The sequence below is a fragment of the Manis javanica genome, chromosome 12 (genome assembly GCF_040802235.1).
Source record: "Manis javanica isolate MJ-LG chromosome 12, MJ_LKY, whole genome shotgun sequence".
Classification (NCBI taxonomy): Eukaryota; Metazoa; Chordata; class Mammalia; order Pholidota; family Manidae; genus Manis; species Manis javanica.
Window position 1 is genome coordinate 81,159,813 of NC_133167.1, and position 63,487 is coordinate 81,223,299.

General features: G+C 40.1%; 1 protein-coding gene and 1 long non-coding RNA gene across 2 annotated transcripts; both read left to right on the forward strand.

Annotated features, from left to right (window-relative positions):
• Positions 1-11,464: 11,464 nt before the first annotated feature.
• Positions 11,465-12,415, forward strand: LOC140844795 (uncharacterized). The gene is made up of 3 exons (XR_012123292.1): positions 11,465-11,578; positions 11,687-11,790; positions 12,155-12,415. It is a non-coding gene; the product is annotated as an uncharacterized lncRNA (long non-coding RNA).
• Positions 12,416-26,121: 13,706 nt separating this feature from the next.
• Positions 26,122-57,726, forward strand: LOC140845308 (disintegrin and metalloproteinase domain-containing protein 18-like). Its single transcript, XM_073219287.1, is given in 10 exon segments — positions 26,122-26,211; positions 26,821-26,957; positions 33,125-33,308; positions 36,376-36,474; positions 39,548-39,746; positions 46,192-46,297; positions 47,240-47,422; positions 49,886-49,973; positions 54,765-54,888; positions 57,136-57,726. Coding segments are annotated over 10 exon segments (1,374 nt in total). The 3' UTR covers positions 57,300-57,726.
• Positions 57,727-63,487: the final 5,761 nt, after the last annotated feature.

Consider the following 63,487-nt stretch of genomic DNA (forward strand, 5'->3'; position numbering starts at 1 on the left):
TGTGAGGTTTAGTCACTCTGTAGGAGTCCAGAGGAGAAAGAAAAGGAATATGCAAAATAAAATTCATAAAAATCAAAGGAGCCTCCTTAGAGCAATGGCACTGTCATGAAAACATTTCATTTTCTCTTAACTCATTAGACTATTGTTGGAGGAAGATCCTTGGTTTCCCTGAAACCCGTAAAGAAAAACTATGCAGGAGACCAGTGTTGCTCTGGAAGAAGAGGGTTTCCTGCCCAGGGCAAGTTCCCTATGAATTTGCTAAGACCAACGGAAGGCAGGGGCAAGGAGTTGGGGCCTTAAAAGGGGGCTTATTCTTGCAGCAGTAGGTCTCAGTCTCCCCTCACTCCCCACTCTCCCTGGCCATGCTCCACTCCCCCACCCCAAAGCTGGGAGGAACTCTGTGGGCGAGTCCTCATGTGGACACCCAACCAATTACATACCAGGAATGGAGGAGAGGACAGAATAGTGTTTCCTCTGCACCCCTCCCTTGGGCCAGGACTCCTGTGGCTGACCAGTCTGCTCTGTCCCCAGCAAACATCCTATGCATGTGCAAACAGGCTCTTATTATATACACAATGGGCACTATTAAAGACAGGTGGGAATCCTAGTCAGAAACTACATTTTGTGCACAGCCAGGAACACAGATGCAGGTGATCCAACCTAGATCAGGAGAGAGCAGCAGCTGGCCATCACATAATCATTGGAGTTATCTGAAGACCTTCTCACTGTACCAGGGTCTAACTCAGACCCATGAAGTCAGAACCTCTGGCTGGGTCCCAGCATCCTGTATTTTTTAAAGATCACTGGCTCTCAAACCCCAGTGTATATCAGAATCATCTGCAGGGCTTGTCAAACACAGACTGATGACACACCAGGGTTTCTGATTGATAGGTCTGTGGTGGAGCCTGAGAATTGGCCTTTCAAACAAGTTCCCTGTGGTGCTGATCTAGAAGATTATAACACTCACAAAGTCAGCAACTGGCTCAGGGTGGTGGTTCTCTACTCGGACTTGCTCACTGGAATCTCCTAGGTACCTGTTAGAATGCTAGACCCTGACTTATAATCAAAATTGAAAATGGGATATAAAGTTATTCATTTATCCCATGAGCAACCTTTACAAAATTGAAATGGGCTAGTCAAAAAACAAGAAAGAAAAGCTTATCCCACTGTTGCTCATGATCGAGCACTGCCCACAGGATGTTTACTGAGAGACAAGGGGCCAGTAGAGGAGATGAAGTGTTTGGTTTGAGGACAGAATTAGCAAGGGCATGGTGGGGGGCAAGTATGTTTGTGGGCCAGTCTCAATGGCCAGCCCAAAAGGAAAGCTGAGTATCTGCAAGTTCACGGAGGGAGATGGGATCCTTGCTGATATTCCCCATCGTTTGGAGAACAACAGTCCTGGAAGAACAAGCATGAACAGGACAAGGGGAGGAAAGTGAGGCATTATCATGGGCTCAACACTCAATACAGTACTTGATTTTCAAAAATTTGAACTTTTAAATAAATCATGGACACACGGGAAGTTGTCCCATGGTATTCCACTGTGTTGACATCTTACAACTATACTACTAACATCTAAACCAAGGCGCTGACATCAGAACATTATTGCTAACTAGAGCACAGGTGGGCATTATTTTTAAACACATGTTTGTGTGTGAGTTTATGGGTATTGCTGAATGCAGTTGAGGATGAATAATATTTTAATGCAATAATTCTAGAGTTCGGAATTAATGAAAAGCCATCTGTGATAAGCAAAATATGGGTATATAGGGCAAATACCTCAACATAATAAAGGCCATATATGACAAACCCACAGACAGCATTATACTTAACAGCGAGAAGCTAAAAGCTTTTCCTTTAAGATTGGGAACAAGACAAGGATGCCCACTCTCCCCACTTTTATTCAACATAGTTCTGGAGGTCTTAGCCATGGCACTCAGGTGACACAAAGAAATAAAAGGTATCCAGATTGGTAAGGAAGAAGTCAAACTGTCCCTGGTTGCAGATGACATGATATTGTACATAAAAAACCCTAAAGACTCCACTCCAAAACTACTAGAATTAATATCTGAATTCAGCAAAGTTGCAGGATACAAAATTAATACACAGAAATCTGTTGCATTCCTATACACTAGCGATGAACTAGAAGAGAGAGAAATCAGGAAAACAATTCCATTCACAATTGCATCAGAAAGAGTAAAATACCTAGGAATTAACCTAACCAAGGAAGTGAAAGACCTATACTCTGAAAACTACAAGACACTCATGAGAGAAATTAAAGAAGATACCAATAAATGGATACACATCCCATGCTCATGGATAGGAAGAATTAATATTGTCAAAATGGCCATCCTGCCTAAAGCAATCTACAGATTCAATGCAATCCTTATCAAAATACAAAACAGCATTCTTCAATGAACTAGAGCAAATAGTTCTAAAATTCATATGGAACCACAAAAGACCCCAAATAGCCAAAGCAATCCTGAGAAGGAAGAATAAAGCAGGGGGAATTATGCTCCCTGACTTCAAGCTCTAATACAAAGCCACAGCAATCAAGACAATTTGGTACTGGCACAAGAACAGACCCATAGATCAATGGAACATACTAGGGAGCCCAGGTATAAATCCAAGCATATATGGTCAATTAATATACAATAAAGAAGCCATGGATATACAACGGGGAAATGACAGCCTCTTCAACAGCTGGTGATGGCAAAACTTGCCTGCTATATGTAAGAGAATGAAATTGTATTATTGTCTAGCCCCATACACAAAAGTAAACTCAAAATGGATCAAAGACCTGAATGTAAGTCATGAAACCATAAAACTCTTAGAAGAAAACATATGCAAAAGTCTCTTGAATATAAACATGAGCAACATTTTCCTGAACACATCTCCTCAGGCAAGGGAAACAATAAAAAATGAACAAATGGGACTACATTATGCTAAAAAGCTTCTGTACAGCAAAGGGCACTATCAACAGAACAGAAAGGCATCCTTTGGTATGGGGAAATATTTTTGTAAATGACATATATCTGACAAGGGGTTAACATCCAGAATAAATAAAGAACTCATACGCCTCAATGCCTAAAGAGCAAATAACCCTATTAAAAAATGGGCAGAGCATATGAACAGACAATTCTCCAAAGAAATTCAGATGGCCAACAAGCACATGAAAAGATGTTCCACATCACTAATTACCAGGGAAACGCACATTAAAACCACAATGAGATATCACCTCATGCCAGTTAGGATGGCCAACATAGAAAAGAATAGGAACAACAAATGCTGGCAAGAATGCAGAGAAAGGGGAAGCTTCCTACACTGCTGGTGGGAATGTAAACTAGTTCAACCATTGTGGAAAGAAGTATGGAGGTTACTCAAAAAATAGAAATACCATCTGACCCAGGAATTCCACTCCTAGGAATTTACCCTAAAAAGGCAGTTTTCCAGTCTCAAAAAGACACATGCACCCCTATATTTACTGCAGTGCTATTTACAATAGCCAAGAAATGGAAGCAACCTAAGTGTCCATCAGTAGATGAATGGATAAAGAAGATGTGGTACATATACACAATAGAATATTATTCAGCCATAAAAAGAAAACAGATCCTACCATTTGCAACAACATGGATGGAGCTGAACGGTATTATGCTCAGTGAAATTAGCCAGGTGAAGAAAGACAAGCACAAAATGATTTCACTCATGTGTGGAGTTTAAGAACAAAGGAAAAACTGAAGGAACAAAGCAGCAGCAGACTCACAGAACCCAAGAATGGACTAACAGTTGCCAAAGGTAATGGGACTGGGGAGTATGGGTGGGAAGGGAGGGATAAGGGGAAAAAATGGGCATTATGATTAACACACATAATGTATGGGGGTGGGCATGGGGAAGGTAGTACAGCACAGAGAAGACAAGTAGCGATTCTATAGCATCTTACTACACTGATGGACAGTGACTGCCATGGGGTATGTGGGGGGACTTGATAATGGGGGGAATGTAGTACCCACAGTGTTGCTCATGTAATTGCATATTAATGACACTAAAAGAAAAAATAAAAGTAAATAAATAAATGAATGAAAAAAACTAAAAAAACAGGGCCAGTAAAAGCTTGGTGAACCACACTGGAGCCTCAGGCAAAGGGAAAAATCAGTGACATTTTGTTCATCTTGGATTTTTTCTCCATTCATTTTGAGTTTTTAAAATACTGTATTAAAAGATGATTCATCTTGATCACGGGAAGATGGCAGCAAGAGTAGTTCAGTGGAAATCTCCGCCCAAAAACATATTTATGAAAATATAATAAATACAATTATTCCTAAAAGAGACACCAGTGGATACAGTACAACAGCCAGGATACATCCACATCTGCGAGAACTCAACATACATGAAGGGGGTAAGATACAAGCCGCAGCCAGGCAGGACCCGAACGCTCCCCCACCCCAGAACCCGGCGGGAAGAAAGGAGTCGGAAAGGGGAAGGAGTGAAAGCCCAGGACTGCTAAACAACCAGCTCTAGAAATCTGCACCTGGAGCGCAGACACAAGGTGCACGGGTTGCTGGATATTAGAGAAATGGAAAAGCAAAACCTGCGGACAGGTCCCCACAACCAGCGCTCCTGAGACAAAAGAAAAGCGAGTGCTTTTTACAAGTCTTAAGGACACAGGGACCCCACAGTTGGACGAAGTCGTCCTGGCGCACTAAGCCAGCATCTGGGAATCCCGGGGAACATTAGGCGCCCTAAACCCCTGGGCGGCAGCACAGCTCTGAAGCCCCTCACTAAGCAGCCTGCCAGTCATTCCTCCAACTGGTGTTGACCCCAACACACCGGCCCAGTAGTGGGAGAGTGGAAACGAGCTTCAGGTGCAGCGGCACCAGAGGGGATCGGGAGCAGCCCATGTGCGCCAGCGGCGCCAGGGGGGACCAGGAGTGGCTCATGCTATCCTGCTGCGGCGGTGACCGAGCAGCCCGGGACCGGCCCTCATGCACCGGTGGCAGTGGTGCCAGAGGAGCCTGGGAGAGGACTGTGTGAGCCCGCAGCAGTCCCCTGGTGGGGCAGTCAGTATCACACCTCTGCTCTCATCATTCAGGACATGGAGGTGAGTGTTGGGACCAGGTACTTCCACCCACATGTTAGTCCTGAGCCTAGAGGGTGTCCTCTCCTTCCCTCAGGGACGAGTCCTATGCAGATGGCCCTGTGTGCCTGATGTAAGGAGCAGGGTTTGAGGCCCACATTTCCCCGAGGGGAGGTCCAGGCAGCCCCAGGTGGCACCTCCCAAGCTACTAGGCACTAGCTTTTCGGAGCTCCACCCTGGGGAGCATGGAGCTGGTGGATGGATTCACCTACTCCATCTCCCTACACCTGGGGCAGGCTGTCTACACCAAGGACACCGTTCCAAATCTGGCGCCCTGCCAGGGCCCAGGGCTTCCCCACGAGAGTGGTTGACAGTCCCTCTCCAGAGGACCTGGAATCTCATTCCCTGGGGGCACCCCTTCCCTCTCCTTCATTGCACCCCAGAGGGCTGGGGACTCTTGGGTGAGTTGCAAACCTCCCTCGTCCTGGTGGTTCCCGGGTTTCCCGCTGACGATATGCCCCCTGCCCCCTTCAGCATGAAGAGGAGTCAACTCTCCATGGGAATAAGGTCCACAGGCGGAGGGCTCCCTGGACAGGTGTGAGGAAGAAATGGAGAATGAGGACGGCACGAGTGGAGCCAGCCAGAAACATCAGCTGGCGCACTCCTGAGTCCTCACTCCCTCCTGAAGACACTGACCAGTCCAGCACAGGCCAGCAGGCCACCAGGTGATCCTCCATCCCCTCCTCGGCCAAGTCGGGCCTCTGCCCACAGCCCTCTGTGTGTCTTGAGTGTCCCCACATGTGTCTGAGCTGCAGCGTGCTCCTCTGACAGGCAGGGTGGCTGGTGATCAACCTGTTAGGGTACCCATGGGGAACACGGGAGGAGCCCTAAAGGGGATCCCCTGGCGCCTGGCGGTGTAGAAAGGACTACCTGCCAAGCAGGGCCACTTTGGGGCTATTACTTCTCTATACCCGATGAAAAGCCTTTGGCTTCACCCGTCAGGGGACTCAATTTGGAAAAGCACATGGAAAACAGCCTTTGGAATAGAGACTTGCAATTCCCTGTGGCTGGGACCAGTCCCTTTCCTCACCGTGGCCACATGAGGGACCTCTGGGGGCAGCAGAGGGGTACCTGGGAAGGTTCTGGTAGGACTTCCTTCAGCAACAATAGGTAGGAAGCACTCACTTTGTGCAGGCCCTTTGGGGACTATTAGCATAACTGAGTGAAGGAAGCAGACACAATACTGGGACCCTGTCCCGGGTGGAGTTGGACAGTCACTTCAGGCATCAACCACAGGTCACAGCCGGGGAGCATCACGGGAGATGCTCTCACGGCCTCCTCGTGTAACACAGGGGATGACAAGGGGCCAGATGAGGAACTGGAAATGTGAGCACTCACTGGGCCCAGAGGGGGCACTGCCCATCTGCACAGAATGGGGGGCAGGAGTTAGGGGCTTGGGGCAGGGGGAGCACAGCAGAAACCAGCAGGTCACTGATCTTTGGATTCCCAAAGGCAGGCTGATGACTGGGGACTTCCTATTTGGGAGGATGGGAAAGGATGGGGTCCCAGGATAGACACACAGGGTCAGGAAGGGGGAGGGGCAGATGCCTGGACAGGCAGGGAACTACAGAGCGGCCAGGCCCACACAAGGGTGGGCCAGGAGGGCAGTGTGGCTGGGAAGACCAGGCTTCTCACTCTTCCACCCCAGGCCTTCCCCCAGCCATGGGATGGGCCGGGCTAGGCGCCAAGCCTGGGAGCCCGATGATGTGACCAGCGTTGTACAAGGCACCCAGCTTTCATCCATCCCAGAGGGCCAAGCCCTCCACTGCTTGGTCCAGGAGGAGCACCTGGGGCCCACTGTGGCAGAGCTGGAAGGTGAGGGGCTGCAGCCAGGGGACCGTCTAGGGTGGGCTTCCTGGACTGGGGTTGCCTTCAAGGTAGTGAGGGCTTTTCTGTCATTGTTAAGGTGTGGGGAATCAGCCCTGGGGTGACCCTTTCTCTGTGTCCTGCCTGATCCAGAACCACGGCAGATGCAGCTGGCTCCAGAGACACGGGGAGGGCCGGCTTCGTGGCTAGAGCCAGTTCAGGACCTCCCTGAGACCCCTGTTCTGGAGCTACGGCTGGTGTCACCTGCTCCAGACCCTGCAGAGCCGGAGGATGTCCCAGCAGTGACCTCAGCTCCGGTGACAGGCCCTGAGCTGGAGCCTGCCAGAATGGCATCGGGCCTGGCAGTGCCAGAGCCAGCTCCAGAGCCCACCAGGCCCTGTGCTGTGAGCACCCACGTCATGTCGGGGGAAAAGGAGCCCACCATCCTGGCATTCCCCCACCGCCTGGTGGCCGAGCAGCTGACCCTGATGTATGCGGTGAGCACAGCGGGCTCGAAGTGGGGGTGGGCCTTTCCTGTGCCATGGGCTGCCCCAGACCTGCTGTCCCCTGATGTGCACTCCTGTGATCTGGGCCCACATCCCAGCTTCCTACCATGTGCCCTTAGAAACTCTCCTGACCCCCAAGGCTTCACTGACCACAGGGACAGTAGGGCTGGCATATAGGGATCCTTGCAGACCAATGAGGAATAGCGGAGGGAAGGTGGGCAGGGCCTGGCAGGGGTAGGAAGGGCAGGGTAGTGGAGAGGTGCTCAGGGAAGTGCTGCCAGGGCCTTAGGTCCTCGGGCCACTGGCCTGGCAGGCTCCACAGCCTCCACACTTCAGAGGCCCCTGCCATGTACCTGACTACATGGGCCTGGTTGGAGTTGTTTGGGAGGAAACTGCACCTGAGTGGGTAGTGGGATACACGGGGTGACAGAATGGGAGGCAGATGCCCCAGGATGGGCAGGCGTGAGCTGCCTTGTGCTGCCTTGTGCTGCAGGGAGGAGGTGAGTGAGGATGCCTGTGCGCAAAGCCCCTCTGTTTCCCACCACTGTGCTGTCCAGTGCACCCGCTCCTGGGTGCCTCAGTGGATGGGGTCCAAAGCCTGGACTGCCACAAGGCTCACACCACATCCTCATTGGCCTGGGCTCCAGATCTGACCAGTAACTGCCTGGGGCCAGGGGCAACGTGGACACAGCTGGATGACCCTCCTTGCCATCCCCAGGAGCTGCTCACCAAGAGGGCAGTGAACAACTGCATGACCTACTTTGGGTGCCAGTCATACAACGGAAACATCTGCACCTGGCTCCCACCCGTCTATAAGATCTTCAGAAAATTTGATGACGTGGCTAACTTCGTCATCCTCCTCCTGCCTCGGGGCCCTGAGCATGATTGCCCAGGACCAGGCCCAAGTGGTGGAGTTTTGGATCCGGGTGGCCAAGGTGTGCCATGGGACAGCCCCCAGGGTCCATTCTGCCTCTTGGGACCTGCTCCCCTCCTTGGCCAACTCTCAGAATGGATTCCTGAGTTCTGACCCTGCACGGACCCTGGGCCCCTCCTGCCAGGGGCGTGCTGACCTGGACTTGCAGGCCCCGGGAGTGGGACAGCCATTCCTGGCCCCTTCCTTGGGTTGAGATACAGTCCTCCACCCAGGAGGGCTGCTCAACAGGTCCTGGGTGTTTGTCTCCTTAAGGATAGGGGTTCATAGGGGGACACAAGCACAGAAGGAGGCTGTGTTCTCAGCTCAGTCTTCCCACCCAGGAGTGTCTGGACCTCAAGACTTTTGCATCCCTCCATGCCATTCTCTTGGCCTTGCAGAGCCCTGCTGTGGGTCGTCTCAAATGCACCTGGGGTCATGTTTCCTAGTAGGTACTCCTGTCCCTGGGACCAGGCCACCTGAGTGGACCAGAGACACCACCCCTAGGTCTGGCAGTGTCCCCTCAGTCGGCTGGGGCTCCTGGGAGGCTGCAGACCCTGGGGACAGGGGCTTACAGGATGGCGGGCTCTCAGAGCCCCTGTGGGTTAGGCCAGCGGTTCCCCCTCAGGAATCGGGTTTCTTTGTCAGGTGTGGGTTGAAGCCAATGGGAGATGTTCAGCATGTGTTCTGTAGCAGGAGTTCTCTGCCCCAAGGACAGCCACCTGTCCCCAAAGCAGATCCGCCCCCAGGAGAACTGCAGGCCTCAGATTCCCCAGGTCTAACAGCCATGGAGGAAAGGCTCATGCAGGCTAGTGGAAAAGGGGTCCAACCTGTTGGCCCACCTGTTGGCCACATGTCTGCCTCCTCTCTCCTCCCCTTAGGAAGATCTCCAGGATGCATAAGAGCTTATGCAGGAGAAGTGGCTTAACCGGAAGTGGCTCTTTATGGTAAATGGAGGCTAGAGGTCTGAACAGAGGGGATCCTTGGGGCAAGTCCTCTCCTGTGCTGTGGCCAAGCCTTGGGGATGACTTGAGGTGTGCATGGTGGGAGGGGGCAGCTGATGGGAGAAGTAGGCTCCACCTGGCCCCCAAGGTGTCCTGTGTGTCTCCCTCCATGCCTCCACTTGACTGGGAGCCTGACATTCAGTAAGGACCCAAAGGACAGGCTCCTGGTCAGGGCTGGGGCTGGCGCTGGGTTGGCAACAGGGGTGGGGCCTATGGCTGAGCAAGGTCGACCCCTCCCCAGGGCCCCCTGAGCCCATCACTGCCCCTCTGAGGACTCAGGCTCATCTGGTCATGGAGGGTTGTCACCCTGGGGTGTGGGCCTCCCAGGTGAGCAAGGTCCAGGGAGCACAAGATGGCCTTCAGCTTTATGCCCATCCCACCTGGTCGTGTGAGGGGAGCCGTGGTGATAGCCAGGTGACAGTGAGTGCTCAGGGCATGCTGGGAGGCAGACGGAACTCCCCTGACACTCTGCGGGTGAGGAAGCCTCTCAGGCCAGCCGGCCGCAGCCCAAGGACACCCATGAGTGTGAGTGTGTGCTGGAGCTGCGATCGCCCTGGGCTGAGAGCCTGCTGGAGGTGGGGACAGCATAGTACCAGGAGACTTGGGCGAGGCATCCACCAACCAAGCTCTGGTTTGTGGGAGGCCATGTAGGAGGGGAGCATGAGCACCTGAGTGTCCTGGACCTTGCAGGAGGTGACCTCCATGTTGAGGCAATGGCTGAGGGACCCCTGGGAACTCTGGCATAGGGAGGAGCAGGTGAAAATGACCTGCCCAGGGTTGCGGGTGGTGGGGCGACCCTGCACTTGCTCCTGCTGCCACCAGCCGTGAACTGCCAGCACTGGGGTGACCAGGAGGGCGAGAACAGTTGGCTACAGGGAGGAGTTGGAGCACAGGTGCAGGGACCACAGGTCTCGGGATTGGCCAAAAGCCAGGCCTTGGCGGGACAGGAGGGGAGAGCAAGGTGAAGGGAGGGGTGGGAGGCAGCACAGGGTGGTCCAAGTGGAGCTAGGGGCTGCGAGTGAGGGGTTCAGGGAAGACTCTATGGGAGCCTGCCCCTGAAACAGGTGGGGACTCATCACCTCCCCACGCCAGTGGCACAGGGCATGGTCCCCTTCTTCAGATTTCTCACGGCCGTCCTGCTGGTTTTAGACAAACCCCTGGAACATAATGATGTGAGTGAGCCCAGAGGGGCACAGGGGTCAGGATGGTGAGCTTTGAAGAGGAGAGAGACCCTAGTGAGCCGGACCTCTCAGCACCAGGCATTCCCGCCTCCTGGGGGTTCTCCCTTACAGCCCAGGAGCTGGGCTGTTTGGAGAGGACTGCCAGAGGGACCCCCTAAGTCCTGGTCCTGGCCCCAGGGCAGATGGGGCTGAGGGCTACAGGGGGCAGCCTCTGAGCAGGACTGGCCTCTCCCCCAGGCCCTGCCCAGGGGGAGGGATGTTGCTCCTTCAAGACAGGAAGCACATGGGGGGTGCTGGCCATGCCTTCCTGCCTGAGGCCTAAGTCTCCCTGTGTCATCAGAGAGAGTTGAGTGGGATGCGTGGCCTCAGCTCCCCAGTCCAGTCCCCCCTCCTCGGTACCCCAGATCCTGGCCTAGGTCTGGGTGCTGTTTCTGGCAGGCCTGCCGCTTGGAGGGCCCCAGTGCTCCTCCAACTTGAGAAAGGGTGGGGAGGTTTGGGCCTTGTTCTGGGTGCAGGGGGCTGTTTCTGATGCACTTTGGCTGCCTTGCTGCCTTCCAGGCTGATGGGATGAGAGAGGCAGAGTTGCGCTACTGTACCACCCCGCCACAGAAAGGGAGGTGTGGTGCAGGGCCCTTGGGCAGGACCCTGTCCGGCCCAACTCCTGGGTATAACATGTCTTGAGAAAGTTAACACACCCAGGGCTGAGGACACTTAAGGCTTTGTCAGGTGGGGGGTGACGGTGGCATCAAGACAGCCTTCCTGGAGGAGCAGCTAGAGACCCAACAGTGGGAACAGGCAGGGCTGGATGGCATTGGAGGGAAGGTGGGTTTCCACATGAGCAAAGTTCCAGGACCATCCCACTGCCCCACTCCTCACGCCCTTCCTTGTCCACATCCTGTCCTTCCTCTGCCCCAGGAATGTTCCATCGTACGTGAGATCATGACATACAAGCACATGGCCAAGATGCATCACCTGGAACCCGAGGAGCACTTCAGGTCCTTCTTCCAGGCCGTGGAGACCCTGGATGAGCAGGAGAGGTGAGGCTGGGCAGGAATCACGTGTGGGTTCCACCTGCTGGCAGGCTCTGGGAGAAGGGCCCCTGACATGTGGCTCCAGGGACTCACAGGTGCCCCTCTGTCCTGCAGCTACACCCTGTCCTGTCAGCTGGAGGCCCCAGGACAGAGGGCCGGCACAAAGGGACTCTTGTTCTTCAGGTCCCATAACATTTAAACTTGGCAGCCAGAGCCAGGTAAGTTTCTGGCCTGGGGCCATTCGCAAGGGGTGGGCTGCTCCCCAGCCTCAGGGAAGCTTCGGGCCATGCTGGGTGTGGGGAAGTAATAAAGACAGGTTGGGCTGGGACTCTGCTCCACTGCGGAACAGTCCTGTCAGGCTCAAGGGTGATTCCCCTCCCTCTCTGGGACCCAGTTTCCTCCTCTGTGAGTGGGTGAGGCTCATGAGCCTCCCCGTGACAGGGACCCCATGGGTGACGGTGATTGACAGGACCCTCTGCACAGGGCCAGGAGCAAAGAGGGTAGTGAGGACAGGGTGGAAGCAGGATAACGGGGGGAACCTGGGATAACCTGCCTCTTCTGTTCACCTGCGTGGCCCTGTAGCTGCTGTCATCGGGCCCACGACCCAGCTGGTACCCTGGCTGTGTGCGGAGGAGAGCTTCCCCTTTGGACAGGAGGCACCCGGCGCCCCAGGACCCTAGTCTGCTTCCTGCTCCTCTTCCTCCCGCTGCTCATCCTGAGCCTCTGCTGGGGCAGGTGCTCTTGCACCTCTTCCATCACCAGACTTGGGCAGCTTCCCAGGCTGCTGCTGCAGGCTCAGGGACCCGTACGTAGCTGCAGCCAATGGAACAGACTGGAGAGCCCAGATATACATCCAAGCATATATATGGTCAATTCATACATGATAAAGGAGCCATGGACATACAATGGGGAAATGACAGCCTCTTCAACAGACGGTGTCCGCAAATTGGACAGCTACGTGCAGGAAAATGAAACTGAATTATTGTCTATCCCCATAAACAAAAGTAAACTCAAAATAGATTAAAGACTTGAATATAAGCCATGAAACTATAGAACTCTTAGAAGACAACATAGGCAAAAATCCCCTAAATATCAGCATGAGCAACTTTTTTCTGAATGCATCTCCTCGAGCAAGGGAAACAAAAGCACAAATGAACCGATGGGACTACATCAAACTTAAAAGCTGCTGTACAGCAAAGGACACCATCAACAGAACAAAAAGGCATCCTACAGTATTGGAGTATATATTTGTAAATGACACATTCGACAACAGGTAAACATCCAAAATATATAAAGAACTCACACGTCTCAACACCCAAAAAGCAAATAACCCGATTAAAAAAATGGGCGGAGGATATGAACAGATAATTCTGCAAAGAAGAAATTCAGATGGCCAACAGGCACATGAAAACATACTCCACATCACTAATTATCAGGGAAATGCAAATAAAAACCACAATGAGATATCACCTCACACCAGCTAGGATGGCCAGTATCGAAAAGACTATGAACAACAAATGTTCGCAAGGATGTGGAGAAAGGGAAACCCTCCTACAGTGCCGACCGGCATGTAAGTTAATTCATGATGCTGAATTACATGTGGCATGACCTTGCTTGATTAATATTTTCCCTTAGTGCCTTTAAGGTATTAATTAAAGTTGCTTTAAATCTTTTTCCTGATAGTTTCAGCACCTTGTCATTTATCAGTCTGACTCTTATGAGCTATAGCTTTCATATCACATTTCTTCCTGTCTGTATTCCTTCTCACTTTTTTTTTTCATGAAAGCTAAACATGTTACAAAAGGCAGTAGCCGCTGAATTGAATTAATTATTACTATTTTTTTGGCTTGGAGATGAGCACACCTTTCTTTCTGCTGTGTCTTTAGTTTGAAAGTGTGTGTTAATGTAGTCAGATGTAGGTCTGTTTCTGTGCATTGTGGCCATGGCTACCCTTAGTGTACCAGCCAGAGGGGGATCGTCAGTTCCCTTTAGTGATATCTTATGTTTATTGGGAATGATAATTTGCAAGAGGGATGCCTGTTCTCTGCTTGGCTTTGGATTTCTCCACTTGGCTTTGTTTTGTGTCTTTATTGATAAAGTCTGTCTCTTCCCGATTCCCCTGCTCTCTTTACTGTAATTTTTTCTTGACACATTGTAGCACAGGATGAGGGCTTGGCATGGAGCAGAGAACCGAGGAATTCTGGGAAGTTTAGGATGAGACTCAGTGTTAGGAAGGCACTCGCCTGGAGTTGGGGATATAGTCTCCACAAATGTCCCTACGTCCATCCTCCAGAAGTCACACCGGGCCCAGCAAGTATCTCTTCCTCTCCCTCCAGAACTAGAGCTTCCTTCCCTCCTCCTCTCTCAGCTGTGGGTGTTTTCACCAGTGCCCCAGGCTGCAGCCCTCAGTAAATCAAGGCTTTTCTATCATAAAGGAGGCAGAGATGAGTTTGGGGAGAGTTTCTGCAGGGGCCGCTGTTCTTCCCTGCCAGCCAGCACCATGAGGGACTCTTGCCCAGTGTATTCCACGGTCTTCATTGTGTGTAGCTTGTGGGGTTCCTGGAGGAAGCTATGAAACTGTAAGCATGAACATTCGGTTCTCTGCCACCCCATCCAGCCAATACCCAGAGAGTGTTGGGTAGAGAAAGAGTTTTTTCAACAAGCTGGCCAGTTGGAAGATGGGAGGATTAGTGTGTCCTGAAGGCCCATCTTCATTCAGGGTTGGTTTCAAGCTCCCTTTATGCTGGGGAAGGGGCAGCAGGAGGGGAGCAGGAGATGATGGACAACTGCGGACATTGGAGCGCCAGTGAGGGCCGAGGGAGGTCGTGAAATTCCCCGCGTCGGCTGACTCCCGCCAGCACAGGTGGTCATGGTGTTTCTACAAATCCTTGATGAAACAATCATTATTTTGTACATATTTTCTTATCTTTTGGGGAGACACAAGCCTCGGGCAAGGGGTGTTTGCTGATCTCTAGCTGTAGGCAGAGCTCTTAACAAGCCTACCTGCAGGCCTGCAGGTTTTTTGCAAATCTAAAAGGGAGTGTCAGTTAAGGGTTTTGTGGCAATTTTCAGTTCCACTGCTTGGTTTGCCTTTGTGCTGTTTCTATCTGTAAACTCCAGGAACAAAACAGACCCACAGGGACAGTTTCCACGTCTATGCAGTCATTCTTACCTTGTTCCTGGCAGCCTGCAAGGAGCCAGACCCCAGCTCATAACTCCCTCAGGAGTGGTTACAAAATCAACTATTTTTATGGCTCCCAGAGATTTCGCCCTTTGATGCCAGCCAGCCTGGGCTTGGCCTTCAGAAATTCAGCAAAACAGTTTTAAATGTATTACCCATATAATCAACCTTGAACAAAGTCAGACATTGTAGTGAAAATGTTAAGATGGTAATGAAAGATGTTATTGTTCCAAAATATCAGAAATATTATAGGGAGATACAGGCAAGAAACTGAAGTACGTAAGTATTTATCAAGAACTAGGGTTTTGCTTACACTATTTTTTATCACTAAAAAACTTCGAAAAATTTTTGGCTTTGTATATACTCAGATACATGTATGTATACAGTTAGAAGAAACCTACTCTTGAAAATGACTTCTGAGTAGAAATACTTCTAGGTCTACCAAAGTAATAAAATTGAACTAAATCTCAATTCCAATAATTATATAATTTAAATTTCTTGTGAACACCCTTCCCACTCCACATTATTTCAGTCTGAGCAATACATTATTTGGTCACCATTGTTATAAAGAACTAGTAAGTGTTGAAAAATTGCACAGAAGGTGATAAAAAAGTGCTTGAAACCAAACTCAAAATCTTATGAGGGACAGTGAGAGTTAAGAGCACTTCCTTTCCTACAAAATTCCCTGTGTGCATGTAGTCAGACAGACAGATAATAACAATATTAGATGCGTGGGGTGGAGGCATACTGCACTTCCCTATGGAAATATAAATGAACTTATTTAAACCAAGGCTTTACCAATTGAGTCCAGTTTATTTGCTTGTTTATTTTAACTCAACCTATTTTATGATACACCCAACCTTTGCACCCCTCTTACTCTTACATTTAGGGATCAATGTATTAGGATCAAGGAAGAAATTTTTTTTTCTTTACAATTTTTCTATGTGAAATAACATTTCAGTGTGTTAGAAAATTAGTTCACATAAAAATTGCCATTATAAGTGCTACACAATGATGTAGTAAATTGATTTATAGCTCACTGACTTGGCACAATCCAGGATTATTCATCCCATCAAATGGCACACATGGCTGATGCCCCAGAGATAAGGAATTATTTCTGATATTTTGCTCTCTGTTCTTTCCTGTATGCACATAAAGTTAATACAAGTTACACTGTTTGTCTGAATTTCTGGGTAGACAATGAGTTCTCAAACATTTCCTGTTATTTTCTGCTGAATGAAAGGAAGACAACAGTCCAGTTCTCTAGTGTGAACTGGTATACATTGGTCATGAGATGAAGACAAAAGAATGTGTATGTTTATATTCACTTTCTTATTCAGTATTAATAGGGAGTACTGATTCCTACATTACTCTAGCAGGCTCACTGCGTCCATTTAAAATTGGAATATGTTTCCAAGTGCAATTCTCTGATTGGAAATTACTTAAGTCCTCATGATGGTATTATATGCGACCTTTTTTACCTTCTTTACGTGTCACTCTTTGCACTTAAGAAATTCAACACCTGGTTAACATTTGAAAAATCCCATATCCTTTTTTTTTTTCAGGAAAAAATTCTCTCAAAACTATTACCTCAACATCTAATAATGTTTATCATAGTGGAAAAAGCTTTGGTGGTGAAATTTCCTGCTCCTATCTGCCTTTCCAAGGCTCCTTTCCTCTTCCTTTCTGTCTCTTTCTTTAAACTTAATGAAAACTTTTCCTTAATTTCAAAAATTTCATTGACTTTTTAATTTCCAAATAAAGATATATTATTTTAGGTGTTACTCAGCCACAACTAGCCTAGATTGCCCTACACTGTCTCCCTCGCTCCCCGTCCTCAGCCTTGACCGCACTGCCTAGCAGCCTTGCGCTGCCCTTAACCTGCTCTAGCCTCTCAGGCCACATTGCTTTCTTTGAGCATACCTGACAGTGATCAGCTTACTAATTCATTTAATATATTTTTCCAACTTCCTGGCATAATTAAAGGACAAATATAATGGTATATATTTAAAGCACACAATGTGATGATTTATCTATGTATACATTGTGCATTGATAGCCAGGATCAAGATAATTAATACATCCATCACTTCACATAGTTCATTCTCTCTTCCCTGTGTGTGTGTGTGTGTGTGTGCACATGTGTGCGCATGTTGAGAACACTTAAGATCTACTCACAGCAACCTTTAAGTATACAACACTATTACTAACTGTAGTCACCATGCAGTCCATGGGAGCTTCAGAACTTGTAGTTCAGAACTTCTTATAACAGAACTTCTTATAACTTTGACCTACCCTTCTCATTTCTCCTCCCTCCAGTCACTGCCATTCTATTTCTATGATACCAGCTTTTTTGTTTTTTAGATTCTGTGTGCAAGTGATACCATGCACTTTCGCCTTTCTCTGTCTGGCCTACTGCACGGAGCCTTACACCCTCTGGGTGCATCATGTCATTGCAAATGGGAGGATTTTCTCCTTTTTTATGACTGTATGTATACCTTTCCTTGTCTGTTCATCCACTGTTGGACACTTAGATTATTTCCATCCATAGGCAAGTGTGAAAAAGGCTGCAGTGAACTGGGAAGTGCAGATCGCCCTCCTGACAGTGGTAAAAATTCACATGGTATTTTCTTTGTAGTACTTACCAAGGGTTTATCAACTGTACTCATCTTTTCACAGAAACTGTGTTTGGATTTCTTGATTTTTTAATGTTCATTTCTCAGTTTATTGCTTTCCTCTTTTCTTTGTTATTCCCTCCCTGCCGCTCTGATTTAGATTGGATCACTGATTTCATCCATTACTTATTTTCTAATGTATTCCTGGTTAAAATTTTATCTTTACTCAAAGAGCAGATATACAATACAGGGTTTTTTTGTTGTTTCTAGTAAAACAAATTTTGATATGCCTGATTTCCGTCAAGATTTAGTTTTTTTTTAAGTCATTTTCTTATTCATTTGTACGTGTGGATGTAAGTGTTTGACCCTTGAGTAATTTAGAGTTGTATTGGTTAGATTCAAGTTATTTGGGGGTTTCCAAGTTATATTTTTGTTGTTCATATTTAGTTTTATTCCATATAAGTGAAAGAGCATGATCTGAATGATGTAAAATCTTTGATATGTATTGTGACTCCCTTTTTAGCCCAGTATATGATCAATTTTGTACATGGTCTGTTTGCATTTGGAAAGGGTTTATATATCCTGCATTGTTGGTTGTACTGCTGTACATACTAATGAAGCAAATATTTTAACTGTGCTATTCACACCCTCTGTGTTCACTGAGTCCTTTTGTCCTATCAGTTCTTGAAAGAGTTAATATCTTGAACTGTTATTGTGGGTTTCTTAAATTATTTTAATTGTGTCAATTTTGTTTTCCACATTTGATCATCTGTATTACTTCTACTAATTAAGCATTGCTGTGTGTTCTTTATATATCAAGAATTTTGGCCTTGTGAAATAAAACCTTCAAAGCTAATGATATCTTCCAAAGTGTCATGACACTTCGTATAGGAAATTATATATTCCACTCTTTGATGATCTTCAGTTTTCATAAATAGGATTTTTCTTATTTGTGTGTTGTATAGGAATATTATATATTATTTAGGAAAATTATATATAAGCTGCCTAATTCAGTGCCTTTTGTATTACCAGGAAGACATCATTTTGTCTGGAATATATCTAATTTTTAATTCATCCAATAGAAGTACATAGTTTTACATTACTTCTTTTATCAACACTCATAAGCAGTCCATCCATTTCAATTCTATTGCAACTGTGAGTGAACAAGCTATACAGATTTCTAAGATTTGGTAGGAGTCCTTATTTTCAGTTTGTAGAATTGGCAACTTCTGCAGAGGTTTTAAGCATTTTCAAAATATGACTCCAAAGAACAGATGTTCTCATTAAGCTCCCAAATAACATGAGTCCGTATCTTCTCCAGAATTTACCAGTTTCAGAGACCAACGTTTCCTTTCTCCTTCCATTTACATTATTTCATCTTATTTTTTATCAAACCTTTTAAAATCACTTATTCCACGTAATTTTTACTTTACATCACTGGGATTTCTTCCTTTTTGCCTATAGGTATATATTTTTTAATGTTTTCTTCATTTGCTCTCCTTAATTTCCTAAGAATGCCCAGATACTGTGTCAGCTAGAAAATTTCTAGCTGAAGGAAGCCTTTACCATAGAGCAGAATGTGGAAAATCATTTTCATACCACTTGATTTAGATTGTTTTTGCACAAGAGTGTTTAAAATATTAAAAAGTGAGAATCTGTTTTGAATGCTCACTTATGATTTTTTCTTTTTGTTGTTTTCTTTTATTGTAAGTGTAATCGTCTTCATAGTAACATACTTCAAATTGTTTGACAGATCCTATGGTTTGGTTTTCCTGCCTGTTATCATCAAGATATATTCACTATACACAACAATTTCTGTCATTCACATTTTAAAAGAATCATAAAAAATTTGTTTTTCAGTATGATTATATGGGATCAGAAATGAAGGCTGTAACAGAAAATTATCCAGATTATTGGCCTTGTCAACACTGTAAGTTTTAAGACTTTTACATTGATAATTTATGAAAATTCATTAAAAATAATTCCCATTATATCGTGACTAATTAACGACTTAAAGGCCCTTAATTAGTTTCATATCCAAAATAGTCAACTGAACTTTTTCTTCATTCATTATGCACTGTTTTGATGTAATAATTTATGTTACTTGAATAAATATACCATAAATCTTATCTTTAGATGTTTTCTCAGTTCAAACTGACTGTGATATTGTCTTCTTTGGAACTGTGGAGAGATAAAAACCAAATTCCTACCAGTGGGGATGCTGATGATTTATTACAAAGATTTGTGATATGGAAACAAGGCTCTCTTACCCTACGGCCCCACGACACAGCATTCTTGCTTATGTAAGAACTATACATAAATAATTCTATTAATTTGATAATTTAATGCATCTATCATGGATGTCAGCTTTCTGTAGGCCCTTTGGAAATGTTAAATTAAACTTAGCCTTTGTCATAGTTGTGATAGTGTAGTTGGAAATATGATAAAAATAAAAACAACATGAATCATTTCTCTAACAGTGTATTTCGGAGCATAATTTATGTGAAAACATCTATGTTTCATGGACTTTCATTATATGAATTATACTACAGAAAAAATATAATGCATATCTTATTAATGATGTAAAAATTGACACTCTTCTGTTAGTATTGCCTATATATATTAATACATTTCATGTCTACTGTTTGACATGAAGAGGGGCTTGGATTTTTTCATTATATTTAATTTTAACAAGTGCTTATCTTTAGGACAGGCAGGATGTCTTTTTCCAATAATTCAAAATCCCTTTTGTTTTAACTTTTAGTTTAACAGTGAATGCAGAGTAAGGGAAACTGAGGAGAATTAGAGATAATAAAATTATATCAAGTCCAGGAGATAGACATTATCTACTGTCTTCCTATTATCAAAGTGAGAATTTAACATCCTAACAGCTCATCATATCTACATTCTGCCTCTTCCATTCTTCCTCTATAGTTATATAGCTTATTAGAATTGCTTTTTATTTTCTGAGAAGCCAAAAAATGAATTGAGATTAAATTGCTTTTATTACATAACTTTTGGTTGTTCCCAAATAAGTAATTGCATCATAAGGTTTTTGCCCAAAATCTTGAATAAAATTAAAAATTGCCTCTAATTTTCTACATTTCAGACATTCCTCTCTTTAACCCAAGACATTTCTTTTTTTTTTCACCAATCTTTGTTAGACTTTTGGCATAGCTGGTGTTCAAGAATCTCTCTCTTGTCTCCTTTGTAATATGTACATTCTTCTTTCATGACCTGCTCTATTGGTAGAATACATACTCCTATAATTTACTGAAAAAGTAAATAGGTATTAAATTGTTGGGGAGTTGCATTATTGAAAATGTATTTAATTATTTTAAAAGATTGTTCAGTTAATTTTAGTTTTAAAACAATTGTACCTCAGAATTTTAAAGGTCTTCTCCTTTGTCTCTTAGCTTCTATTTAGAAATCCAGTGTCATTCTTAGTCTCATTCATTGTGTATGTGGCCTGCTTGTTTTCTCTGTGGAAACATTGACTTGGTGTCTTTTATGATCCAATATGCTGGTAATGTTGAAGCCCTTTCAATCTGGATGCTAATTTACTTTTGACTTGAGAAACTTTACTATATTATATATTTGATAATTTTTCCTTTTCTCTTTCATTTTGGACCTTTGTGAGTTATGTATTAGAGCATTTGACTTGTCATGTCATTTGTTTTCTCAAATTTTTTTCTTTATATATCCTGTAATATTTCTTAATCTTCATATTTTGGATCAGTCACTCACCACATCCTCTCAGACCTATTTCCTGCTTATCCCTGCCCTGCTCTGTCTCACAGGGAACTATACATTCCCCAGCTGCATTGCTATTTGGCTATTAAGTATGTTCAGCAATGTGGATGATTAGAGGGCAGAAATGTCATGGTATCTCTACGTACTGGCCCTATACACATGGTGGTGTGGGAGTGTATTTATTATGCTCATTACACTCGCCCTTGACTGTGCTTCTTGTGATCACTGTCCTCTAGGCTGGGAGAGACAGTTACATGAGTTGTGTGATACACTATAGGATTCTCCGTATGGATTCTGTCCCTGCTTGGAAGTGTCTCAGAGCTACTGCTTCCTGGTCCTGTGAAGCAGCTCTGTGGGCTCACCTCCTGCTGAACAGCACTTATTTGTGGATTCTGTCCATAGCTCCTCATTCATACATCCTGTCCTGGTGTTGGTGGCAACATTCTGCTTTCCAGATCTCAGAGTTGCCTCCTCATCTTCTGTTGCTTCATCTATATTTTGTTACCTGTCAACCAGGTGCTTTCATTAAACTATTTCTTCTTGGATTCTGTGCTGATTTTAAAGTAGTCTGTCTCACTTTATCTCTCTCTTTCTTCCTCTTTTTGTTAACGTCTAGGCCAATACAGCTGAGAATCATGTCCCAAATGAATTAGCCATGTCACAGAATCACAAATCAACTTGGCTCCACACCTGTTATTCTATAATTAGGGCATTAACTGGAAGGGAGTGAGACCTTAGATTTGGGATGGTAACATTGGACGAACTAAGATGCATCTCGTAAGTCTTAAACCCCCAAGCCCTGCTAAAAATTTTGTCCACTGAAGCAGCTGATCCTCCTCTGTGTGGTGAGACGGGCCTTCTTGCTTCTCTTATTTAGAAATCCTGCAATGACCTCATTTGAGTTGGATGCCTTATCATGACATCTATTCACTGTAATCTCTCAGTTGGCAAAGTTTTTATCTAAAGGGCCAGATGGTGAATGCTTTAGGCTTCCTGGGCCATATAAACTGTGTCACAGCTACTCAGCTCTGCCATTGTGGTACAAAAGCCAATATAGGAAGGGTATAAATTTATGAGCATGACCATGTTCCAGCAAATATTATTGATGAAAACTGAAATCTGAATCTCATATAATTTTCACCTGTTACAAAATATCATTTTTCTTTTGATTTTTTTCAGCTGTTCAAAAATATAAAAATTTTAAATACATTCTTATTGGCAGACTGTACTGGTCACAGGCTTGGTTTGGTCTATGAACCATAATTTCCCCACCTCTACCCTATGCCCATCAACCCTTAAGCTCACAGATTAATAATAAAAGTTGTAAGAGCTTCCCTGGAAGGTGGTAGTTTATAAGCCAAAACAATTTATGAGATTTTGCTAATTTATATTGATACATTCCGGGGAACATGGAAGGAAATAGATACTAAAGGTTCTAGACAAAGAAGTATGGGATGATCTTTGGTTCAAATTAATTAGCAGAGGTGAAAATACTTGAGATTTTGGATTTAGTGTGTTCTCTCTAACATTTGGGAGTGGCTGTAACAGTTACACTGATTGACTGAAACATGTGATCAGTGGTGGTGTATTTGCAATGAAGTTGGCATAATAAAAAGAAAGGAATTCACAGGCCTATACACAAGGTGCTATGGGAGTGTATTTATGATGCTCATTACACTCGCCCTTGACTGTGCTGCTTGTGGTCACAGTCCTCTGTAGGCGGGGAGAGACAGTTATATGAGTTGTTTGGTACACTATGGGGTTCTCTGTATAGATAATTAGGTCATCAGATGGAGATAATGTTATTTATTCCATTCCAATCTGCCTGCCTCTTATTTCCTTTGACATATTCCACTGGCCAGAATCCTCTTATTGAATAGAAGAGGTGAGTCCTAATCCTTGCTGTGTTCCCAATCTTGAAGGGAATGTATTTTCATTCTTTCACAGTTTCGTATGATGCTGGCTGTAGGTTTTTGGTAGAGGCCCTTTACTAGAGTAAGGAAGCTCCCTTCGATACTCACTTTAATGATAGGTTTTTTTATTTGGTTATTTGGTTTACCAGAAATGGATGTTGAATTTGTCAAATGCCTTTTTTTGCATTTATACACTCAATGGTTTTTATTCTTTAGTCTGTTGATATGGTGAGTATATTAGTGATGGATTTTTCATTTGTTGAACCAGCTTTGCATTACTAGAATAGACCTCACTTGGTCGTAATACATTCTTTTTTTTATGTTGGATTAGATTTGGTAAAATTTGTTAAGAAATTTTGCATTTATGTTGATGAGGTGTATTAAACTGAAGTTGTCTTTTTCATAAGGAGTATTTTTTTATTTGATATCAGGGTAATCATGCTTATATAAAATTAGTGCATTTTCTCTATTTTTGTCTTTTTTTCTTGAGTTTATGTACAGCATAGAGAACAGAAAAACTATAGAAAAATTGACAAAACTAGTTTTTAAAAAAGATAAAATTATCTAAACATACTAAGCATCAAAAAGAGAAGATTTAAATAAATAAAATCAGAATTGAAAGAGGAGACATTACATTGATTTTGCACCATTGTCAAAAATCACTTGAGTATATTTGTCTGGGTCTATTTCTGGAATCTCTTATCTGTTTCATTGAACTATTTGTCTATCTTTCTGATGTTACATTGTTTTGATTATTCTAAATATATGGTAAGACTTAAAATTGGGCAAATTGATTCTATTTCAAAATTGTTTTCACTATTCTAATTACTGAGCCTTTCTATTTAAATTTTAGAATCATTTTTTAAAAAAACATGGCAATGATTTGATAGGCGTTCATTAAACCTATAGATCAATTTGGGGAGAATTGACCTCTTTACTCTGTGGTAATTTTTAAGTCATGAACATGCTTTGGACTTACTTGTTCAGCATTTTCTGATTTTAAGCATATAGTTCCTATGCATGTTTTGTTTTCTTTATATTATTATGGGGCTGAATTATATCTTCCCAAAATAATATATTAAAATTCCACCCCTAGTACCTAAGAATGTGACTGAATTGGAGACAGGGCCTTTAAAGAGGTAATGAATGTAAAATGAAGTTATATGGAGGTTACTAATCCAATGTGACTGCTGTTCTTACAAAAGAGATTAGGACACAGACACACTCTGAGAATGGACCACGTGACCACAGACACCGGTCATCTGTAAGCCAGAGAGAAAGGCCTTAGATGTAACCAGCCCTGTCAACTTGATCTGGGACTTCTAGCCTTCAGAATTATGAGAAAATAAATTACTATTGTTTAAACCACCTACCCTGTGGTACTTTGTTATGAAAGCCCTAGTAAACTGATATGCCTAAATATTTTCACTTTTTTAGAGAAATTATAAATGGTATTGTTTTCAATTTTTGTTTTATTTGTTCTGTGCTAATATAAATATGATGGATTTGTGTTTGTTGAACTTGTATCCAAGTTCAACTTGTGTCAAGTTCCATTTGACTGTGTATCAGCATTTTATCATTTTACTGCTCACTTTCTAAGCTCTCATTTTTAGTTTTCTGAGCTTTTATTTTTAATATCACTTGAGATTTTCATATATTACATAGATAATTATGTCTTCCACAACTAGGGACAGTTTGGTTTTTTTTTTCTTTCTAATCTGTGTGCTTTTAGTGACTTACTGTATTGGCTAGTACTTCTAACACTATGGTCAATAGGAGTGGTAAGAGTGGATGTGATAGATACATACATATATATAAAGAGATAAATAGAAAGATACTTTTTTGACGTAAATTGTTTAAAAATGTGTTGTGCAGTATCTGTGTGTCATGAGTTTGGAGATTTTCCTGTCAAACTTATTTGTTCTAAAAATTATTTTATACTCAGAGAATGCATATTGTATTCTTTAAGTTCTTTTACAGTTGTTTTGTTTTATTAAATGGGATGTGGTCTCAGTGAATACTCAATGTGTGTATGAAAAAATGTGTATCATGCTGTGGTTAAGTGTTCTATAAATGCCAGTTTATAGATATTGTTTGATGGTGGTGTTCATGTCTTCTAAACAATTTTTTATCTATTTTTTATCACTTATTGTGAGAGTGTTGTTGAAGTCTCCAACTGACTGTATATTTGTATATGTGTTCTTTTCACTGTGTCAGTTTTTGCTTCATAAGTTTTGCAGTTCTGTTGTTTGGTGCCTGATTTAAGATTATTATGTTTTATTGGTGAAGTGAACCTTTTTATTATGTTATAATGCCCTTTGTCCTTGATAATTTTTTCTTTGACATTAACTTGCAACTGTTATTAGTAAAGCCTCTCTGGCTTTCTTGTGATAAATATTGACATATATTTTTTCTTAACTTACTTTTATCTTATGTGAGTTTATATAAACAGCATATAGTTGGGTCATTTTTTCCCCTGAATTTTGCTAATCTGTGGCTTTTAATGGGTATGTTTAGACAGTTTGCATTAAATCTAATTGTTGACATGTTTCTATCCCAGTCTGTCATTTTAGTATTTGTTTTATGTTTTACACTTTCAGTCCTCTGAGTTGGCATTAAAAGTTCAGCTTCTGTTTCCTACATCTCGCCCTAAAAAATGACAGCCAGCCAAATATCATCTCTCATGTTCGTACTCTGTCTTAAACCTCCATTCAAATTCTGATAGTAGGATTTTCCCTTTCTTTTAACCTTAGCTCTTGTAGAACAATAGGAGAGGGTGCCTATTAACTGATATTTCCATGTTACTCCATAATATTCCGTATTTTCATTCACACACATACACAATCTTTTTTCTCTTTAGGTATGAATTACTTAAATTTTACTCACTATAAGTTTCAATTGATGTAGACAAATTAGAGAAGTTCTAGGAATTTTGCTTATAACAGATTAAAGAGATGAGAAAAATTTCTCAATTTATCAACGTTAATGTGAAATGCCACTTTACACTGCTGCTAAACTTTTTTTCATACCTCCTCATTCCAAATTTCCTCATCATTGCTTTGTCTCTGTCTCTGACTCCTACCGGGTTATGTCTTCACCCATGTGCTCCCAGCGCTGGCCGGGGTCCCACACAGCCGCCTCACGTGTCACCATGCTGCTGGATCATTCCCCAGACTCTGTAGCTCAGCTGAAATATCAATTCCACAAATAGGTTGTTCTAACCACCTTATCTATATCCACCTCAAAATTCTTTACTGGAGCACTTCATTTTCTTCAGAGCACTTTACATGACCTCTCTCTGTTTGGGAAGTTGGTTGTCAATTTCCTGTGCATTTTCTTTATTCCTTTCTTTAATATAAGTTCCAGGTGTAGACAACATCCATTTCTTGCATGCGCGCCACTATATTCCTATTTATTGTAGGGCCTGACACATGTGCATATTGAATTAAAATGTGTTAATGGGAGGGGCTGATTTAATGGAAAGTTAAATAAATGTGTTTCATATTGATTCCATTGGAAATACTAAATGTGTTTAGGGCTATAGAAGCCAGGCATGCCAAATTTTAAACAAGAGACTGTTGGTAGTTTCATTACTTTTTACATTTTGTGCTTCTTAATCTATTAACTAGTATGGGTATGCATATCAATGACATATCAAAATAAGATGTAAAATAGCTTAACATAGACAATATTAAAATACAAAAATTTTACAGGAATAAAAATGGTTTAATTTATTTCTTGATGTGTTTTCTTCTTATATGATTGTTTTCCCTTTGATTCTCTTTAGTATCCAGATGCAATAACTTTAGAGGGATTTTCAGTTATTATAGCTCAACTACTTGGCCTTAAAATTGGATTAACATATGATGACATCAATAAGTGTTCTTGTCCAAGAGCTACGTGCATAATGAATCATGAAGCATTGTAAGGCTTCTTTTTACTCATAATTAACTTTACATTTATTTATGAGGTTGTTTACAACACGTAATGAATTTATTCCTTATACTCCTTATAGTCAACTCCACATCAAAAATTGGAAAGGTATGTTTTGCACAATGAGATTCACATTAACAAATCTGTTTAAGTGACATAAAACTACAGAAAGCAGTAAATCCCACTATTGAGAAATATTCACTCAAAAGAATTAGAGGGAAAACTTTAAGATTTATGAAGACTATGAAATATTGTGTAAACATATGTTGCCACTGTTTGACTCTTGTAGTACGTTGTTGCTCAAGGCAAAGATGTCTAACATCAACCTGAATGATATAACATAGTACTGGCAGTTTTAGCTAGTATTTTAAAGGAAAGAAAAAGGAGGAAAGATTTGAAGAGGACAAACATTGTCTTTATTTGCTGGCATTATAATTGACTACCTACTTAAATCAACAGAATCAGTATACAGTTAGAACAATAACAATATCAAAAACTCATTAGGATGATCATTCTAGAAAAACAGCATATGTATACCAGCACTAAGCATATAGGTAAACCTACTATAAAATGGCTGATATTTCCAGAAGAGGCTTATAAATTCAGCACAATCCCAAAAATATTTAAACTGTTTTTTAGGAGCTTGATAAACTATATGGGCTGCAAAATAATGGAGATGATAAATACAAACTTTTGGGGAGTATGAAGTGGAATTTATGATCAAAAGAGAGCTCGTATGGATGGGAAACACTATATATCATCTTTATAGTAAACTCCACATCAGACTGATAGAAATGAAGAGAAAAGTAGGAAAAGATGATGCTGGATATAAAGAAGACTTAAAAAGCAAAATCATTGAGTAAAGCAGGATAGAACCTAGTGCATAAGTGTTGAGGGTCTGGCTTTAATTAAAGCGGGGTATATTCAATTATTGTGATAAGGTCTGGGGAGAGTAAATAGATAAAGATGTATGTAATTTAGTTGATGGAGGTGCAAAGATGAGGACAGTCTCTTCTGATAGGGAGCTGAAGGCAAGGAATATAAGAGCTTTGTTAGAAGACATAGAACACTTGCTCTTGGAGACTAGAAAATAGAAATGATTTAGGAAGTGCGATAGGATTGCTGGGCCTTTTGAAGACACCCTTAGAATTTGTAAGTACAAATTGAGTATGAAATCAAATGCTGCATTTTTTTTATATTGGTCCATTTAATTTCAGCTACTGAAGTGCATATGTAAAGAATGAATAGTTGATCTTTTGCTAAGTTAACTTCCATGGATTCAGAAAGAGTTAGGGCTGCAGGAGAAGCTGTGTTCCCCTGATATAATTACTTCAGCTTTTTCCTACCCCACAGTGGGAGCTTTGGAAAGAAATTAAAGTATTTTGAGACAACTGCCTTAGCTCACCTTATTTTATAATTGTCTTTAGGCCTGGATGGTAATCTTCCCCACAGATAGCCAATCAATTAATATTTACTTTGAAATGTCTTATGTCTATTAAAATTCTATATACTTAGTCATTTATATATATAATATATATGTGTTATATCTATATATTCTTTTTCTTATTAAGGTATCATTGATATACACTCTTACGAAGGTTTCACAAGAAAAACAATATGGTTATTACATTCACCCTTACTGGGTCCCCCCCGTACCCCACCGCAGTCACTGTCCATCAGTGTAGTAAGATGCCACAGAGTCACTACATGTCTTCTCTGAGGTACACTGTCTTCCCTGTGACCCCACACACACCATGTGCACCAATCATGATACCGCACAGTCCCCTTCTCCCTCCCTCCAAACCTGCCCTCCCTCACCCCTCCCTTTTGGTAATCACTAGTCCCTTCTTGGAGTCTGTGAGTCTGCTGCTATTTTGTTCCTTCAGTTTTGCTTCATTGTTATACTCCACAAATGAGGGAAATCATTTGGTATTTGTCTTTCTCTGCCTGACTTATTTCACTGAGCATAATACCCTCTAGCCCCATCCATGCTTTTGCAAATGGTAGGATTTGTTTCTTTCTTATGGCTGAATAGTATTCCACTATGTATATGTACCTTGTCTTCTTTATCCATTCATCTACTGATGGACACTTAGGTTGCTTTCATATCTTGGCTATTGTAAATAGTGCTGCAATAAACATAGGGATGCATATGTCTTTTTGAATCTCAGAACTTGTTTTCTTTGGGTAAATTGCTAGGAGTGGAATTCCTGGGTCAAATGGTATTTCTATTTATAATTTTTTGAGGAACTTCCATACTTCTTTTTACAATAGTTGAACTAGCTTACATTCCCACCAGCAGTGTAGGAGGGTTCCTCTTTCTCAACATCCTCACCAGCATTTGTTGTTCCTAGTCTTTTCTATGTTGGCTGTCCTAACTGATGTGAGGTGATATCTCATTGTGGTTTTAATTTGCATTTCCCTGATAATTAGTGATGTGGAGCATCTTTTCTTGTGCCTGTTGGCCATCTGAATTTCTTCTTTGGAGGATTGTCTGTTCATATCCTCTGCCCATTTTTAAATAGGGTTATTTGCTTTTTGAGTGTTGAGGCATGTGAGTTATTTATATATTTTGGATGTTTACCCCTTGTCAGATATGTCATTTATAAATATATTCTCCCATACTGTAGGTTGCCTTTTTTAACCCCTTGTTAGATATGTCATTTACAAAGATATTCTCCCATACTATAGGATACCTTTTTGATGCAATTGTTAATGGAATTGTTTTCCTGTTCTGCTGGTTGTGTCCTTTACTGTACAGAAGCTTTTTAGCTTGATGTGGTCCCATGTGTGTTCATTTTTGCTTTTGTTTCCCTTGCCCAAGGAGATGCATTCAGGAAAAAGATCTTCATGTTTATATTCAAGAGATTTTTACCTATGTTTTCTTCTAAGAGCTTTATGGTTTCATGATTTATATTCAGGTCTTCGATCCATTTTCAGTTTACTTTTATGTATGGGGTTAGACAATAATCCAGTTACATTCCCTTGCATATAGCTGTTCAGTTTTGCCAACACCAGCTGTTGAGGAGACTGTAATTTCCCTATTGAATGTCCATGGCTTCCTAACGTATATAAATTGACCATATATGTTTGGGTTTATTTCTGGGCTCTCTAGTCTGTTCCATTCATCTATTGGCCTATTCTTGTGCCAGTACCAAATTATCTTGATTACTCTGGCTTTGTAGTAGAGCTTGAAGTTTAAGGAGCATAATTCATCCACTTTATTCTTCCTTCTCAGGATTGCTTTGGCTATTCGGGGTCTTTTGTGGCTCCATATGAATTTTAGAACTATTTGTTCAAGTTTGTTGAAGAATGCTGTTGGTATTTTGATAGGGATTGCATTGAATCTGTAGGTTGCCTTAGGCAGGATGGCCATTTTGACAATATTAATTCCTCCTACCCATGAACACGAGATGTGTTTCCATTCATTGGAATCTAATTTCTTTCATGAGTGTTTTGTAATTTTCAGAGTATAGGTCTTTCATTTGCTTGTTTAGGTGTATTACTAGGTATTTTATTCTTTTTGATGCAATTGTGAATGGAATTGTTTCCTGATTTCTCTTTCTGCAAGTTCATTGTGAGTGTATAGGAATGCAACAGATTTCTGTGTATTATTTTGTATCCTGCAACTTGGCTGAATTTTGATATTAGATCTAGTAGTTTTGGAGTGGATTCTTTAGGGTTTTTATGTACAATATCATGTCATCTGCAAACAGGGACTGTTTAACTTCTTCTTTGCCTGTCTGAATGTCTTTTATTTCTTTGTGTTGTCTGATTGCTGTGGCTAGGACCTCCAGAACTATGTTGAATAAAAGTGGGGAGAGTGGGCATCCTTGTCTTGTTTCTGATCTTAAAGGAAAAATTTTCAGCTTTTCACTGTTAAGTATGATGATGGCTATGGATTTGTCATATATGGCCTTTCTTATTTTGAGTTACTTGCCCTGTATACCCATTTTGTTGAGAGTTTTTATCATGAATGGATGTCGAATTTTGTTGAGTGCTTTTTCAGCATCTATGGAGATGACATGTGGTTTTTGTCCTTCTTTTAATTGATGTGGTGAATGATGTTGATGATTTTAGAATGTTGTACCATCCTTGCATCCCTGGAATTAATCCTACTTGATCATGATGGGTGATCTTTTTGATGTATTTTTTTAATTTGGTTTGCCAATATTTTGTTGAGTATATTTGCATCTATGCTCCTCAGGGATATTCACTTTTAGTCTGTGGTTTTCTTTTTTTGTGGTGTCTTTGCCTGGTTTTGGTATTAGAGTGATGCTGGCCTCATAGAATGAGTTTGGGAATATTCCTTCCTCTTGTACTTTTTAGAAAACTTTAAGGATAATGGGTATTAGGTCTTCACTAAATATTTGATAAAATTCATCAGTGAAACCATCTGTTCCAGGGTAGATTTTTGAATATCAATTCAATTTCATTGCTGGTAATTGGTCTATTCAGATTTTCTGTTTCTTCCTGGGTCAGCCTTGGAAGATTGTATTTTTCTAGAAAGTTGTCCATTTCTTCTAGGTTATCCAGTTTGTTAGCATGTAGTTTTTCAAAGTATTCTCTCATAATTCTTTGTATTTCTGTGATGTCTGTAGTGATTTTTCCTTTCTCATTTCTAATTCTGTTTATGTGTGTAGGCTCTCTATTTTTCTTGGTAAGTCTGGCTAGGGGGTTATCTATTTTGTTTATTTTCTTGAAGAACCAGCTCCTGCTTTCATTGATTCTTTCTATTGTTTTATTCTTCTCAATTTTATTTATTTATTTATGCTCTAATCTTTATTATGTCCCTCCTTTTACTGACATTAGGCCTTGCTTGTTCTTCTTTTTCTAGTTTTGTTAATTGTGAGTTTAAACTAAACTGTTCATATGGGATTGTCCTTCTTTCCTGAAGTAGGTCTGTATTGCAATATACTTCCCTCTTAGCACAGCCTGCGCTGCGTCCCACAGATTTTGTGGTGTTGAATCATTGTTGTCATTTGTCTCCATATATTTCTTGATCTCTGTTTTTATTTGGTCATTGATCCATTGGTTATTAGGAGCATGTTGTGAAGCCTCCACATGTTAGTGAGATTTTTCATTTTCTTTACGTAATTTATTTCTGGTTTCATTCCTTTGTGGTCTGAGAAGCTGGTTGGTACAATTTCAATCTTTTTGAATTTACTGAGGCTCTTTATGTGGCCTGCTATATGATCTATTCTTGAAAATGTTCCATGTGCACCTGAGAAGAATGTGTATCCTGCTGCTTTTGGGTGGAGTGTTCTGTAGATGTATGTTATGTCCACCTGTTCTAATATGTTGTTCAGTGCCTCTGTCTCCTTACTTAATTTCTGTCTGGTTGATCTGTCCTTTGGAGTGAGTGGTGTGTTAAAGTCTCCTAGAATGAATGCATTGCATTCTATTTCCCCTTTTAATTCTGTTAGTATTTATTTCACATATGTAGGTGCTCTTGTGTTGCGTGCATAGATATTTATAATGGTTATATCCTCTTGTTGGATGGACCCCTTTATCATTATGTAATGTTCTTTTTTGCTTCTTGTGACTTTCTTTGATTTGAAGTCTATTTTGTCTGATACAAGTACTGCAACCCCTGAATTTTTCTCCCTATTAGTTGCATGATATATCTTTTTCCATCCCTTCACTTTTAGTCTGTGTATGTGTTTGTGTTTGAAGTGAGTCTCTTATAGGCAGCATGTAGATGGGTCTTGTTTTTAATCCATTCAGTGATCTTATGTTTTTTGATTGGTGCATTCAGACCATTTACATTTAGGGTGGTTATTGATAGATATGTACTTATTGCTATTGCAGGCTTTAGATTTGTGGGTACCAAAGGTTCAAGGGTAATTCCCTTACTATTTAACAGTCTAATTTAACTCACTTAGTATGCTATTACAAACATAAAGGTTTTTTTTTACCCTCCATTTTCTTCCTCCTCCACATCTATATATTTATTTAAAAAGAATATTAAATGTTAACATAATGTTAAAGATTAGCAATGATAAATGAAAATTTAACCATGGCTGACTTCACCTCTGCTAAAGTACAAGGGTTTCATTTGAGCCATCTTAAAATTCGTACTGTCACATGTGGAACATTATTTAGATGTGGTTTTATTTGCCTGATTGATTTACCTGAGGAATGTTATTTTATTTTAGGGGATCCAGTGGTATAAAGATTTTTAGCAACTGTAGCATGCAAGACTATAGATATTTTATTTCAAAACTTGAGGCTAAATGTCTTCAGAACTTACCAAAGTTGCAACCATCATATCAAAATCAATCAGTGTGTTTTAATGGGATTCTGGAACCTGACGAAGAATGTGACTGTGGCAGTGAAGCGGTGAGTAATATACAGACTGAAATATGAGCACAATTTTTTGTGTTTTCAGTAAGTTGTTGTCATGGTATATGCAGAATGATATGCAGCTATGTCCCCCACATAGAACTTAGATATGAAAATGAGGATGAGATATGTCAGTCACTTTCCCACCCCTCTTCAGTAGAGAAGACAAATGAATCATGAAAATTTGGTTTGCACACACTCTTCCCGATTATGCCAGCAGAGAGATTTTTGACTATATAGGCTTAATGAATGCCTTTTTTTCCACTTCTTTCCTAACTCAGATGCCCTCAGTGTCTGTTTTCTCTGTAGACTTCTCTGGAATTTCATTGTCTTGTGGTTGCAAGAATGTCAAAACATTATAATGCTTGTTTCTTAATCATTTCCAAACATTTTTGCATTTCTGTTTCAAGATGTGTGAAATTTGTTCTATTTGCTCACTTCTAAATATAGATATGCAGTCTACCACAGGTCCATCAACTAAAAGTTCAATGCATACTATTCTCAGCAGACAGGACCAACATTTAGTGTATTAAACATCATTATTGTATAATATTTAACAATTGCCCTCTATTTAAATAAAAGTTTCTTCATAATTACTCCTCCAGCAGTTACATGAATTTCTTATCCATCTACAGAAACAGCTGGCCACCACTAGTTTACATAAAATTAAACCCCTACAAGTTATCTTAATCATCCACCATTCCCCAAAGTAAAGAATGTGTGTGTGCATGCCTCTGTATATATGTATATAGGTTTTCCAATTATCTCAGACCTTCCACTGTCATCTTGCAATTCATCTATCCTTAAATATGGTGCCAATTACCTGCCAAAAAATCCAGTTATTTTTCAAGAAGAATAGAATAAAACAATGTAATCTGGGATAAGGTCTGCGCATTGTGAGATTCCACAGCTCCAGGCAGACCAGCTCACAGCAAATACTGTCAGTGCCCCACCAGTTCCTCCTAGGCACTGACTGTCTCTGCAGAATGTTTTTGCTCTAAGTATCCGGTCTCCCTGTTGGCTTCTCCTGCCCTCAGTAACATGCTCAGCCACAGGTAGGATGGGCTTAACATGCTCAGGACTTAGGCACCTGTGATCATGATGGGTGAAGAAAAAAAGCAAAGTCACTCTAATTATGTCTAACAGGGAAACCTTGAAAATTGTCCAAGTCACAAAAATGGTCAAACACGCTCCTGTCCTGGCTAACAGGAGTAATTCCTGCTTCTTTACTGGTTTCAATGTCAGCATTGGAATAGTCTTTCTTCTTCAAGAGAAGAATCCAGTAATAGATGTACCCCTGTTTTCTAATAGCCTCTAGGCTAGCAAAGTCCAGATTCCTTAAACCTTTCCCCAAATCACCTAACATGAGCCCATATCCTATAATTATACCTTCTTATGAGGTGTCCACAGTTATCATGGTGTGTATTTTTTGCTAAAACTAGCAATAAATCCAATTTGTTCAGCTTATAGATGTATTCTAGATGGTCCTTAGGAAAATGACGTTGACACCTATATCTTCATAAATATCCCCCATTTGACACAAATACAGCTCTTTTTATGCACCCTCCCACACACATGCAGGTGTATTTATTTGTTCCTGTATTCACAAATGTAATAACTAGTAATAAATATTTGAACAATTATTCCACAAAATATAGAGATACATTTCAGAAAAAAATTAATCTAAAGTTTTTAAAAAACAAAATATCAGAAGAAAGCATTGATAATATTTTATCATCTTGGCATAATGGAAGTCTTGGTAAGGAGACAAAAAACCCAATGTGCATAAAGAGAACATTGTAAATTATCCCAAATGGCAGACACCATTAAAAAGTCAAACAATAGACTGCAAAGAAATGTTATAAACATATAAAAAGGAGAAAGGATAACTGGATAATATATAAAAGCTGTTCCTACTATTTAGTGGGGAAAAGACAGGGAAAAAGAATGTATTTAATTCACAAATAAAATTGTACAAAATTCAAATTCATGCTCAAACTCACTAATAAGCAGAGTGATAATGACAATGAACAGTGAGGCACCGTCTCCTCATTAGCTTGTTATAAGTTAAGCTGATAGGTTGTAATCAGTATGGATGACCACGGTTGGCAGAGCATCCTCGTTCACTGCTCATATACATACGTACACTCATGTAATGGTACTGAACTTTGGAACATGAACACTGAAATATATCAAGTGATTACCCCTGGAAAATCTGGGCAATATGTGTTTATTCATCACTAAGGCCATCCTACTTATGGCTGAGTAATATCCAACACATTTCTTCTTATGAAATAACTATAGCTTTTACTCTAAACTTTCTATATTCTAGGATGGGAATATTTATAAATACATATTGATTCACATAAACACATGAAAAAGCAGAAACAAACAAATGGAAAATTAAAGAATCCTGCCTTCATTCTAACTGGCAAGATCTTTGAAACTAGATTTTTGAGACAAATGGAAAATGTTTGATTAAAAAAAGAATATAAAAATATTAAAGAATTATATCACTACAATGTATTTACATGGAAACAATATTTGGTTTGTTGACATTATTTATCACCTAATTTGAATAATAGTTGACTGTCATTTACCTTGTAAAAGTTATATGTACTGACATATCTTTTTCTGTTCTAAATGTATTTTTATTATATTGCCTAACTCTAACCCTAGTCACAACGGAAAACTTTAGTAAACAAATTGCTAAAAAGAAATTGGGGAGAGTTTTCTCTTGGGAATTCATACTTTTCCTCCCAAGATTTTGTTCTTGCTATTCATTACCAAATATTTCAGGTAATAAATTATTACCTGACATATATAACAAAAATATTAATTACCAAATATTTCAGGTAATTTAATGATGAAATGATATTTTAGATGTTTTTAGTTCTTGCACATGCTTTTGGATAGTATTGAAATAGTGAATAGTAAAGCTTCATTGAATATAACTAGAATGTATAATTGAAAAGTTGAATACAAGTGAGGATTTAAAAAGTTGATTCAGAAACAGCTGTTAAGTGGTTGAACTAGAATGGTATTTCTTCTTATGAAATTTTAGGAATGTCTGTTTAAGGAGTGCTGTGATTACAAAACATGTAAACTGAAAAACTCAGCAAAATGTGGTTCTGGACCATGCTGTACCTCAAGCTGTAGGTAGGTTTCTGAAATTTAGAAAAGGGGTTTGAACTATCATAATAAAAGGCTATATTAATTGAATTAATGTGAAATCAGTAAAAAGAATATAGAAATAATGGAAAGGACCAAAGAAGTGAGCACAAACATGACCACAGGTGGATAGGAAAGCAACTATAAATAAGAAGGCATCTTATATTGGTACTAATCATTCTGCTGTGTTGAAACCATAGCTTACCGTCTTCTAAATTATCAGATAAAGTGCTGGATAAACATACACATTATTATATCAAGATATATTAACTCTGGAGGAAATTGTGAAGTCAAATAAATGGTGTATGACCAATTGTGGGATAAAAATTCTAACACGAATAGCAGACAAAATGTGTAGCAGACTAAACATGTCAGATATAGAATATGCAAAGAATTCTCACACACTGATAAGTAAAAGACAAATCACACACACACACACACACACACACACACACACACACACACACACACACACACACAAACATAGGCGAAGGGAGCCCCCAGGATATTTTCAACAATGAAAATAGAATTATTCAATGAATACACTGATCGTCTGCAGTATTAAAATAAACACAAATAAAAATAATAATTCAATATCCTAAAGCAGTCATCCAAATGGCAATTTTAAACACAATATCAGATATTGGCCAAGGAGTGGGAATGGAGATCATGCTTGGACAGTGTTGTGGAATTTTGAATTAACTATAATCCCTCTGGTGAAAAATATTTGTGTATCTCTGAGCTGAGTATAAATTATCAAGTTAATTGATTATGACCAGTTCTTTCATGTATATACCTTAGAAACATGCACATGTATGGAAAATTCAGTAAAGAATATTAATTATAGAATTGTTTGTAAAAGCAAATCATAAAGGCAAACAATATTTATTGGTATTGGATGGCACATAAATGTACATTGTATAAGAGGTATTTAACAAATGCAGGCTAAACATACATATGCTAATACAATATTATCTTCAAATAAGTAGGGATAAGAAAGCAAGTGGCATGATACAAAGATTTCATAATTCCAGTACTGATATAGTATATATGCATAAATACTCCCTATATTCTTTTTGCCCAATTCTTCAATAACTTATAATTTATTATAGTAAAATTATTTCAATGAACACTTTTGAATATTATGGCAAGCATATTCAGTCTTATAACTTTACACCACAACCAAGGGATAGGCGGTCTCACTACCACTCCCCCAGAAATGCCCCTGTTCCCCACTGCAGGCAGTCCACACTTCCACCCACGGGCCCTGGCAACCACAGGTCTGTCTCCTGCATCTGTAATTTTACTTTTGCGAAATGTAATATAAACTGAATAATTATATGGGTAAACATTATGATTAGGCATCTTAGCATAATGCATTTGAGATTCACTCATGTGGTGGTGTTTCTTACTTTTTTCTTTTTGTGTTGCTGAATAGTATTGTAAGCATGCACCACAGTGTGTTAATCCTTCCCCCAGCTGAGGAACACCCGGGTTTTCAGTTTTTGGGGATGCAGATACAGCCGCTATAAAGTCTTCATAAGCAAATTTTGTATGAACATAGTTCCATTTTACTTAAATATCTATAAGGGAGATTGCTGGGTCATGCTGTAAATGTATATTGAATTTCATAGGACACTGAAAATCTATTTTTCAAAGTGGCCAACCTATTTTGAGTACCCGTAGCATTGATGAGACATGCAGTTGCTCTGCAAACTAAATGTAAACTCTAAAACCATAAGACATAGGGTTTCATTTTATGTTTGCTACTGGTGTATTGTTTATACTTTAAAACTCATTTTACTGGTTGTCTTGAGTTTACAATTCTTTGATTAATTAGTCTGATTTCATATAATACACCACTTCATGTGTAGTGAATTAATCTCAGAGCACTCCCATATACTAGAAACACAAAATATACTGTTACTATTTTTGCTTTATATAGTCTTTTATCTTTTAGAGCCAGTAAAATAAGGAAAGTAAAAAAAACTTTATTATTAACATCATTAATTCCATTTCCAGCTCTCTTTTTCCTTTTGTAGATTTCTGTTTACTGTCATATTGCTTGTGCCTAAAGACCTCCCTTTACTCTTTCCTGTAATTTAGGTCTGCTGAAAATGAATTCTCTCAATTATTATTGGCCTATGAAAGTCTTTATCTCTCATACATTTTTGAAATATGGATTTCTCAGGTATGGCATTCTAGCTTGGAAGTTCCTTTTTATCTTGTCATTTTGAAGATGCCACTTCATTCCTTACCCATCTTTGTCTCAATCTGTGAAGTGCTAATTCAGTCAGACTGGATTGTAGAATGTCTCTGAGTGTATGAGAGCATATATAGTGGGTCAGCATTTGGACTTGTGAATTTCATTGTGGAAGGCAATGGATGACTGATTGAATCAACAGGCCATAATATTTGACAGCTGCTCTACTCTTTACCTGAGCTATGCAAGAAGGCCCTTCTGCTCTCAGATAATTAAATATGATGATGATGGTCATAACCTATTTCATACATTGATTCCATGTGTTATTCTAAGCACTTTTTAAATATTAATTCTATTTAATACTAACAATCCTCTGACAGAATGATTATTATCTCGTTTACAAATGAAGAAACTGCAAAACAGATTATGTACCTCAGCCACAAATAAGCTAGTAAAAATCCAAGCAAGGGATTTTAGGGCTGTTTGGCTCCTGGGTCTCTCCAAGAACAAAAAGACAGAGGCAATGTTCCTCCAGTTTTGAGGGACAGGTGTGTTTAAACTAATCTGTCCCCCTCCAAAAGCCGGTAGAGTTGGATGGCCTCCTCCTGAGAGGAGAACACAAAGCAGTTGCAAATCCTCTGTTGGAAAGGATCCTTTCGTATCTCTGAGAGAGTTACTTTTCTTCAGGCTGCATAATGAACACTGTACCTGATTTTTCCTTCAAAAAACTCAGAGCCGTGGGAACTCTGGGATTCCCTCAAGTATCCACGATCAGGTGTATTTTATTTGAAAATTCTCTTGGGTAGGTAACTGAGGGTGGTCATTCGCAGGACATGATTTTCTTTCTCTTTTTCCCTCGTAGATATCAGTGGCGGGCACTCCATGCAGAAAGAGTGTTTATCGAGAGTGTGATTTCACAGAGTATTGCAATGGGACCTCCAGTACTTGCATCCCGGACACCTACGCGCTCAATGGCCGGCTGTGCAGGTCGGAGACCGCGTTCTGCTATGACGGACGGTGCCAAACTGCTGATAAACAGTGTGCCCAGGTATTTGGAAAAGGTACTGCTCTAGCTCATGTGTTTCTTTTACCTCAAACTGGGACCCTCCAGAGGATATACTACTTATCACACCTCTAGAGTGGAGGAACCTGAAGCACAAGGTCAAGAAAGATCAAATTTCAATTAAAGAAGGTTTGTTTTTGTAGGAGTGTTTGAAATTTTCCAGAATAGTCTTGCACATTCCTTTCCTCATGGTTTGGTCTGGTTTTCAGTCATTAGCTACCTAGGCAGAAATCCACAGGATGGCTCATGATTTACAGAGAGATTGAAATGGCAAGTCAGTAGCTTCTGAAATTTCCTTAGATTCCTTTTATGTTCATGGTCTTTTAATTTGAAAGGTTCAGAGTGAATTTCGTTCAAGTATGATCATATTTCCTCGCTGAAGAACTGCTAGAGTAACAGTAGTCATAGGTCACTGATGACAATTCATTTTATATTTAGCTTTTTAAACAGGTTTTGTGAGTACTTCAACTAAGACTCACGCAGATATGCTTGCCTTGACGCAGTAATTATTCACAATACCCCAATATGATTTTGTATTTTTAGAAATTAAGTTAAACTTGAATAAATCAAAATCACCCAGGGAAATGCCCTCACAGTCATTCGCTCATTGAGCAAAGTAAATGTATACCATCGAGATTCAGTGATCTGCCCAGAAGTAACATAAATACAGTTCGTACCGAAGGACGTGGTATGTGGTCCATACGGTCTTCCTAACCACTCAAAAGTTGTCTTTAGGATCCCGTTGCAGATCAGGCACCTTCACCACCGTGCAGTGGCCACAGAGCCCTGGACGTCTGGGCCGCAGCCGCCGCCCCTTCTGGGCGCTGTGGCTCCAGGGCGCCCCTTTTCACTTGCTGTTTTCCTTCAGGGCTTACTTGCATTTGAAGATCCACGATCAGGCATATTTTCAGGAGCCTCGAAGACACGCTCCTTTTTAAGATTAAGTAAAACTTTTAACCACAATTGAGTTACTTGACATTTGACGTCTTTCCGAGTTCTAATAAATAAGAACATGTCTAGCTCAGACTTGACCATTCGTGTATTTCCTCTTCTAATATATACTCTAATGTCCCCACAAAGCTGAGCCAAATGGATCAATAGTTTGATCTTTTGATTCAATTCATTCATTCCCCTTTTATTCATTTATTCATCTCCCATCTGGAGCAGGTATTTCTTCTTGTTTTTATGTTACTAAAAACTAGAAGGCAAACGTCTGCTTTTAAGGTAGTCTGCTATATGAGACCTGTGAATGAACAAACAGTTGCTTATATTTTGCATTATTTCTTTAAGTAAAGTTAAACTTTTAAAGCAACTGTAGAAGTTTAACCAGATTGGTCATATTTTCCCATGAAAAATATATTTACTGAGTATGTGCATAGAGATGAAAGTATTCAATAAAACAGGCATAGCCACGTGGTTATTAGACTCATGGAGCACGTGATCAGGAGACAAAGACAGCAAGTACATAGACACAAAAGAAGCAGGAGGCCTCGCACTGGGTTAAGTGCAGCTAATGAAAAGATGATAGGATGCAGAAAGGAACATGAGGTGTAGTGGACAAGAACAATACTGCCTGCTGCCATCAGACGGTGTCGAGCTACCAGCTTGCTCCTGCAGAATCTCTCTCCACTGGACAGCCGCACCTTACCCAAGGGCGCCCACTTCCCAACGCAGCACACATCCGGTTATGCGGTCATATTAATGAAGGTAGGATATAAAGGCCTGGGCAGGTGGCCCGATAGGCACCTGTCAGGCATGTACTCTGGCGGGCTATTCATGCCACCTGTGGGCCGGCATCTCACTTGCCGTCTCTGCTCCGTCCCGCTTCCTCCCTCTCACTTCCAGATGTTCGGATCACTAATAAATGGCTCGCATGTCGTATCTCACCTAGATGCTGGCTTCTGGAGACTCTAACCACTAACAGTTGGTACTCACAGTGATGTGAGGAAAAAGTCTATGAGATAAAATTTCAAAAGTAAATCACTTGCTTCCAGGCCATCGGTGAGCACCCCAACACTGGTGGAATTTGAGAATACACTCACTGAGTGACCTGAGATGGTGTACCCGTGAAGGAGCATGCATTAGGCAGTACTGCTGGGGTGTAGGCGGGAAATAGCAACTGTACAGAAAATGGCATGGGATGGCTATTACTCAGCAACACTGAAATCTAGGAAAAGGTAACAGAAAGGTGTGCATTTGAAATCAAAGTGTGAGCTGGAAGGCTTTTCCTGTAAAGGTATAAAGAGGCTCCCATCTCTTACAATCAGAGGTTAGAAAAAGTTGGTGGAACTCCAGAGAACGTTCAATTCTCAATCAAGCCTGTTTGGCCAGGGTTAGGTTCTGGTGGGAAAAAGAATGGGACCTGCATTTGGGATGGGAACAGATGAAAAATTAGCCCCCCAAATTTTGAGCCTCCACACTTCTCTGAAATTCCTGAATCTGTAGAATGATACAGCCCTGTTCCTTCACACCGCCGCTGTTCCCTAGTAAGAATGGTGAAAGTATCTTCCCCTTGCTTAAAGATAATGCAGAAGCCTGTCACTCACAGCGCAAACTACATCCTTATTCGATCCTGCCCCTCCCCACCCTGGCTGCTAGCTGAAAACAGAGGGAAGGCAGAGCAGCAGGGAGCCGGGCTGTGCTGGAACTTACCCGGGAGTACGGGGACTACTCCCCAACGTAGTGCAGGTCCTACACAGCCGTTCCTACCAGTATCAAGGGAGGGCACAGGGGCCTGGATTCTGCGAGTGCTCAGTCATAAGACTGGACAGGGGAACATTAAGAGTGGATAGGAGAGAGTTTGTTGATTTGGGAGCACTATCCCAAGATATGGGATTTAACATCCTGGCAAGGATCCTAGAAGATAACAAACATTTCCATTGGGATTATTTCCAGAAGCATGGAAAAAAGCACGATGGCTCACTCAAAGTTTAAGTGGCAGAATTGTTACAGGAAAGGATTATAAGGCTCAGAGAAGTGGAGATGCTTGACTGCATATACTGTATATGTATGGCCAAATAATTAGGCCCAACAGGAAGGCCCAAGACATAGGGAATAGGCTGCTCAGAGGAAGGCCAGACTCACTAGACATTTCTACAGTGGCTTTCTCTGTCGGCCAGGGCTGATGGTAGGAGATGCTACTAAAGAAGCAGGCTCATTGAGAGCAATGGGTGTGATAAGATCTTGAAAAATCCAGGCCAGATAGCAGTGCCTGACTGCCAGAAACCAGATGGATAAAATTATTGTAAGTAATAGGGACAGAGTGGCAGACACGGGAAGCTGATCTATACATAGTCAGGGACATGGTTAGTAGAATAGGACTTCTATTCTGTTGTGTTCTTTGGGCAGTCAGCAAGGGTATTACCCAGATTGTGCTATCAAAAGAAATAAAAAATGGGTGACTATTAAACTGAGGAGAGTTGCCTTAATGAATGGCATAATCCCATGTCCAATTCTGAATCTAAGCCAATTTTCAGAAGCAAAACTCATTGACGTAAAGCAGGGTTAAGTGTCCAGAAGGAAAACACCACACCTTGGCAAATGTACATGTGAACAATTCCTCTAAAACACCCCCAGATGGACATTAAACCATTTAATCAGTTATCTGTTCACTGGGGAAATATCTAAGCATTTTGAAAACTGGTGGACAGAGTCTGAATTGATGTAACTACCTGGAAATCCAGGGAATGAATATAGTCCTTCCCAAGTTTCAGTTTACAAGGGGTCCACTAGATCCAAGTCCACTGGTAGTCATTTCTCAGTCCCAAAGGGCATCCTTGGGGCTGGCCCATAAGTGGTTTGTGCAGTACCATTACTAGGTCCTTGTCCTGTGTGGTGAGGCCATGGACAACATGTCTATAACTGTCGGGGGTTTCCAAATACTGGTGCTCCCCTCAAAGGGTGGTTGGCTGTGTAACATCTACATGTAGTTACTCAGTCTGATCCCTGCGGAAGCCAGATGGTCCCCAGAAGATAATAGTAATCTACTGCAAATGCAGCCAAGTGGTAGGTTAAGTAATTGCATCTCCTGAGGTCTCTCTGCTCGAGCAGATGAGCATGGCCTCAGATATATGGTAGGAGTGTAGCCACTGGTTTGGCAAATATAGTCTTTTCTATTCCTATTTGAAAAAAGAAAACTAGAAACAGTTTGCAATCACGTGGAAGGGACGATGCCGTTAATTTCCAGTTTTGCTTCAGAGCTATGTTTACGCTCCTTCCCCCAGGCATCATGTAGCTGCAGAGATGTAGACATCCCAGAAAATATCACATTGATCCACTCCATTAGTGATTTTGTACTTATCCAGCTAAATAAGCGAAGCATAGGTAGAATGGTGGGGGTCTAAGTAAACACATGTGTTGCAAAGGGCAGGAAATAGACCCTCAAAATGCTCAGGAACCTGTCACATCAGTAAAATTTCTAGGAGTCCGGTGGTCAGAAGCATGACCTGATGCTCCATAGAAAGTTAAAAATTCACTATATGCACCTTGCATCTCGTATGACAAAGAAGGATAACGCTGGTGGGCCTTTGGGTCCCAGAGGCAGCAGACTCCCCATGGAGAAGGACTGCTCAGCTCCATTTACCAGGGGGCATGAAACGCGGCTGATGTTGAGTGACGTGAAGAGCAGGAAAGGGCTCTGCAGCATGTCCAAGCTGCCAGGCGAGCATCCCTGAATTTCGAATCATAAAACATCACTGATCCAATAATTTTAGAGGCGTAGGTTGTGAGGGGAAAAATGCCATGTGGGGCTTGTACTGGGCTTCCTTGGGAGAGTGACAGTGAAGTTCCCTGGGGTTCTAGACCGAGGCTGTGCACTTTGAACCAGAGAATGATACCACTTTGACAAAAAAACTGGGCACACTATTGCTCCTCATGAAGATGGCGAAGCTGACTTTCATACACCAAGTGACCATGTGTTCAGGACTGTGCATTATAAGCTTAGTTATGTCAGAGCCACTGAGTTAGATGACTAGATAGACGGGAGTCACTCATTCATCTGGATTCATGCACAAAGAGGTCGCAGAAGAGCAACCCATGAGCGGGAAGTCCAGAACTGTACATCTTTCTCTGCCTTCCCCCTTGGCTTCTCCATCGGTTCATACCTGTGGACACGTGGGGCCTCACTATGACCAGCTGGCAGAGGAGGAACAAGCCTCGGCTCTTGCTGTAGATGTGTCGGCTCATTAAATCGGTTATGAGCTGAAATAGGACAGTAGCCATAGCATAGCCTCACTCGGGGGGGATGCCTGGTCCACCATTTCCTGTGGAAGGAGACAAGGTCTGAAGTTAGGTCACAGATGGCCTCACGGACAATGAATGAGGGCCCAGCTGGTCAGCGGGGTGCCCGGATGCGGGACCCTGGGAAGGCTAGAGCCCGGAGTTCTGTGACGGAGCTGTGTGGATAGACACGTGGGAATAAACAGGAGATGTGAAGATCTCATTCCACCAGGTTAGCAGCCGCCAAAGAGCGCCCACCACGGGAAAGAGAGAAAACCACCCAAGGGACACAATGACTCGGGCGATTCACGTCGACCAGCCCCGTCACCATCCGCCCTGGCGCCTGGAGGGTGGACACATTTCTGGGCTTTGTCTTTTTTTATTATTACTATTACTTCTTCTGAGATAACTGCATCGTCCCTGAGGTGAGCTCCTCTCTGCCTTGGCACTTGCCCCGTCTGGTCCAGTGCAGCCGTCAAGACACATTTTGGTTCCTTGCCTCTTCGCTTAAGGCAACAGGTACCTGAAGGACATTATCTCCTTTTAAATGACTGAGAAAATGGTTCCTCCAAATGTTTCATTCTCACAAAGCATGTATTCCTCTCCTTTCAGCCTCTGACGATAGTTTTCTTCACACCTACTGCCAGGCTTCAGTTACAGCACCACATAATTTAGGTATGGTTTGTAATAGAACTCTATTCAATGTACCAGTTCCTGTGTTTAAGGAAATGGAAATAACCTTAAAATCCTGAGGCTCACATGTCCACCACAGCTATTCTGCTCCCCCACACTGCCTTTGCTGTGACTCCAGACTCGCAGCTAAGGCCGTGCTTGCAATACCGCTTATCCCTCATCAGAGAAAAAGAGTATGTTGCTCGTTGTACTAGTCCTGAAGGTTTCCACCCATAAATGACAAGCGTCAATTCTCTCATTCCATTAAGCAGAGCAGGTTACAATATCTGTCTTAATCTCCACTGGACTAGGAAGTATGCATTCTCACTGGGAGGGGTAGGAAATTGTTTTCAACAATAATATGATTTACTGCAATAGATACAATCCTTTTCTGTTTTCTGTTCAGTAAGCCAACTGTTAACCTTCTACTTGCATTGACAGACACACACAGAGAGAAAATGATCAAGTTCATGATTTTTCTGTTTATGCAATGAGTTTTTATTAGCTTTTTATAGACAAAAATTTTAATCTGGACTACCTGTTTGCATTTTAAGGTGCTCAAGGAGCTCCGTTTGCCTGTTTTGAAGAAGTTAATTCTCTGCGTGATAGTCCCGGAAAGTGCAGTTTTAAAAATTCACAACCATTGCCTTGCAAACAGAAGTATGTATATAAAAGTAATTGTTTCATTGAGTCATAAAAATTACTGTTTCTTGTCCAGAGACAAGATAGAAATGGACAGTAAATCTTATACCAGAAAAACAGTTTCACTTATCATTTTCCATTTATTTTCCTTCTCTGCAATTCAGTTTGCTTTTTCCTCAGTATTGTTCTAATAATGAGACTAGACTAAAGAAAGGCTAGTGTTTATTACCAGAGAGAGGAAGTGCACATAAACTGCCAAAAATCAGAAATTTGTGCTCTATATGGAAATTTTAAATTGAGGTTTTTTTTATTAAGTTGATTGATAATGATGCTAAAGCAAGTGCTTTGAATTTTAAGATGTAGCACTGATGAAACAGAGTTTTATTTTGTTTTTGTTCTTGTTGTTTGTTTCCAGAACACTGCTATGTAAAACAGTACCTATGGATAGCTAACCTTGGAGTAGTGGAACACTGTTTTTCTATCAACTATATAGAATAAAGGGATTATGGCAGAGACATGGGCATAATCAGAAGGGACTCTAGGATGCACGGAGAGGAAATAAATGCCATCAGCCACTGTCAGAAAATGGTGGGTAACAAATGACCAGACTGGCTAACCTGTATCGAAGTGGGCTTAGGTGATGAATTTTCCCAAAGAAGGGGCAAGATACGATGACCTCTCTAACACCGTTGGAGACAAGGCAACAAAGCTGAGCTCTGAAACAGGAAATGAAGTCCTCTGCAATAAAGTTCAGAATTTTTCAATTCTGCTACAGTGCTAATTAATTGGATTGCATTTAGTTTTGTGCACTGTAAGATAATATTATTTTGGCATATTTTTCTGGTTTTATATCATCAGAGAAACAACATCTATGCTACCATCTATTAAGATAATACTTACTTGGAATTAGGCATCATTTAAGAATAAAATAATGAGGAATTTTCTGCTTTCCATTTCCAGGGATGTTCTCTGTGGAAAACTAGCTTGTGTATGGCCACATAAGAATACTTACAAAAATGATGTTCAATCTGCAGTTTATTCATATATTCAAGGGCACGAATGTCTCTCTGTAACTACAGGGTCATTAGTGAGATCAGATGGAAGAGATCATGCCTATGTAGCTGATGGCACTATCTGTGGTGCGCAAATGGTAACAAAACATGTTCATTTATATTTAGCTATGTTAAATTATGTAATTTTATCAGATATGTATTTCACGATGACTATCACAATTACACTGAGTGGATTTGAACCTGGTGCTGCCGCTTATTTCCCATATGATATTAAAAAGATAAACTAAGCCTCCGTTATCCAGTAACTTTGATTTTTTAATTAACTTGTCATCACTCCTTACATGAGAAAAAATGCCTGTGTTTTAAGCACAAGATACCACTAACAGGTGATATTTTTAGATCTTTGAGTTATAACAGCTTTAAAGTACAGAATTCTAATTTAGAGTTTGCAATATTCCATGCTTCCCAAATAAACATAATTGAGCTTTCATTTTATTTAAATTATATGCTTATGTGTAAATCAAAATGTCAGGGTGAGAAGTTTGGAAGAATCAAACAAGAAGTCTGTAATAGGAAAGCATGGTTACAGCGATGTACAAGCTTATGATATGTGCATTTATACATATGAACATTGACGTTCATGTAGTCACAAAATCAAGGGAGAACAAAAATGGCTCAGAGGCTTATTCAATCTGGAAGTATGAGTGCACACATTACAGAAAACATAAGGCATCTGAGATTTACAGAGTATTTCGTGTATATGGCACTCAGCACTTCTGAATTAAAAATAAAACCTAGACATGATGACTCAATTAGCCAGCTTTTTTTTAGTGCCACGCTGTGTGTTATTTTTATCTTTTTTATTGAAGTATAATTCACATAAATATTACATTAGTTTCCAGTATACAACATAATAACTCAACATTTGTGTACACTGTAAAATGATCACCCCAGTAAGTATAATTACATCTTAGTGTAATTAAGTAAGTGTAAAAGTGAATGCAATATTATTGACTATACTCCCTGTGCTGTACATTACCTCTCTGTGCCTTCTTTATTTTATAACTGGAAGTTTGTACTTCTTGATCCTGTTCACCCATTTTGTACCCCTCAACCCTGCTTACCTTTGGCAACCACATATCAAACAGAAAACATCTGTGTCTATGAGTCTGTGTTTTGTTTGATTTGTTTTGTTTTTTTAGATTCCACATATAAGTGAAATCACGTGGCATCTGTCTTTGTCTGAATTGTCACCTAGCATAATAGCTTCAAGGTCCATCCATGTTGTCACAAATGTCAAGATACATTCTTTTTTATGAAACTGGAAGCCTGCGTTATCCAGTAACTTTGATTTTTTAATTAACTTGTCATCACTCCTTACATGAGAAAAAAATGCCTCCTTATCCCCTTCACCTATTTTGCCCATCTCCCAACTCCTCCCTGTACAACCACCAGCTTGTTCTGTGTGTTCATGAGTCTATTTCTGTTTTGTCTGTTTGCTTTTCATGTGCTTTTTGACCATCTCTATATCTTCCTTGGAGAAATATCTATTTTTGTCTCCTTTGGCCATTATTTTTGAGTGTTGGTTTTTGTTATTGAGATTTAGGAATTCTATATATATTCTGGATATTAATCCCTTATGAGATATATGATTTGTTAATCATTTATCCTATTCTGTGTGTTGCCTTTTCAGTCTCTTGATAGTGTCCTTTGACACCTGAAAGTCTTTTTAATTTTGATTAAGTCCAGAGTATGTGTTCTTTTTTGTTACCTGTGATTTTGGTATCATATAAAAAAAGCATTCCCAAATTAATGTTAGGAACCTTTTTCCTGTGTCTGCTAAGAGTTTCATAGTTTTAACTCTTATGCTTGGGTCTTTGATCACTTTGAGTTAATTTTTGTATATGGTGTAAGATAAGGGTCTAAGTTCATTCTTTTGATATCTTGTTTTCCCAGTACTATTTTGTATATAACAAACAAAACTAGATATCTAGTTTTCCCAGTACTATTTGTTGAAGAGACTGTTCCATGCCGTTGAAGAGTCTTGGCAGCCTTACTGAAAATCATTTGACCATATTTACAAGGCTTTATACCTGGGCTCCCTAATCTAATCCATTGGTCAATGTGACCAGTTAACTTTTCTCTTGCCGGATTATTTTGATCAATATCATAATAAAGATTCATGACAATTTACAATCCAAAATATTACTTATATTTGAAACCCAAACAAAATTACTGAATTATGTTCTAATTTTTGAAGGAACAAATAATTAACATTAATCTAACCAATTATTCACAGCAGAACATTAACATACTATAGAAAACTCCCAATGGACATTCTCAATTCAATTCCCAATGTAGGTGTCAAAACAAATTATATGATATCATTACATAAACTATGTCAAGGCGAACATCCTCAGATTTTTTTCTTAAATTTATTGTTTAGAATTTTGTATTGGACTTGCAGAGTCAGAGTAATATGGAATCAAAAGTCTCTACTTGACTAATCTCATATCTACATATATAAAACATAATTATTATATTACATCAAATTTGTGGATGACTATGAAATACTATGTTTGTTTTATTATAGTTTTATATTTACACAAAATAAAACCTGTAAGGAAGTTCATTTAATGGGATATAACTGTAATGCCACTACAAAATGCAAAGGGAATGGGGTAAGTAATTTTTTTTGTAGCTCTAAATTGCAAGTTATATTGTGGGCAATTCAAAGTAAAAATGTATTCTGTTTGGAAGAATTGCAAATCTAGGTTACCTTTAAACTGATCTTGCCTAAAAATAGCTAATATAAAGAAAGTCAGCTGAGCTAATTCAAACGCTATTAAATGACTTGTACTATATGTGTTGAATTTATAAATTTGTAAAAATGAATTAGAACAACTTACAATTAGGTACATGTTTAAATGAAAAACACTTATTCTTTTCTTATGCCAATAAACACACATTTTACCTAGATTGTGAACATATTTTATCACTCCTCACATTCTTCATAATTAAAATGTATGGCTACATAATAATTTACAGAGAGTATACTTAAAAAATGTTGACATGGTAGAGAATTTTCCGATTGTTCTTATGAAGAGGTTTCTAATAGGCAGTGTATCCTCATGCGAAAGAACTTTTTGTTTCCTCTCAACTGCTTCTGTGTTTTTGTCTGGTAATACAAATTTTTTGTTATTTTACATGTCATTTTCATATCTTCACATTTATAATTTTGCTTTTTGTTTTCTTATTTTCCTTAAAGAAAATCAGTGTATACTGCAGTCAACATAAGACTGATCCCAAATTCACCAAATTTACTAGTATTCAACTTTATAATTTTTAAACTGATTGGAGCGAGACTATGTAAAATATCTCGGCATTGCCTTCAGTGTTCTGTGGGCTTTATCTTAATATTAACACGCTGATGTTATCCTTTATGTTAATGTGTTCCTTAACGTCAATGTTATCATCTTTAAATTCAGCAAACAAAATAGCTACACTTTTTATTTTTACTTTCTATAACAGTTATTGGCCTGGTCTTTTTCTTTCTTGTTCAATCATCTGTTTTAAGTCTTCAGCCTTAATGTATTTTATAATATCTCAGAGTTAGAGATTGTAGATTATTGATACTTTGCTTTATTGAATACAAATTTGTTTTCTTAATTTATTTCTATTTGTATTCCTGTTTTATTTTTACTTAAGACTTTTTGGATGTTTTTCCTTTTGATAAAACTTTTTACCATGAAATATGACACACATAAAAGAAATAAATAAAACTTCTATATTCATTTTTAAATTTTCTCTATGATGTTACATTTCATGATTAAAATGTTTAAGAAGGAAAACTATTTAAAAGAACAAAGAAAAAACTGAAGAAACAAAGCAGCAGCAGACTCACAGAACCCAAGAATGGACAAACAGTTACCCAAGGGAAAGGGACTGGGGAGGGTGGGTGGGAAGGGAGGGACAAGGGGGAAAAAGGGGCATTATGATTAGCAGACATAATGTAGGGGGTGGAGGGCCTGAGGAGGAGAAGACAAGTAGTGATTCTATAGCACCTCACTACACTGATGGACAGGGACTGTAATGAGGTGGGGGGGGACTTGATGCAGGAGTGTAGTAACCATAATGTCACTCATTGTAGATTAATTATACCAAAATAAAAAATAAAAAACAAATAAAGTACTTAATCAAGTAAAATCTAACTAAATCCAAGAGAATCTCTGTTTTCTTCCCAGTGACATCTCAACAGATAGGCAACTCTATTGCTGACAGTGCATGGAATTTATTTATAACTCCTTCATTTACAATTCCAGTTCAGTTTTATGAGCATGTAATTGTTCAGAAATCTCCATTATGAAATTTTGGCAGTTATTCAAGTATTCTTTCTTTATTCATGATATACTTTTCTTTATTAATAAGATTTCCATTTTTTTAGAACAGTTTTGGGTTCACAGCAAAATTGGGAAGTCCATTCTTCCCATATATCTCTCTTGCTCCCACATATGCATAACCTACAGCATTACCAACATCCTGGACCAAAATGGTACGTTTGTTATAAATGATGAGCCTTCACTGATGCACCATTATGGCCCAAGGTCCATAGTTTACCTTAGAGTCACTCTTGGTGTTGCACATTCTATGGGTTTGGACAAATGTATAGTGACATGTATCCATATGATGATATCATACAGAGTATTTTTCCCAGCCTAAAAATCCTTTGTGCTTCTCCATTCATCCCCCCTCCTCCCTCAACCTATGACAACCCCCAGCCTAAAAATCCTTTGTGCTTCTCCATTCATCCCCCCTCCTCCCTCAACCTATGACAACCACTGATCTTTTTACCATGTCCATAGTTTTGCCTTTTCCAGAATGTCATGGACTTGAAAATAAGCAGTATGTCACATATTCAGAGTGGTTTCTTTCCCTTAATAACATGCATGTAACGTTCCTTCATGCATTTTCATGGTTCAGTAGCTCATTTCTTTTTAGTGCTAATTAATATTCCATTATCTAGATATACCACAGCTTATTCATTCAGCTACTAAAAGACATCTTGGTTACTATCAAGTATTTGCTGTTATCAGTAAAGTTTCTTAAATACCCATGTGCAGGTGTTTTTTTGTTGTTGTTGTTATCATTAATCTACAACTACATGAAGAACATTATGTTTACTAGGGTCCCCCCTTCACCAAGTCCCCCCGACAAACCCCATTACAGTACTGTCCATCAGCATAGTAAGATGTTGTAGAATCACTACTTGTCTTCTCTGTGTTGCACAGTCCTCCCCATGCCTCCCCCAACATTATACATGCTAATCGTAATGCCCCTTTATTTTTCCCCACCCTTATCCCTCCCTTCCCACCCATCCTAGTCATCCTCCCTAGTCCCTTTCCCTTTGGTAACTGTTAGTCCATTCTTGGGTTCTGTGATTCTGCTGCTGTTTTGTTCCTTCAGTTTTTCTTTGTTCTTATACTCCACATATGAGTGAAATCATTTGATACTTGTCTTTCTCTGCCTGGCTTATTTCACTGAGCATAATACCATCTAGCTCCATCCATGTTGTTGCAAATGGTAGGATTTGTTTTCTTCCTATGGCTGAATAATATTCCATTGTGTAAATATACCACATCTTCCTTATCCATTCATCTACTGATGGACACTTAGGTTGCTTCCATTTCTTGGCTATTGTAAATAGTGCTGCAATAAACATAGGGGTGCATCTGTCTTTTTCAAACTGGGCTCCATGTGCAGGTTTTGGCGTGGACATATTTTCAACTCTTTTGGGTGTGTGTATTTTTCTCTTCATCAGTCTCCCTGGCAATTGATCATCTTTTTAGTAATCCAAAAATTAATAATCTAAGTATTAATACCAGAAAGTTAGGCACAACAGAGTATATTGAAAATTTATTTCATGATTGACTATAAGTGGTGGAGATTCCTGTGTGATCTCTATTGTTAAAGACATAGCTTTCAACATTTCACATTTTAGTATAATATTTGCAGAAGTTTTTTTTGGCAAGACAGTACTTATTCAGTTAAAATAATTGACATGACTAATTCATGTCATCTGAGAACAAAGACAATTTTATTTCTTCCCAACTTTTGCATCTTTTATTTCCTGCTCTTACCTTATTGCATTAATTAGGACTTCTAGTATATCGAACAGGAGCGGAAGGAGGAAACATCGCTTCCTTGTTCTTGATCTTAGCAGGAATACTTTTAGCTCCTCACCCTTTTTAAATATATTTCTCCAGTGTAGTATGCCATGTTAATTTGTGCATTTCTAGCTAAGACAGAAATTTCTGTGTATTTCAAAATAAAACTAAACCTTAGAGAGGGTCGTATTCAAATGAACAAAAGTAATAAAAACATTCAGTCCCTGGAAACCAAGAAAGGGGATATATGTCACGACCCAGGGAACACTTCCCACATTCCTTTTTCCTCTTCTTCACAATTTTCTTTCATGTCATTTTATGCTGGAGCCTCTCATCTGCCACCTTCTACCCCCAACACACAGGCAAAAACTCACAAATAAATCCTGTTTGTCTCTAAACCCCCAACTTACTCTCTTCTTTCCCTTTGTTCTCTTCTTCCTCTTTCTCCCTCAACATTGTCTCTTTTTTACTCTCTTTCGTTTGCTTTTCCTTTTCTCCTTCAGCTTCCCCCTCTTCTCTTTGTATTCCTAGCTTTACTCCTTCTCGGCCCTTTCCATTTTTATGGAGATGTTATTGACACATAGCATAATATTCGTTTCAGGTGTACAACACAGTGATGCAATATCTGTATATATTACAAAGTGGTCACCACAGTAAGTCTAGTTAAATCCATCACCACACATAGTTACACCTTTTTTTTTCTTGTGATGAGGACTTTTAAGATCTACTTTCTCAGCAAATTTCAAAAATGCAGTAGAATATCATTACCTACAGTCTCACTATGCTGTACATTACATCTCATGACTTATTTATTTTATAATTGGAAGTTTGTACTTTTTGTCCCCCCCTTCAGCCATTTAGCCCACCCCCATCTCCTGCCTCTGCAACCACCAATCTGTTCTCTGTATCTATGAGCATGTTTTTTTTATAATTCCACATGTGAGATCATATAGAATGTGTGATATTTGTGAAAAATTCTAAATTCACCCAATGACGTGCTCTCCTCTGTGAATATGATGGTCATAATTTAATGACTCCTATTTGTTAAAAGATGATTGGGGAAGACAAAGTAATTATCAAAAACAGTCAATATATAGGGGTCAGAAATATACTATCATGTATGTAGTGATTTTTGTCATTCATTATTGTGTTATCAAAATTTCCACTAATTTTTCTAACCCCTTTTCATATTTACAGTATTATTAAACCTAGAAAAATAGTGATTTTTATTCTTTATAATTTAGGTATTTATATCTAAGAGGTAAAGACTAACATGATTTATAGTAATTATGTGTTTTTCTGTTTCAGATCTGTAATAACTTAGCTAATTGTCATTGCTTTCCGGGCTATAGGCCTCCAGACTGTGAATTCCAGATTGGTTAACCAGGGGGATGTATTGATGATGGAAATGTTCAGAAATCTAAGAAGAAATGTAAGAAGAAATTAAATTTTTTAAACCACACAGAATGTCATTTTATGAAATAACTAAAGAAATATACTGCCAAGTCAAATTTTATGATCTGTGTAATTGTAAGAGTTATCTTGAATAGTGGCCTCAATCAGTGTTATATAATATCTGTGATGAGATTTCCTGAGACATTCAGTTTCAGTCAGCTTAGTTAAACAAGTTAGAGTACTCAAAAACTTTAAATTTTTTATATAAAATTATAAATTTTTATATATAAATATGTAAGTATTATAAAGGTAATAGCATGAATGCAAAACAAATCCAAATATGGAAGAATGACACTACACAAGTGATTTGCATCCCATATTATTAAAAACCTTGTAGGAAGCAACTATAGGATAAAGTGTTCATTTTGAATGAAATTTGGAAAAGACATGGCAAAGTATAAATAGAAAGAGTAGCAAATCATATTTTGACTGATGAAGTCCATGTTTATACTCTCTCTTGTTCCCATGAATGAAGGTAAGTGCCAGAGCATATCCACTAATTAAATCATTCAATCATCATTAATACATTACCTCCACAACATGTTATTAAGTGTCAGGGAAGGCAATAATATTGATATCCACAATTCAGAAAGTCTCTTCAGGCAAAAAAGTGAAGAGCAGTTTTCATAACGTGAGGAATGAAGGTAAATTACTTAGCACTACGCTTGATTATAAAAGCTTGAAGTAAACTGAAAGAGAAGATAAATAAGTCATCACATAATATCAAATATTTGTTAGCAACAAGAAATAAGGCATGATGATCAGTTGTGTCTGGCACAAGCACCAGAATGGATAATGATGGTTTATCCATGTTTTCATAAATGAATCAGGATAGACAAAGCATGAAGTTAATGAATTTGACTTTGAATAGACAGCGTCTAGGTCACATGTAGAAGAACCCACGTGAAGATGTCCACAGGAATCCACGGGTGTTTGATAATAGTTTCAACTAAGTAGGGATGTCAGGGATTGGTAATCCTTAGATTATAATTCACTTATAATTAATTAAAGTAATTTGTGAGATAATGTGTAAAGGTAAAAATGTGTACCTTTTTATGTGGCATAAGAGATTTGGGTATAATTTCAGGGACATAATTTCTAGATTATTGGCTGATTCTTGAAAGAAAGATAATAAAAAGGAGTAGTCCCAAGGCCTTCTGTTTCTGGCCATGACAGAATAATGCTAGAGAATTAGATGAGGTATTTGTTACCAGATAATAAATAGTATAGGACTATGACCCTTGAGATAAGGGACATGCATAAGACTCAGCATTGTGTCTTTAAGACAGTATTAGCCATTCTTGCCTACCGTGTAATGGGTGATTCAGATGAAAAGGACAAAGAATGCGCAGGAAAGACACTTGAAGAAATAATGACCACAAATTTCCTAAACAAGATGGAAAACACCAACGTTCAGTTACAAGAAGCTAAGCGGACCTCAAGCTGGATAGATATAAAGAACTTTACGCCTAAGAAAATCATAATCAGGCTTCTGAAAACCAATGGTGTAGAAAAAAATTTTAGAGCAGCTTGAGCTGGACTTCTGTTGTCCTGCAATGTAGAGGGAGGAGATCAAGAAAACCGCTCCTCCAAAAGCCGCCGAAAGGACGGGCCACCTGTCAAACGAACCACTTCAGTTCTATGGAAACTAACCAAAACCACACTAAAAAGTTGTTTCCTCATGAAAACCACTTCAGCTAGCAAGAGTGAGTCCGTGGCTTCCTGCGCTGCGGCCGCCCCGTCTCCGCAGGCCCAGCTCTGTCACCGCGGCAGGTCAGCCAGGACGCGGCAAGAGGTGAAAGCCGCGAGCTTTGCCGTCGCTCTCCGTTGGTTTCCTTTAAGGAGGGAAACTGTGAATTTGGCGGGAGAGGGATGGGGGTTTTCCCACAGTCCATTCCCTTCTCAGTTTTTAACTTAAGTCCTGTTAATGTATTACCCTTCAAAATATTGATGTTATAAATAAGCTGAATGTGGTAAGCAAAACTCAAGACATGTATACAATACCATAAAATTAATATGCGTAAAAGACAAACAGGAGATCTATGAAAAACGTACCATGGTCATTTTGGGTCATGGGCTTAGGTATGGTTCTATCTCCCCCATAAGAGTTTGCAGCATATTGAAGTTTCGATTATGTTTTTATGGGTATTTATGCAAATACATGAAAAGAAACACACTTGAAATACTCAGTGAATATCCACTGAATTCTATGTTTCATTTCTAGATACAATTTTTATTAAAAAAGGCTACAATGCACAAAAGAACAACTGGCTTATTCTGAGGTTCCTCATTCTTCTGCCCTTTTGTGTAATTTTCACCGTTATGATTATGAAGCGAAATGAAATGAGAAAAGTATGCAAAATAGAAAACACAGAATATGAAGGGTAAATATAAATATACAAATAATGTATTATCTTAAACTGCACCGGTCACTGACCAGTGTCATAAATTCATAGTTGTACTGTACATTTGTTATATTTATTCCTAAGTCTGTGCTATTTTTAATCTAGTGTAAATGCCATTTTTACTATTTTGTTTTCTAATCGTTTGCTGTTAGCATGTTGGAGCAAGTCAAAATCTGGACTATCCTAGAGCTATTTTCCTGATGACTGTTCCACACTGTGCTAGGGACTTAGTATATCAGAGAAGAATTTATTTGGTGCATGATTTTAAGTTCCTTTCCAAGTGGGATCTAAATTACGTTTTGGCGTTGGTTTTCTTTAGGGAAACCCTTTTTTTAATTTAGAAGCCGTGTGAAAACTTTCATTAATAAATTCTTTGAACCTCACAATTTTTCTATTAAAGTCTCAGAACACTGTAACACTTCCTATTAGTATTCTCAAATGCTGTAAAAAAAATCTCTCTTCAGTATTCCCTTAAAATTAGATACTATTTCTTACAAATTTATACCTGCCATTCTTACATCTGTGTCTCTTCTGACCAAACATTTAACTCACTGAAGGCAAGAAACCCTCATTTAAGTACCTAAAAGTAACCTTACAAATGTCAGTTTTCTTGAAAGCTACCACCATTAAGTGGTCCACTTAATGAAAAAACTTTCATTTGTACACACATTACATGTATACTGTTGAGGGAAGTAATGGACCGTACGTAGTCTCTGAAAGCAGAAGTGACTTAATTTTGGCCTGTCATGATTCTTTGCAGAGAAAAAGAGAAAAGAAAATTCAAAGAATGGCCTCATGGGTAATATCACTGGGGGGATCTGAGTAATGCCCATGCTTAGTACATCTCCCCAATCCAAAACTTCCCCCTGCTGAGCCTTAGTGATGCCCCCTTATGACCTCTCCCAGCAGACTTGGGAGGTGCACCTTCAGGCCTTGCATCTTTATTTCTTCTACAAGTAATATATATATATATATATATATTGGAGCCATTGAAAATGTTATTTTAACCAGCTGGAAATAAAAGTATTTCACCTTGCGGCAATATATTCATTTACATCATGTGTTTCCTTCTTAAGTTTACAAAGGACTTCAAGCTTAGCTGATTCTGGAATAGCTAGCATAGAACCATCTGTCCTGTCTGGAGTCATGAGGGACTTAGTTAGCAGGGCAACTAGGCTGGAACCTTACAAAGTCCTATTTCCCTCCCTTTACTTAATTTTGTGATACTTGATGCTACAGGTAAGACAATCTTGCCTCTGAAGTACTGCCACCACTACTTTGTATATATGGAGTGTATGAGAGCTGAATTACCTGGTTTTCCCCCTTTGTTTTATTTTCTTAGTTTTCCAAGGGAACTTTTTATCCATCTTTTTGTTATAATTTTGGATGGCCTCTGCAAACACACCCTCTCAGTCCTGCTCTTCACAACACTCTCAATCTTTCATTTGAGTGAACTTAACATAAAATATTAATAGACAAAATACTGGGCCTTCTTATAAAATATGCGAATCTAATTCACTTGTCTTTCTGCTTGTCACGAAAACAGTCATTGAAATTAACACTATAACACACTAAGAAAATTTTATGTTAAGTGAAACCCTGAAGACACTAAGAAAGGAGCACACTGGGTATCACAAAGTGGGGAAAGGGCCAGCCGGGCTGGGAGAGTTAAAGAAGGATACTAGGAGATCCTCATTAATCTTTTTGGCTTCACACACAACCTGGAAATAATGGATGACTGTGACCGACAAAGTGTTACGTGGTAACAGATAGACAGGTGGGTACTTTAAAATAAGTAAATAAATAATTAGTGAAAGAAATTTCTGAGAAATACAATTCCATTCATACATAACATGTTCTGTTGGTCTCCACTTGGGTTCAAGAAATTATGTCCCTCTTTTGTTTTATATATATGTGTGTATATATACACACACACACCAGTTACATATCTATAAAACCATATATATAACTACATAAAGAATTATTTAACTATATATATAGATAGACAGAAACACACACATATATGTACACTTCCTTATATATAAGCAATGTAATATTCCTAATTAATTTGCTTTTTATATGCTTTGCTAATCAGTTTTGAGAAAATCCATATCTGGTTTATGGCCTGGTACATTTAGGATAATTTTGGTTGAAAATAATAGAAAAGACTGAGTATCTCCTTTTCTCTAGTCTCAGTTCAAACCATCATCATCAGATAGATTTCCCTTTTGGTGGGACGATGGATGATTCTTAGATGTTTCTTAGAAGAGTAAGTAGTCCACCTAAAATGCTAAACATCCTAATGCGTGTGAGGTTGTAGCTCATTGTGGTTTTTTATATTTCCCTATGATTAATGATTTGAGCCTCCTTTAATGTGGTGACAGGCCGTTTCTAAATCTTCTTTTGGAGGAATGTCTATTCAAATCCTGGTCAATCAGGTTGGGTTTTTCTTTTGTTTGTTTAGTTTTGATTTTGTTGCTGAGTTTTGGGAGTTCTCTGTATATTCTGGGTATTAATCCCTTATAAGGGAAATTTTCTTCCATTTTTTAAATTTGCCTTTTACTCTATTGAGGTACAAAATAATTGAAAGTAGCGTCTTGAAGAGAGATTTGTACCTCCGTGTTAATCACAACATTACTCACAATAGCTAAAAGGTGGAAGTAACCCAAGTGTCCATGATAGATGAATGGATGAGCAAGATGTGGTGGTCTAGACAGACACTGGAAATTTGGGGGTGCAATATCCAGCCATAAAAAGAAGGAAATTCTGACAACTGCTACAACATGGATAAACTTTAAGGACATCATGCTAAGTGAAATAAGGCAGTCACAAAGGACAAACACTGTATGATTCCACTTACATGAGGTACCCAGAGTAGTAACATTCCTAGAAACAGTTAGTATAATGTTGATTGCCAGGGCTTGTGGGGAGGAGGGAATGGGGGCTCCTGTTTAATGGGTATATAGTTTCAGCCTTATGAGTTTTGGAGCTGGTTGGTGGTGATTGGGTAACTGTGAATTTACTTGGTAGCAATGAACTATACACTTAAATGTGATTAATATGGTAAATTTTAGGATATGTGTATTTTAACCACACTAAAAAATATTTTGGAAAAAAAAAACCTGAAACTAGGTAAGCCACCAACCTGCATATTAAAACATGAAAGTTCTTTCCAAGTTAACTCTATTTGCCGTTTAGTGTGGAAGTCCATATTAACTGGGAAAAATTCGTTTAGCCTTTCACATGGACTCCCTAAGCCATAGGTTTTTCTAAGAAACAAAAGCATACCAAACTGAATAAGTGGATTTCAATTGTTTTCCAGTCATTTCATGGGTGAAATTATTTCGCCTCATACTTAAATTATAAATCGGTACTAAAGTAGTAAATCATGTAATGTTTAGCATTTTAGTTGGACTACTTACTGTTCTAAGAAACATCTAAAATACTATTGATTTTTGATATCCTTGTAGTGTGAGTGTGGTTTTGAGCTGCATCTTAAATTAGAACTCTGGCAGTAGGCTGATTGACATAGGCAGTGGTCTGCCACTAAAAATACTGTGAATTTCTATTTTCTGTTCTCCTTCACTACAGTAATTCAGTCATTGTGCCAGAAAACCATGACCTGGACTATGCCAAGAAGTTGACCAGCGAATGTCCTGTTTCCAGAGAATGTGAGCTCAATAACCCTTGCGTTACCCCCGAATGCGATTAAAACGTCAAATGTTTGGAAACCAAACACCACGTGGGCAGGAGCACAGCGGGTCTGCGGTTATCTCCTGCCGCGGACGGTGGAGGGGCCGGCGGCTGCACCTGCGTGTCCGGCTCCTCAGAGCCCCGCCCCGCTTCTGGAGCACAGCCCTTCCCCCGGCACAGGACGCAGGCCCCTCCCTATGCCCCGCCTCCAAGGGCAACCACGCCGCCTCACCTGTATCCCCGTATGAGCCCCGTTTCCCGGGGTGCAGGCCACGTCCCTCCGCCGCACTCCGCTGGGAAGCTCAACCCTGCCTCTTCCACAACCGCCTGCACAGTGGCGGGGCTGGCCGGCCGCACGGTGCTTCCTGTGTTGCTGACCCTCTCAGGCCTGGGCCGGCTGACCCCCTTGGGCCCTCGTGAGCACAGGAGCCCGCTCCTGGGGGGGGCCCCCAGGCGGGCGGGGTTGCTCCGCATCCGCGCAGAGCCGCTCGCCGGGGTCCGCGGAGCCTGACGGCCGGAGGGCTCCTCTCGGGCCTGGGCGCGGTGTCCTGCCCTGGCCTGACCCTGCGCGGGAGAGGGCGCGCACCCTCTGCGGAGTTGCGGAGGGGGACCCGGTCGGGGGCTTCTGAGACCAGCCCTTCACCTACGCCCCTTCTGGGGAAGCCTCGGAGGGTGCTGTCCGGCCCTGGGGACGCTCACACACGTTTTCCTTACTGCAGACGCTGGTACATCACTTCTGCAAGTTACAGAATCACAGAAGATCGAGACACACACCAGTGATGATGTTTCTTACATGCATGCCATTAAGAACACATTCTGTATATTTTCGGTGTATTTTAAATAAATGGATACATATCCATTCTTTAAGATTGTGTTCATATTTACTTTGTTAATGAGTTACGTTGTATGAATGAGAGCAATCGTTTTGGTAATTTAATTTTTACCAAGTACTATATAAACGTAGTGGAAATATTTTTAAAATACAGACTCAGGAAAAAAAGTGACAAAAATTTCTCTCTCTAAAAAATGTATAATTTAAATACTCTTACATAAGTGAGATTATACTAACACGTTTGATTCTTGGGGTAGGTAGGTTCTGTATCAAGTCCCACCACACGGAGTCAGCTAATGCTGAATCATTCATTGCTTCAAGGGGAAGTATGTAGATCTCTCATATAGATCATCTTAAATTCTAAAAGCAACTCATCCGAGAAGATTCTATTTTCTCTAGGTCACAAAGGATCAAAGGACGCTCAGAAGTGAGAGTGACTTAACGTTAAACAACAGGCAAAGGACCTAACAGACATTTCCCGTAGAAGATGGCCAACAGACACGGGAAGAGGTGCTCCACATCACTGGTCCTCCGGGAGATGCAAACCCAAGCCCGGATGAGACAGCGCCTCACGCCTGTTAGAATGGCTGGTACCAAAAAGACAGGAACTAGCAGGTGCTGGCGAGGATGTGAAGAATAAGGAAATAAGTACTCTGTTGGTGGGAGTATAAATCAGTGCAGCCACTACGGAAAACAGTACAGTTTGTCATAAAACTAAAAATACAAAGACCATATGACCTCATAAATGCCACTTCTGGGAATTTACCTGAAGAAAAAAAACCCCACTAATTTGAAAAGATACCCACCTCTATGTTTATTGCAGCACTGTGAAAGTTATGAACAAACGTCTTTTAAAAAATAAATTTATTTCGGAAAAGGAGAAAAATCCAAGGAATTTAATAATTACAGAAAAATAAACTTTTTGAAGAACAAAAACAGAAAAGTTCCCATTTACTCTTCACTGAGTCACCATGTCCAAATACTTCCCAGATATGTTCTAACAAATAACGTTTCTTATGCTTTTAAAATTTTTCCAGTGCCTGTGTCAAACTGTTTTAAATCCTGTAAAGTCTAGCATAATGTGAAAATAAAAATACACCAATATCCCAATTTTGAAATTTAATCTCAAATAGCTGATTTGATAATTCACTCTATACATGCATATTACATAAAAGCTAGATTTATATCAGAAAGTACTGGTTTTTAATTAACATTGCGGGAATATCACAATTCTAACTTAAAGATATAAAGTGTGGACTGTTTATGTGTATTTCAATATTTTATATAATTTTTAACTGTTGTGTGATGTTTTATAAATTCTATAGTGGGTGGCACAGTTAAATTCTTAATGGCCAGAAGTAGAAGTCACGTCCTTTTCCTATAATAACAGGTATCTCATAATTGACCCAAGAAAAATTAGGTTCAGTTTTAAATTTGCTTTCGGAGTAATTAAGGCAATAAAAAGGAAACCCCAGCTCTGATATATCTTTAGTGGAGACGGAGGAGGCAGGGAAGCAGAGAGCCATGAAACAAGCTCTATCTACCATAGCGTAACTGCTTCACATTAGCTTAAACACAATGTTTTTGCACGACTATTTCCAGTTAATTTCTATGTTATATAAAACTTTCCTAATTTCTTTTAAGTA